This window comes from Ixodes scapularis, unplaced genomic scaffold (assembly GCF_016920785.2).
Source record: "Ixodes scapularis isolate PalLabHiFi unplaced genomic scaffold, ASM1692078v2 PGA_scaffold7__128_contigs__length_106722199, whole genome shotgun sequence".
NCBI lineage: Eukaryota > Metazoa > Arthropoda > Arachnida > Ixodida > Ixodidae > Ixodes > Ixodes scapularis.
In genome coordinates, this window is record NW_024609882.1 from 25,362,984 (window position 1) to 25,435,072 (window position 72,089).

The 72,089-nt window shown below is 44.5% G+C and overlaps 4 protein-coding genes across 4 annotated transcripts; all 4 read left to right on the forward strand.

Annotated features, from left to right (window-relative positions):
* Positions 1-5,631: 5,631 nt before the first annotated feature.
* On the forward strand, positions 5,632-6,536 carry LOC8030244 (elongation of very long chain fatty acids protein AAEL008004-like). The gene has a single exon (XM_029969496.4). The coding sequence runs from the start codon at positions 5,632-5,634 to the stop codon at positions 6,496-6,498; it is 867 nt and encodes a 288-aa protein (XP_029825356.1). The 3' UTR covers positions 6,499-6,536.
* A 6,789-nt stretch (positions 6,537-13,325) lies between these two features.
* Positions 13,326-16,204, forward strand: LOC8030245 (elongation of very long chain fatty acids protein AAEL008004). The gene is made up of 3 exons (XM_002399438.5): positions 13,326-13,402; positions 13,508-13,617; positions 15,216-16,204. The coding sequence occupies exon 3, from the start codon at positions 15,232-15,234 to the stop codon at positions 16,120-16,122; it is 891 nt and encodes a 296-aa protein (XP_002399480.3). The 5' UTR covers positions 13,326-13,402; positions 13,508-13,617; positions 15,216-15,231; the 3' UTR covers positions 16,123-16,204.
* Positions 16,205-39,280: 23,076 nt separating this feature from the next.
* LOC8041539 (elongation of very long chain fatty acids protein) lies at positions 39,281-40,219 on the forward strand. The gene has a single exon (XM_042286513.1). The coding sequence runs from the start codon at positions 39,329-39,331 to the stop codon at positions 40,217-40,219; it is 891 nt and encodes a 296-aa protein (XP_042142447.1). The 5' UTR covers positions 39,281-39,328.
* A 6,733-nt stretch (positions 40,220-46,952) lies between these two features.
* LOC8041540 (elongation of very long chain fatty acids protein AAEL008004) lies at positions 46,953-57,546 on the forward strand (the record flags this gene model as incomplete). Its single annotated transcript, XM_029969487.4, has 3 exons — positions 46,953-46,985; positions 52,582-52,605; positions 56,647-57,546. Coding segments are annotated over 3 exons (957 nt in total), but the record flags the coding sequence as incomplete, so codon positions are not given.
* Between the last annotated feature and the right edge of the window lie 14,543 nt (positions 57,547-72,089).

The window sequence follows — 72,089 nt, forward strand, 5'->3', positions numbered from 1 at the left end:
CGAAGGATTACGTGAACAAGCATCATCGCTCGTATACAGTTGCAGCTGGAAGCGGGAACGTGCTTCCATGAACGGATTATCCGTGCCAGGGTTTCTGCGCGGGGGAGTCCGGCTTTGCAAAGGCGTATGCGCTGACGACAAGGCGACCATGGGAACAGGCGCCCAGCTGCGAGTTCATTCCAGTGGCGCCTCCCGTGGAACCTACCGCTTGAGTCAGAACTCTCTAAAAACAGACAACAACTCTCGGAGTGTCCCCGTCTTTCACGGTTGCAGCTGGAAACGCGGCGCCTCCGTGCATTACCGGATTAGGTCAATACCCGACCAAGGCTTGTTAAGCATCTCTTCCTGCATTAGTGCGTGCCGGAGTTATGTTTTGGCTGCTCGTCGCCACCTTGACCCAAGGACGCCTTCCCGAACAAGGGGGCCCCATTTTAGGGAATGCCTCTTTATCTGTCGGCGTCTTATTCATTTCTGCGCTCAAACTTCCGTGATGGGCAAAATTAGCACTATATAATTTCGAAAGTAGTTAGTAATTTGAGTAGAAGTTACCTGAAAAAAAGTAGTTAAATTAAACTACTAATTACCCAAATCAAATTGTAATTGAAAGTTACCAAGTTACTAAAAAAAGTAGTTAAACTACAGTAGTTTGAGTAGAGTAGTTGAACTACGTCCAAGTCTGGTGGTGATGTCTTGATTTGTCCAGGACATCTTTTTTTACCGATGAGGCGCGCGGTGGAGCCTCGGTCCTGGTTTCTTGCGATTGTTTTCGAAACAGCAAAGAAGGACAGTTTTTTTTTTGTTTGCTTTCATACTCACGTTTTAAACTAAACAACAACAAAAAACATTGCATTGATCAGGAGATTTAATTGCAAGCCTAAAAAAATTAATGCACTTTGTTGACATGATGTGCAACACACTCAGATTAACCACTATCTTATCAGCGCTGTCGGTTTTCCAAAATTGTTACGTTTTCTACATCACGTCAATAAATCAGTAGGTACCCGCGGGACAACATTTCGGAATACTTAATGAAAGTGAATGTGATATAAACTTGAATATCGCAAACATGTGCAATAAACTGTCTTTTTAAACACCCAATCACGCTTGTTTCTTACGCTTTGATTGAGTTGATATCCGATTTGTGCTTATTGTTTCTTGCGAAATTAACTGTGGAGAGCGTGTTCGTGAAGATGACTTGGCACAGAGACCAAAACCAAACTCAGGAAATGGGACGACGAACATGGGACTACCATTCAATCGCAGTGAAACGTTGGCGGTAGGGGTCTTGCGATGTACTCCAGCCGTCAATTGAATTAGAATGAGAAAAATAAAAACAGCTATAGTCTGTGACACCATTTTGCTTCAAAAGCGCAAAGTTTGCTGGGGTGTGCTTGAAAAATACTTGGTTATTTGTCCATTTTTCGCTCGCATTTCGGGTTTAAAAGTATTTACCCAGAAGGACCATAAAGTCTCAGCTTGCTTAAAAAAAAAAAAAAAAAGATATGCTCATCAATACTTTGTTTGCTTTCGTATGTAACGCAAATTGTTGGAGCATGCAGGCGATCGCCATAGGCGTCACAAGGGGTCGCGCGTGTCTTGTCAATTTAAGCGTGACTACATCACATAGCTGTAAAACCTAAGAGGCATCATAGAAGTCACGCCAATATCGTCATGGTTTGTACGCCAATATCGGCGTGACATGTCACGCCAATGGTAGGCGTTAAAAAAGATTAACTTTTTCACGTCAACATAACCGTTACCAGAATATTAGAGGCTGCTTCCACGTCGGATCGTGCAATGATGATCCGGGTTTTGTTTCTTTTTTTTTTTAAATATTTATGTAAAACCTATATGTGACAGCCATGTTAATGAAAGGAGCATTTGAACGTTGCATCAATTTTTTTTTTTGAGATATAAAGTTGCGAAGCTTGAGGCGTTGAGATCGTTAAGGTCTCACTATTGTACTTTGCACAGCCGTCTATTTCACTCCGAACCATGCACGCAGTAATATTTTTCCTACTTATGCTGTGAAGGCGTTACAACATGTTCACAAAATATAAATGAGTGCAATAAAAAAAATTATGGGCAAAAAAGCTACGAAACATGTCAGGTAAACATATTTTAGAGACAAATTCACCAATTATTTACCAACAAACTACTTAATATAAAATAGCACAAGTGTATAAAAAAGAGGGTCTTCAAATACGTTTTACAAAATTATAAAAATATATGCTTATTCATTATTTTAGTTGTGTTATTAGTACAGAAACGCAGTTGAGTTTCCTAGATGTAACCAAACTGCATGTCACTAAAAAAAAAAAATCATTATCCTTTTTTCTTTTTTACACGGATCGTTTGTAGTGACTTGAACTAACTGGGGATGGCAAAACGTTGAGTAACATATATACTCAAAAAGAGAAAAAAAAAAAAACGACTATCCCCCCCTTCTCCTTGAAAACGCGTCCAAATTCGGCATTTCTTCGGAGTGCCATAAAATGCTGCGCATGCCTTTTATATTTATAATGTGGGTGGATTTAATAATATTCGATGACAGCCACTATATTTATAATTAATATGATACCTTAAAATTAATTGATTACGACGTTAATTACTTAAAGTGATTATTAATCTAATTATATCAAACAATGTTCTCTGTTCCTAAATGTGCCCTTTGGAAGGTAGCAATACTACATCAATCGTTTTCCTGTGCGATACGTACTTTTTACGGGAACGATGTGGCCCGCGTTTCGTAAAACACCCCGTATAGGTACAGTACTCCTCCCAAGGACACGCCTTTCATATAGTAAATAATTTACATTACTACAAAAATATGAACCGTAGAATTATTGCATGAACTGGTATGGAAACATCGAACAACAATCTTTTGTATTAACAGCTTTTATCTGTATTCAATTGTACGGTACGTATCGATACTTAGAATTGGTAAACTGGTTTCCTTGCCGTCACACCATGTTAAACACTGAGATACTGCCTTTCTAGATACTACATACTTAGCCTCGCTTTGGCGGTGACAGACCTTTCTCGTGTGCAGGCTTTACGTTTCATAGTAATGGGCCGTACACGCAGTTCTCAACTCTCGGCAGCAGTAGCGTCCGCCGAGAGTCTTTCCTGAGCAAAAAGCCCAAGGAATATGGAGGGGGGGGGGGGGGGGGGGGCAGGTTAGGCGCTAACGCAATTAAACTCAAATGAAAGCTAAGCTTAGGTACAGCACGACTTTCTACACCCTACGACAGAACAACACCGCTGTACAGCCTTTGTCGGTTCTAGAAAATGTCACTATGAAGCCGACGACCTGCGGCAAAGCCCAAATAACGAAGACAATCAAGCTCAATTTGAGGGAAGGCGTGTTGTCGTTTTTCTCTATTGGAATTCATACGTTACACAATGTTTTGCCATCCACTGCAGATGATTAAACGAGTTTAAAGAGAATATAGGATTAAGTTTTTTTTTCCTTAAATATTAAAGTGGAATTTTGCCGCATTTTGGGAAATCAGCTGCGTTTCAGAATTAATAACACAACTACAATAACGGCTAAGCATATCTTTCTACATATTAGTAAAATGAATTTAAACGTACTCGTTGTGATAGATTGAGCGTCATTTTATATAGAGTAGTGTTTTGGAATATAATTTGTGAGTGTCTATATAAAACGTTTTTACTTTACGTGTTTCGTTGCTTTTTTGCAATGGCATATTTTGTTGTAATTTTTATTATTCTCTGTAGATGTTGTAAACCTTTTATAAAATAACCAGGAAAAACTATTACTACGCACTTGCTTTGGTGTGAAATTGACGATTGTGTAAAATACAGTAGTGAAACCTTGTCAATCTCTACACTTCGAGTTAAAAATTTTATATCTTTGAAATGAAACTAACCACGTTTTTCGCGTATAGCTAAATGCTCCTCCCAAGGACATGATTCTCAAATATATATTTTTACATGAATATAAACATTATCATCCGGACAATTATTGTACGATCTGACGTGGGCACACCATTATATAGTTTTATCTTGGGGCAGGTTCACCAAGAACATGCTTGGTAGAGGCTTCCATGAATTACCAAGTTGTAAATTTTTTTGGGGGGAGGATATCTCAGGGGGCTTCCAGTTTTACTTCACTCTGGGCGTTCCTATGGTCTCTGGCAGTTTGCGAAACGTCAAGAACAATTCTGTGTAATCTTTTGTGCTGACGTGCGACCCTATTCGAAGAAACCTGAGCGCACGCACGTATGAGGGTTTGGCCTAGAGCGAAGACAATGCGTGTGCTTTCGCCGCGTCTTCCTCTCCCAGTTTACGCAGGTTAGTCCCCGGTTTGATAGGCGGTGTAGTTGCCTCTAATCTTTGCGGCCATTGTTTAAGAAAAAAAAAACAACAACAGGGTCCTCGTCCGAGAATGAGATTTCATGTCAGTCATTAATTCCTGCTACACGGAAGGACGCGTGCTTACCAGCTTTCAAGTTCTCTCACGCAGCGCCATTGTCTTAGCTGCGGAGGGGAGTAAAATTTTCCTTCTAGGGGAAACCTTCAACCGCCCGAAAGTACCACCAAGATAGTTCAAGGTCAAAAAAAAAAAAAAAGCCCGGAGAAAGGACTGTGTCAAATAGTGATGCCGAGAAATTAGCGCCTTCAGTCCGTTTGGCTCACTTCATCGCTGCGCGGCTTGCGAGCACGCTTAGGCGTAAATTGCCACTTCGGTAGGGAGCTCGCGTTGTGGCCCTTGCCTGGATAGACGTTCCAACCCAGTCCATGTCAAAAGGTAAGGTTATTCATGCCCAAAACCGTTTGATACATATATCAGTTATAGTGAGATTAGTAACCACTTAAGCAGACATTTCGAATGCGGATGATTCGTTACCACTTAAGCAGACATATGGAATTCAGACATTTCGAATTAATCGAATGAAGTATTCGATTAATTTGTTATTTTTATTCGTTCTAACTATTCACAGCAAAATTAGCGATCGGAGGAGATCGTGCATTTAGGATCTAAAATTAATATGGCCAATCCCACGTACTGATTCCACAAAAGTCCCAAACTGCCCGATTATATCTTTCTTTCTGAGTAAAGCTCATTCCTCCTAATACACCCCCCCCCCCCCCCCCCCTTAAATCACCGAAAACGCACTTTGAGCGTGGAGTCCATTCTTATGGCAGATTTGGGGCATCATGCGTGTAAGAAAGGCTTGGCCTAGAGGTTTAACTTTGTTGAGAGACACCGCTCCTTAAATTATCCACAATTAGTACCGTTTCATGAATCCAGCTTCGAGTAGAGTGAGTACTATTTTTCATTTATAATCGTTACTCGTAACATATTTGTTTTCAGAAAAGTGACCACTCTATTGTTTTATTTTCTTATAATTGATTTAGCAGTTTGTTTTCTGAACAGCCAAGGCCTTGGAGATGGCACACTAATAGGTTGGTTGATAGGTAGCCAACAATACTACAATGTAAACCTTTACCCCAAACTATACCATTATTACACCTACTCGCGGACTTAGGCAGACGTTACATTTAGTTGATTGGAATTTTAACTGGACAATATTCATCGTGCTTTTTTTCACCTTTCAGATTCTTCATTATTAAACTAGAGGCCGAACGGAAAGAATCATCATGGTGATTTCTCTCAACCCACTGAGCCTTGCCGAGGAGATCGAGAAGATGGGCGATCCTCGTACGCGGGAGTATGGCCTGGTCGTGAAACCGCTGTTCGTGTTTCCTCTCATCATCTCCTACCTGTACTTTGTCAAAGTCATCGGTCCACGCTGGATGAAGGACAGGGAACCATTCCAGATTGTAAACCTGATCCGCCTCTACAACCTTGTTATGGTGGTCCTCAACGCCAGGTTCCTCTACATTGTCCTCGTCAACACCTACCTTCCCTCAGGTCGCTACAACCTCTTTTGTCAAGGTATCACGGGGTACATGGACGAACAACTAACCTACTACTACAAGTCCGGATGGTGGTACGTCGCCGTACGCTACGCCGACTTCCTGGACACCGTCTTCTTCGTTCTGCGCAAGAAGTTCACGCACATCACGCATCTCCACGTCATTCATCACACTGTGGTGGCGGTGAATGCTTGGTTCTGGGTTACGTTCGCACCGGAGGGACAGCCGGCCTTAGGACTTGCCATCAACGCGTTTGTGCACGTCGTCATGTACGCGTACTATTTCCTCGCTACTTTGGGTCCCAGCGTGAGAAGGTACCTTTGGTGGAAGAAGTACCTTACCACAATGCAGATTGTGCAGTTCGTAATATTCATGGTACACATGTCCATTCCACTGGTTGTAGACTGCGGATTCCCTAGGTACTTGATTCACATTGCAAATGCGCAGACACTTCTTATATTGTGCCTCTTTGTAAACTTCTACATTAAATCATACTGGATGCGAAGGGGTGCATCGTCTACAAAAGGCAGGCCTGTCAGTGATCAAGCGTTCAAGAGCGAACTTGTGCATAACGGCAAGCACGAGTAGGAAGTTGAGCAAGGAAAACAATGTTAGTCACCATTTATGTTGTACAATAGCTAAGCCTACCAATCCGCTTCAATAGCAAGCACCATGCTGTCATGAGAGACCTCGACATGGAAAGAATTGCAAATAGGTCTGGCCTGGGGAGAACATTGTCCTTCACTCTTTGCATGTCTTCTCTGCTGCAGTCAGCTGGAAATGAACTAGAACATTCTTAACAAGAATATCTCCAGAATATCTTGAGAAGAACTCGGTCTCTCGATGGAAAAACGTAACAAAGTTAAAAGAGATCTGTAAATATTCAAAAATCATTTTTCTCCAAATGATAATGTTGTGGAGGTCAAAGCACCGTTATTCGCACTTTACGCGAATGTTAATTGCCACTTTATCGCAGAATAGAACATCGATAAGCATCGGGTATAATTTAAGTGCATTAACATTTGTACGAGAACTACGTGCAAGATGAATTTCGACTCCTTCATGATTAACCAAAGCATGCATAGGAAACGTGTAACTCTTACAAATTGTGGCAAAGGTCATGTGTACTTTGAATACGTAAATTGTATCGTGGAGACCAAATCTCAAAGCACAGTGTAATTCAGGCTTGGCTGACTTATCGAGTTTAGATTAGTGTATTATTTTTAGATCGCTTCATATTGCTGCTATATAGCGCGATATATGGAGGAATATATGTGTTCTGTCGCGGGAGTGACTTTCATAGCCTATAGAATACTTCCCACTTTGCTTCTTTTTCCGCTTTCGCTTTTCTTGCAAAGAATGTGATGTTAGTATTTGTACGGCATTGAACACCCGGTTTTGCTATACGCTGCAGCGTGCAGCATATTATAAAACCATAATATGTTGAATATTTTATTCATTGTATTGTTTTAACTATTGCTGTCAAGCAAAAATCAATGTCCTCTTTCATGAATCTCAAAGAAAGTCTAGTCAAAACTCTAAAAAAGAGGGAAGTCTGCTTGGGTCAACTGTTGGCAATCTATCTAAAAACGGCTTAAAAGAAATATTTATATAAATAAAAAAAAAAATACAAATTAGGCAAAACAATTGACACAAATCAACGACCAAGATTTGTTATAATATTTTTTGCATACACAGAAAATAAACACGCATATTTTGTTTTCGGCTGATTTTGATATTTACGAGGTTGCATACTACAGACAAGGACGACGCCACCAAAGGCACTGGAAATAAAAGCGTGACCGAAAAATTGTTTGTTGTTTTCATTGATAATTTAATTGATAATTGATCATATAATTTCAAAGTGCAAGCACAGATGTCAATTCAGGTGAGTTGGGGCATTTTTTAACTGGAAACGATTAGTATTGTTACAGTTCTACTCTTTTGAAGAAGCATGCGAGAGTGAGGTCCACATTTTGACTGGAGGTGACCTTTGCTCAAAAAAAAAAATACGCGCAGTGAGTTGAAAGAACAAAAACTAAACAATTGCGTTGAATTAACATTTTAAATAATACATGAACCTCCTGCAGTCTCATTCCAACATTTTAGTGTGCAATGTTTTTTTTTTCTTCAGCTACAATATATGGCGAAGCGCAAGTATTTCACTAAATTGAGCGCTGTTCAAGGAGATCTGGTCTTTACGTATTCTTTTTTATATATTTACAATAGCATATCGGATCTTTTGTAATCAGAAACTAAGAGGGAGGAGGAGGCTAGATTGCGCGGTGATGTCAGAATGTCGGAAAGGATAGTGAGTAGACGTAAAACTGGCAGCCGTATGACCCAGTCAAAACGGCGTCTCTGAAATTATCGCGGTAAACTCACCCAGCGGGGAAATGAAATGACAATAGATACTTGTGTTTATTAGCGCTCAGCAAAACCATTTGTTCCATCCCCTTTTTTTTGTATGTTTTCTTCGTGCACAGCGAAGATATTCATGACCGTATTATACAGGAACCTGTGAGCACTATGAGGGACCCTCCAACCAAATTCTCGATTGTCGCTGTTTCAAAAACGGCGACAATCGATAACTTTTTTAATGGTGACAGGAACAATAAACTGCTGTATTGTTTTCTGTCATCGAGTTGCTGATGGGGGACCAGCGTTGGTGCAAGGCTGAGCGCGTTTGGGAACGGCCAAGGTTCCACTGCAACTGGAGAGCATATAGCGAATTTCCTTTTGTGGAAGGCAGTCTATGAAGAAAAAGTACCTCGATTTGGAGTACATGAAGCATTAAAATACAATATGAACACAAACTTCAAGAACCCCTAACATGGGAAAAAATATTATTCTCAACTCACGGTTTTATGACTTCTCAAAAGTGGTAATACACTTCATCGACATACACAGCAAGCACATGACAGATATCCAGCAACATACTACGCAAGAAGACTACAAAATAGTCATAATATATCGCGGCATAGAATCCTAACCTCTTCGCCATTAACGATGTGCGCATAGTCCCGAAGCATAAGGCGCGGTTCAAAATGTCTCTCGCACACCGCTGATGTCTCGGCGAGGCGTTTATCTTCTAGATTAAGCTTTTTTTCCCACTGTAGTCTGCGCGACTCCTTCTTTGTCGCTGGTGCTCCGCTGGTGCTCCGCTGGTGCTCCGGCTGCCCTTGTTGACCGGGTAGCCCCACTTGCATCCCGGCGCTAAGCAAGGTGTGTGTCCGTCTTTTGTCTTCCATTTATGACCGAGACGGTAACGGAACGGTGAAGACTCCCCACCACTACACCACAAGGAAAAGTGCTACGGTGCTACGTTCGGGAGAGGCGTACCGCCTCAGCTTAGTCTTCTTCGCTCATCGCACATCTGCCATCTGCCACAAATTCTCCTAGGGCTCGGAACTACAGCGCCACTCGCGGACATCTATATACGTTGACCGTCTTCATGTGGTCCACTGTAAGCGGGCGCCGCTCTTGCCACTACATCGTCCAGAACACTGTAGTCCAGCGAATGGCTTTGCAGCCCTTCGCACAGCTGAAAGGCATTTTCACTCATGCGTTTGACGCTTTACTTGAACGTCTAACTTCATCGTATGGTATAGCAACAGACACTCGGCATGAGCATTTGTTTCATTATCTGCTACACAAACCACTGAAGCAGGCGATGAAGCAGACGATGTCGCAGGCGATGTAGCAGACGATGGTGCTCATCCGGGCTAGCCAGGGGGCGCTGAGGGGATCGGGCACGGTGGCCGCGAAATGATACAGCCTTTCGGATGCCCGTGGAACGAACGCTATCTGATTCCTCGCGCCGCCCGTTCAGCCCCGCCGTGTCCTCACCTAAAGAGTGTATCTTACACCGTGTTTGAAACTAACCTTCAGATAACTGGTCACCATGATTTTAAGCCACAGGATGGATAAGTGTCGTCACTCTGAAGCGCAGCTTATATAGTGACATTAGATGCGGTGACTCCAAGCTTCCATTGTGCTTTCTAAACCCACCATGTGACTTGTCATTCGCAACTGATGATTAAGTGCCGTCACGGCACTCATTGGCCACGAATGCGAAGCCAAATATCCGTCGACGGAGTGATTGTTGATGAGCGCATACGTCTGAGGGACGCAGTACTTGTGTCCAGTACGGGAGCCGGGTTCGGTTGGTGAGCTCGAACACCGCGGATGCATCACAGTGAAAAAGTGGTGAGCTCTCAAAGGAAAGGAGGTAACTAATAGTCAGCCATGTTTTCAAATTTTCGCACTGAAAAGCAGGCGTATGGTTTTCTACCCTCGCCTACTAGTTTTCTTTTGGTCCACTGAACGATAGGGAATAATTAAATTTTTATATAAACTCGTTTACCTTAACCCCAATTCATTTCATGGCCCCGTTTCGAAATACCTGAGAGAACAACTCCAGGTGAATGGTTAGTACTTAAAGGGCAACTCTGGTACATTTGCTCGCTTTTAAGAATGCGACGGATTTTAGTGAAGGAAGTGTCCCTGAATAGACTTTTTTCCAAATACCGACGCGCCCCATCGCGGTGAAATAACACGCAGTGCACTCTGGGAACTAGTGGGCCTCTCAGTTTCGGTTTCAGCTGAGCAGCTTCATCTCATGTTACACGCTGCGAAAGCGCTGCTTTCGTTTTCGATCATTTTACTTTTTACGAATGTACAATACACTCATTCTCGAGCGATACAAAACGAAGACCTGGGCACTTTCCGTGGTTCCCGAAACACCGGATATTGTGCGTCCGTATCAAACGTAGTAAGACGTGGCTTAGTCACCTCACCCTACGAGTGCATCTTTGAGCTCAATGTCAGTAATCCCGTCAAGTACCAGTGAACTACAACTAAAATTTGGTCACCTTGAGCCCTACACGTATTTTGTTTGCCAAACGTACGCTTCTTGTTGCTTAACTGGGCGAAAAACAAGCAGCATCCTCACAGGATTATCAAAGTTGAGCCCAGCGTTGGCGTATGAACTTTTAAGAAAACGCAATAAATTCGCCCTCACTACTGCACAAAAGTTAATTACTGTGATGCCTTCCTCATGTCGTCACATATGCCACACTCGAAGTTTATGCTGATAGAAGATTTAGTTTTCGCAAACCCTGAGATCGGCTAGCTACGACGGAGGCCCTAACAAGCGTCCCCTTCTCTCCGCTAAGCCTTTTTGGATGAGCTTTTCCTGACGCCCAAGATCTGTGCCTGAGCGGTGTGTTTGAAATTATCTCGACATACTCAGTGAGGAAGAAAGCAAACACATAACAAATATTATGGCCATTAGCAACCGTCAAATGCGCTTTTTAATAATTTCATTCGTTTGGCGCATTGCATGGGGGTTCATGCCCGTCCGGCGCACTTCAGGCGAACGGTACGACATTCTTCCCACAAGTGCTCGACTTTTGCTTTCTTAAAACGGTTTGTATGTGCGAATTTGCCTACATGATCGCTGGATAACCTTATGCGTATATGTGATGTTGAATATTAGTGGAATGCAAGCGGGTTGGGATTTCACTTCGTGCAGTGCTGGGGGACAGTACAGATAAGAGATGAGAAGTGTGTTAAAATGGAGCTTTTCAATGGCGCCTCCGCGTTTTACCTCCCGTACTGAGGCGTATTAAGAAAAACAGTAATTGCAAAAAAGTTATATTTTGTCTATGCACGCATGAAACGAACTTCCTGATCAACAACACTAAAGTAAAGGCGCGAGCTCGATCTATGGATATATATACTTATTGGTTACTACAGCTTGCTGATGCGTACACAGGCAAGATCCCAGAGCTTCGCAGCGTTGAGATTCCCAGCACTGGCTTGTCCACATACCTCGAAACGCTAACAGAGAGGCTCAAGTGTGTGTTTCTTTGTGATCTGTTTCTTTCAGTCTTTCAACCTATACATCTCGGGCTTGTGCTAAAGCTTCGAGGTCTGGCCATTTAGGTTAGTTCAGAGACCACAAATGACGCTCTCGGGACCAGAAAGCATGAGATAACGGCCGTTAATAGTCCACGCTGTGTGTTTGATCTCTTGTCGACGTGTCGATCGAAACCGAAACCATGCCACTCTCTTCCCTGGCCAACTAGTTCCCAGAATACAACGCGCGCCGTGTTGCATGCAGGGATTTATGGAAGTAGTCTATTACGAGGTGTCAGGTTTTTTTCGATGCCTTGTGTAGTTTTGTAGATATATCTGTCTCAAAGTTTTCTTTCGGGGGTCTACGACAAAACCGAAACTACCGGCTCGAACACGATGACAACCCTCGTGACCAGCTGCATGGCCATCGTTTGACGCGAAGTTCGTATCGTGTTACCGAAACACATCCAACCGGCCTAGTTGCAAGTGCAGTTCCAATCAGTCAGGAAAAATGCTACGACAGCTTAACTGCTTTGCTTTGGAGATATTGAACATGGTGTAGCAAACATCAATACAGATTCATTCAGTTGGCGGCCGAAAAGCGAGTTTGCCACGAAGAAACGTAAGCTGAGAACGAGACCCCAGTTATATTCTGAGAAGAACTATAATCTTCTTGGTAAGCTATGGCCGTTGGATAAGCGCTGTGGGAGCTAATTATAAGCTCGCGTTGAGCAGGAACGCACTAAACTATGACCGCCAGTGAATGCCACCTTTGGCAGCACGACGCGCTTGAGCGAGCGGGAAGTCAACTTGGTACGAGATCGTCGCAGAGCACTTACAAACTACGACCGCTTAAACATATCGTAACAGACAGAAATCGTCAGCTGAGACGGCTGAAAATGCAGCAGATAAAGATGGCGAAAGAAGTGGCCAGTACGAACAAGAAACCTCCCTGAAAACGAAGATGACGTCATCGCACAAGGTTACTTTACATATAGCCAACCCGCTGAATCCCGCTAAGAAGCTCATTTTTAATATCAGCTTTAAAGTGGATTGCGGTTTCCTATTAGTGTAATTTTTTGGCAGAGCTCGTATTTAGTTTCCGTAAATCGATATCAGTTATTTACTTTGGTGTGACTTTTGACCGGAGTTACCTAGTACTCAGTTTTCTTTCTTACCCTGATGGATTGAAGGTGTATTTATGCATGCTTTTCTCCTCGTCCACTCATCTGCGTGCATATGCGTAAGAGGAAAAAGAAGAGTGACCACGCGAGGTTAAAATGCGTGTATTTAACGGCTTGTCCCATCACAACAATGAGGGGAAAAAGTTATGACGGACGAAGCTCCAAGGTTCCTCGGCCGTCGACTCCAGCCGACAAAACCTGCAGTAGAAGAGGCGTGAGAACTGCAAAGGGCGGCTCCAGTTCTTTCCTCCTCTCGCTTAAATATGACTGTAAAAAAAAACGAACCACGCAAGGGGTGTAAAAGAGGGAGGACAGTAAAACAAAATGTCATCTCGTAGAGAAAGAAAAGCCCAAAGCCAGCAGAGTTTCCGCGAACTTGTGCAGACGTCTGGTGAATGGAATCTGTAGAGGGAAGACTTGCTTTTTTTTAAGCTTCGAGTCGCAGGGTGAGAACATTATCAGAATAAACGGAAAGTATATTAGAAGTGCGTATGGGAGAGAAATCATTGCAGAACTCTCTCGTAATTCATTGTGCCGCTTGGCACTTCTAGAGTAAGGTCCTCTCAGGGTTCGAGCTGACAAGAGTTGACACTCAGATTACAGCTGGAAGGAATTCTCAGGGCTTTGCTACAGTATCGTCCACTATTCTGGGAGAAAAAAGGTGAGCTACATTGCTTCTTTTTCATCTACGGGTCGTTTCAACAACATTGAAGCAGACCATTCAAATTTATTCTTGGACAGATTTCTCATGCGAGCGCGCCCCCTCAACGTGTTACTAATTCACGAATTAAAACAGAAAGTTTTTCTTTATTGGGGTATAAATAGGTGTATGTTCCTCTTGTGCGTTTTGTGGCCCATAAATTTACACAGTACTCGAAATTACTGGGGAACTCGTCTGGTCGGAGATAGAAAGGAAGTTTTTCATTTCTTCCATTAATAGCCAAACTGGCTGGCGATCTCACAAGCCAGTTCGCCAGCGCCGACGCTGTCTCAGTGAACAAAGGGATCTTTAGTCTTTCTTTATGTGCGAGAAACCGCTCTATGCGTAGAGCATAGGACGGCCCGAGCCCTCGTGTGCACTGCCGCCTGTCTCCTGTGAACCAACCTTATGGCCACGACACGCATGGGTCGAGTGCTTGGAGATGGGTTTATCTAAAATATCAAGAGTTGCCAAAACGCCAAGCCTAGACAAATTTCATCAAATGCTGTTAAAAATTTTACAAGAACCGGAATCAGAGCAGTAAACCTAATAAATATAGTGTTTTTTTTTTTCCGCAAGACTTTGAGCCATAACCTCAATATACCGTGGCAACCAGGTGCCATACCAACCATACCTTCTATCTGTCGTCCGAAACAAGTATTGCACAAAAAAGCAAACTTGGTGGTACAATTCCAAAATAAAAAAAATGATAAAAATTATAAACTCTCAAAAATTTCAAAAACACAATAAATATGTTCTTGAAAAAAAAAAAGAAAGAAAAAAGATGCATATTGTGGACTTACTTTTTTTCTTAAAATAAACTTTCTTATTTCTATAGGTCCCGCTTTTTTTTTTGTCCATCATAATGTAATTATTTCCCTATTCTAAGTCGTTTTGAGAGCCGCATAGTGTACATAAATGGAGAACATTCTTTTGAGCAAAGCTGAATTAAATTTGCAATATTAAAGATCAAAATTCAAATACAAAAACTTTGACCTTAAAAGAAATGTCACAAGCCTTTTACAAAAAAAGTCATCGAGAAGAAAAGAGATAGTGAATAAAAACAGTTTTGGAGTTGCGACAACTTAGGTAGAAATGCTTTTAGCTGAAATTTAAAGATCCATGCACGAGCCAAGCTTGTAGATAGAGAGAAGAGGAAAACATTAGTAACGGCAAAGTGATCATACGAGCGAGTAGAATATGAAAAGAAATGACATCGAGAGACAAGAAGTCAGAAAAATATTAAGGAAAGAATATTACTGTGATACCCTTAATGTTCGCGACCCCTCAATTTTCGCGAATTTCGCGAATGAAAAATTCGCGAAATTTAAGGGCACGCAAAACTTTCGGTCCTTTATAGTTTCAATGCAGGCGACTGGTATTTGCGAAATTGAATGGCCGCGATTATGTCCTTCATGACTGATTCGCGAAAAATAGGAGCCGTGAAAATAAAGGGTTTTCCTGTCTCTTAAATAACCAACAACATCTATCTCTTATGTTGTGTTACCCACAAGGCTTCTCTCCTTCCTCCTCACCGAAATATATATTTTACACCCCAGGGTAACCGGCGCAGACATGGTCGACGTGTTGTCAGCGACTAATGTGACTTGGAGCAAGAATCCCATCACGTTCTTGAGCCAGATCCAACAGCTGGGCGACCCGCGAACAAAGGACTACCCCCTGGTCGTAAACCCTCTCTTCGTGTTTCCCATGATCCTGCTCTACCTGTACTTCGTCAAGGTTGCCGGTCCAAGATGGATGCAGAACAAAGAACCGTTCCAAATCGTCAACCTCATCCGCTTCTACAACCTCGCCATGGTTGTCCTCAACGCCAGGTTCGTGTATATCGTTTTAGTCTTTACGTACCTTCCCGGAGGTCGCTACAGCCTCTTCTGCCAGGGCATCACGGGCTACATGGACGACGAGCTCACAGAGTACTACAAGACTGGCTGGTGGTACGTCGCGGTCCGCTACGCCGACTTCCTGGACACCGTATTCTTCGTCCTTCGCAAAAAGTTTACGCACATCACACATCTGCACGTCATCCATCACACCATTGTAGCCATCAACGCGTGGTACTATGTGCTGTTTGCGCCAGAAGGACAACCGGCCCTAGGGCTCATCATCAACGGCTTCGTGCACGTCGTAATGTACGCCTACTACTTTCTCGCTACACTTGGACCAGGTGTTAGACAGTACCTCTGGTGGAAGAAGTACCTCACACTGTTGCAGATTGTTCAGTTCGTGATTTACATGGTTCACATGTCGATTCCCTTGTTCGTGGACTGCGGCTTTCCGAGGTACCTCATCCACATTGGGAACGCGCAGACGTTCCTCATCTTGTGTCTTTTTCTAAACTTTTACATTCAATCATATTCAAGGAGAAAAGAACCCTCTACAAACAAGAAGAGTGTCGCAAACAGCACGGCTGGCGAGCGCAGGGTTCAGAATGCAAAACACGATTAGACGTGCACATGCTCAAATGAGCTGTGAATCATGTTTATTTTATAAATTAAAAACAAATAAAATTACATTTTGTCTGGTTTTATATGTCGTCTTTCACCTGTCTGTTTTTGAAACGGTCTGACATCATGGTAGCAAAAACGTTAAAACGGTACATTGGTAACGCAAACCGCGAAGGCTGGTTCACACATGTATCTTAGCGCTGGAACAGCGTTATCGCCAGCACTGAGTTCGTACTGAGTTAGAACTGAGGCCTGTGTGTAGGCAAGTAAAGGCGGGGTCACATTTCTCGGGGGCTTGAACAGCGCTGACATACTTTGCCTATACTGCTGACTCATTGCTGCGGTGTATGTGCGAGCTGGGCTTTAGGGTTACCGGTCGGGGTTTCCGAGCTAAAGTGCTGACAGCTGGTTAATCAGAACAGTCAAATCAGAATCAAAGGTGCGACCTAGAAAAGAAGAGTAAAAAAAGAAAGACAGCAGAATGTAGACGAGCATAGCAACATATCAGCCTTTTTGTGGATTATCTGCAAACTACGACGACTCTGTAGCAGTAACACTCCCGCAAAGCTTAAGGGCTTGGTAAACTAATTGCGAAAACCCGTTGGAACTCATTCCTTATATTGTTTTATTACCTCTATCGTCATAATCTCCGCGTGCTGACAAACCAATAATCCACATCATTATAGAGTTCAAAGCCTGACATGCCGGAACTATAAAGTTAATTCTGTCACAACCTCAATAGTAGAGCAGACATTAACAATGAATTCTCCACAAAAAAGTGCTTAAGAAAAAGAAAAACAACATTACTCGAGGAAAACATCTGCGCGAGCTCGTAGTAGACGAGGGGAGAGAGCGGTGAGGGCCATCATGTGGCATACATTCCTCAGAATTTTTTTTTTTTTTTTTTTTTTTACAGCAGACAGCGGGTTGAGAATGTGTTTTTTTCTGTTTTCCCAACAAAGCGCACGGATCCCTTGACAGAAATTGGAACAGGCGTAAAAAGTGCGAATACCGGAAAGCGGGTAAGTGGGCACTGCGACCGGCATGAAGGCGTGGGATATCCTATGGTTACCGTTTGCCACGAGAATTGCCTCGAGAATAAGCACACGCACAAGGCGCCTTTCTTTCCCATCGGAATGGCGGTCAACGGCGATGCTTGTGCCGTTTTACACGATTGCTGCAAACCCGACTTTACATGTGCGGTGAGACGAGAGATTTGAAGCCGCAAACAGAAAAAACAACCGAAGCGGGGTCGAGCCGGCCCGTTTACTTGATTCCAATAAAAAAAAAAAAATCTAACATAGTGGCTGACAACTTAAAGGAACTTATTACTGCTGCAGGGTTGTAACTTGTAGGCATTGCCGAAAGAAAAGTAACGAAAAACGTTACTCGTTGCTTGCAAATAAAAGAAACGCGATACCGACCTACGTTAAGACAAAATAAAAGAAACGCGTTACAGTAGCAATTACCGATCAGAGGTAACGCACGTTACTATGGCGTCACTTCTTTTTTATGAATAAAACCGTTTTACTGTTTCAACGTTAGAGGTATGCGCAAGCGCCATATCTGAAGAAATTTTATGTCTATACAGAAACTTAACATAATTACCTTATCTTTTATTTTAACGGTTCCACCTAAATGATCACTAGGAGGAAACAAACAAAAAAAAAAAACGTACAATTTTGAAGGTACTATAACGCTCAATATGAGTGCGAACACCGCTCCGCGTCGCACGCGATACTATCAGTGCCCCCTGGCGATAGCTCTTTGAAGTATAAGGGCACCTTGCGCACGAGACGTATCGTCTCTAACGATCGCCGCGCCACTCTGCACTTCCGGGTCGTCTGCTAGCGAAAAACGGTCGGCGAAACCGCGAAACTGTTCACCATTAACGAAGCAAATTTGTCGCTTGCAATGTGCGCCAGGAGAAATAACTTGTAAAAATATTTTTAGGGTCATGTTTCGTTTAGAAAGTTTTAGTAGATTATTCCCATGACTCCCATAACAATACCCGATACTTCGCCGACGCCTTTAAGCATGCATAATATTGCTATCGTAGGTACCAATACAATCAACTAAGACGGCCTATTATTTACTTCGCGTAAGTTTTGCGAGACCAAAAGACCACCAATGCGCGCAGGCAAGAAGTTTGAACGGCGCCCGAGCGTGGGTGATACTCTTCATCATGGAAAGCAGCGCGAAAAAAGAACGACGAGGACGTAGGAGAAGCACACGGGATATCCTCGTCGTTTTTTTCCGCGCTGTTTTCCATGATGAAGAGTATCACCCACGTTCGCATCGCGCTAACTTCTTGCCTGAGCGCTTTGGTGGTCCTTCGTTCTCGCAAAACTCAAGCCAAGTAAATAATAGGCCGTCTTAGTTGATTGTATTGATATCTCCGATAACAATATTTTTCACGCCTTTAGGCGTGAAAAATATTGCGACGAAGTATCGGGTATTGTTATCGAAGTCATGGGAATAATCTGCTAAAACTTTCTAATCAAAACATGACCCTAAAATCTTTATGCAAGTTGTTTCTCCTGGCGCACATTGCAGGCGAAAAAAATGCTTCGTCATTGGTGAACAGTTTCGCGGTTTCGCCGATCGTTTTTCGCTAGCAGACGACTCAGAAGTGCAGAGTGGTGCGGCGATCGTTAGAGACGATATGTCTCGTCCGCAAGGTGCCCTTATACTTCAAAGAGCTATCGCCAGGGGACACTGATAGTACCGCAGGCCACGAGAAGCGGTGTTCGCGTTCATATTGATCGTGATAGTACGTGGGATGAGCGCAATAATTCATAAAAAATTGGCACCGGCCGAAACAAATTGAAGTGTATTTTTTGCAAGTTTTGGGAAGAAAAGGTACCGAGTAACGTAACTACGTTACGTGTTACTCTAAATAGGTAACGTAACTACGTAAGTCCTTACTGTTAAAAAAAAGACGTAACGAGTACGTGACTAAGGTACCGGATAAAGTAACGAGGTGCCAGTAATGTCGTTACTGGCAACGCGTTACCGCCGACACTGTCCGCAGTCAACGAGATTGCGGCATCAGGCTATAACATTGCCGAAGAGCGAATCAAGTAGCAAGAGGCAAGGTCATTATAGGTCACGCCCTGCGTTGCTACTACCAATGTTTTTCTTGTTTTCCTTTTTTTTTACTTCTGACATTTGTATTTGCAACATAAGAGTATGTTCTAATTTTTATTATGGTATTTGTTTCATTGCCCCCTCCTTGTGTAATGCCCTTGAGAGAGGGTTCTTAAGGACCAAATATATCAAACTAAATTAAATGAAAGCGGACCAGTATCCGCGCGAGCAGGTGCATTCGTGCGTGCGAACAGGCCCACAAAACATTAATGCGCAACACATGTCCCCGTTATTGGGACAATGACGATAACATGAAGCGAAATGCATTGTGACGGTGCGCTGGCCACATACGCTGCTTCTGCCTCGCGAAGCGAGCGAGGCAGGAGCATGCATGATCTCTATACGTGCGGCGCGACATGAGTTAAAGCCTACTACATACTAGTCTTTGCGCACCTTCCGAAGGTGCTCAAAAAATGTCCGACTACCAGTTCGCGCTTTCCACTTTTCCCCCGCTTCCTCCTCCCCCCCCCCCCCCCCCCCCTTCTTCTACCCTGTCCACCGTTGCCTGCTTCCTCCTCTTCCAGGGTGAGGAGGACCTTCTGCCTTGTAGAATGCCGTGTCTGCCCTACCGAAAAATCCGGTATAACTTTCCGCTATCCGGATTATGGAACCGGAAATATAACTGGATTCTATCTGGACTCTATCTGGAATTTAGGTTTTCAGAAATTATACCTTTGTCTGCAATCTGGATTTCGGGTTTCCAGTAACAAATTTCCGGTTCCATATTCCGGATAGTGAAAAGTTATACCGGATTTTTCGGTAGGGTGGTCGTCGGCGTTTAAGCTTATGATGATAAAGAGCTTACGCCTGTTAGCTTCTCTCGTACGTTTCGGGTCCGTTTTCTTTTTGGAAGTAGAACAGAAAACACAAGAAAAAGCAATCTAAAAAAACTAACAAAAAAAAAAAAACGTGGTTACGGTAGAAAGAGCGAGGGAAACAACTGCATTGTCTCAATGAAACAATGAATGAACGCAAACGGAATGATGTGCCAAGGTCCCTGTAGCCCATTGGTCCTTGCAAACATACGACACGGTGATAGCCCTTCGTGCGCAATTTAGGCTAGCTTCAATTTCTTCCTTCCTCAAGTCTCCAAGAAGTGCAACTCAAAGACGAAAAAAAAAAAAAGCACTTAAAGAGAAAGGGGGCGCAGTAAAACGCCTTGAGAGAACAATCCCGTAGGCAGACATTTGACAGTTTTACGCAGTTGGATAATCATACGCAACTATAGGGGAATGAGATCCTAGGAGGAAGAGTTCCTTGCTTTCAAAGATTCAGCGTTTAGCTGGGCGCTAGTTAAGGTAGACGCGTAAAAAGCTGGAACACTTAGTCAACACAATGACTAGCGGCTTGTAGCCACGAACGCTGTGTATAGACATTAGAGGTCCGAGCTCACCTACCCGACCCGTCCTAAAAACATCGACGGATTAAACTGAGTTCAACGGCGACAGTAATTTCAATATAAATCCTTCGGCACTTTCAAGATTCTGAAGGTGAGTTTTGATTGCTCCCATCTAATTCATGCCGCCCGGCGCTTTGAAGCGTCCAGAGGAGATAGTTCTTTTTTTTTCTTCTTTTTCGAGTTGATCTGGATTTAGATTTTGTTCGGCTCGTGCCGATTGTTACAGACAGCTTAAAAAATGCAAAGTGTGCCTTATGATGTTCGCTCTTCCTACTTCGTGATTTACTCTTCGGCGTTCTTACCGCCTTGTGCCGCAATCTAAAAGGCTTGCCACACCCTGCGTTTTTGAGTTGTCGAAGACTATGCGGAACACAGGTTCGTGTGCTTCTTGCGCAGGGGTTGCGATGATGTCGAAACGCCGAGCTCGCATTGGCTGATTGATAAAACTAGTGGGTAGGCCTCAAGGCAGCTAGCAACGATGTCTACCCACTATCTTTTCAGTCCAAGCCTATAAGAGCTCGGCGTCGTTCTGACGTTATCGCAACCCCTCCTCAAGAAGCAGACGACTTGCTTTTCACATAACTGAAAAGATACCTCTCCCCGTCCGCTTGATAAACAAAAAACAAAACAAAAAAAAAAAACAGGGCAATTGGAAAGTCGTGAGCATCTTGCCATCGCTCGATAGCCATGAGATCGCAGAAATATTCGATAAGAACGCGACAAAGAATCCCGACGCGTGAAGAGGGTTCCCCGAATTGCGTCTGCGTTCGTACTTTCGCACAAAATATACGGGAACAATCAATAGTGGGAGTCCAAGAATAAGATCGTTGTCGAAATCGCTGCGCAGATTGTCGCTGAAACGTGATAGCGTTCTGCACCGGAAGTTCTACCGCGAAAACGTTTCTTTATGAAGCCGCTTAGGAGCTGGTACGTGAAGTCTAGGAATATCTTCCGTGGACGTCCGTGAAGTCATCGACCACATTTAAAACCGATTCCCGTGAGTTTCTCAACTAAGAGTCAACTTATTCACGGAGATGGTTTTCTCGCGGCCAACCAAAAACTTTTGTTCAAGCCTTTCTGCAATTCAAATGTGTCTCATTTACCAGATCGATGTGAGCGTACAATGTCTTTAAACATAATAACATGCTTCGTAACTGTATTTGCGATTTATAAGCTACAATATCATCTCACCTTCGTTGGGCGCGTTACACCCTTGTATGCAAATTAAAGTATGTGTTCAGCAAATCTGTACTGCCGGCTTCGTTGTTTCCATAATCGTGTCACCCACGGAAAAGTACATAGAATTTGCCCAAGAAAATAACATCGCAAAAAAAAAAAAATGAATAACGAATTATTTCAAACTCAGTTCGCATTGGAAGTTTGAGCACGAGAAGTTTATGCTATGTATACGAACGTCAATATTATGTGTTTAATGCCGTTGTCACACGTGCTAAGACATCATGCAAAAGACAGTCTGACGACACTGTCTGAGGTATTTCTTTCTCGTCCCAGCGGTCATAAAAGAAACTGTCTTAAGACTTGTTCTAAGGATACATATGTATGAAGGAAACATGCTTCCAGCATTTTTGAGGCGTCACCGCGGATGTTTTTGACATAATGTCTGCAGGGAAACTCCGTGCCTTTTGTGCGTTGTGTGACCGGGGCGACTGCGGGTTAAATGATTCAAAATTTGTGTGCCTCGCAGAATAGCGAATAGGATGAGTCTGATCGTGGAGCGGTCACCTTATATCTGCGCAGTAAACAGCAATTGCTCGGTGTAAGGACACGCTAATTTACAGCCTATTGGGCGATACATTGTTTTGGAAAGGAAGACAACTGGTTTTTAGGAATGCGACGGGGCAGCAGCAACCACTTGAAAAGCAAACCGCTACAAGGCTTTAGTGAGTGTCATCCGGGGTGCCAATAATTTTTTTAATCACAATTTATATCGAGTGATAATGACAAAACTTTGATCCTCACTTATTATCGCGTTAATTAAAACCAGGAACTGAAACCTAATATATATATATATATATATATATATATATATATATATATATATATATATATATATAAAGTAATGAAGTCGCACTTCGAAACGTTGTTGGAGTTTTAAAGCATTTAGTGAGTCGACGTTTCGGCCTGAGACAGGCCTTCTTCAAGACTGGTTGCCAGAGTCGGTTACAGGGTTGTTTTCGCTTTCCCCACCCGGGCCACGTCACCTGTCAGATCACGTGTAAAAATGCCCAAGTAAAAGAGCCCAAGTGAAAAAACGCTGCTGTACTCCCCCCACTCCACGCACGGCCGCAGCAGACGCCGCCAGCCATCGGAGCAAACCAAAGGCCACGTCAGACTTCGTGACCCCAGGAACGTCACGTGCGGAAGGCGCAGTAACGTTCACATAGTTGGATCGGCCCAGATGGCCAGCAACGCACGCCGCGGAAGAACGCAAAGTCAAACAAAAAAAAAAAAAAAAGAGGGGGGGGGGGGGGGGGAGGAATGTAATAAGCGCACACAGTAAATAACGCCAAAACACATAGAAAAAACCATACATAGAGAAAGAATAGGTGAATAAGCACACAGAGTAAATCAATGCCAAAGCCCATAGACAAATCCTCTGCGATCAAAAAAAAAAAAAAAAAAAAAAAAGCGCACGCATTAAATTAGGCAAACGCTCGGCCGAAAAGCATAGACAAATCTCCTGCAAAAAAAAAAAAAAAAAAAACAAAAAAAAAACTTAAATATAACAGTGTTAACCACAGTCCCAGAAAGGTACACGAAAAAGTTACAGAAAGGTACACGAAAAAATTAAAGGGTTGAACGAATGCGATTGAATTAGCTACAGTCACTCCGCTACAGGGGGATCAAGGTAGATTGCATGCATAGATGACATTATACCTGGATCTTCATTAATACCGGCCCGGATTGAATTAAATTTGTAAATAAGATAGGATTCTCTCTGCTCGCGATCACGGTTGCTTTTGAAATTGGATTGTAAAAATGTAACGTCCAGTTTGTCAAACGTGTGTTTGTGTAAAGCCATATGTTTTGAAAGGGGGAGTTTGGGAAATGAATTTACATGCGCCCTGTGGTTGTTAAACCTCAATCGGAAAGGTGTGCTGGTTTGGCCCACGTACTGCTTACCGCAGGTGCCACATGTGAGGAGGTATATCACATTACTTGTGCTGCAGTTTAAGTTTCCGTGGATTATGTAGGTGAAATTGGAATTCGTACTCTTTACCGTGGTTTTAGGTGTCACGTGTTGACAGACATCGCAATTTGTTCTTCCACAAGGACGACTGCCAGTGCTTTCAGTGTAGGTTGTCTTAGACCTAACTATGGCGTCCCTAAGATTTCGTGAGCGTCTGTAGACCACTCTGGGAACGGAGGGGATAATTCTTGCGAGGCGTTCACTTTGTTGTAAAATGTTAAAATGTTTTCTTAATATGGGTGCGACATTCGGAGTCTTATTGTTGAAAGTTAGTACGAGGTTCGCCCGACGCTCTTCTGTCTGAGGGCTCCGCTCACTCAACAAGAGGCCACGATCAAGGACCTGTGCCTTATTGATCGCATCGTCTATGATTTTTTCCGGGTACTTCTGTTCTTTCAGGACTTGGCGTAATTGATCGGTGTTTATTTTAAAATCGTCGTTGTTGGAACATATACGTTTAAACCTATGAGCCTGACTATAAGGTATGCTATTTTTACAGTGCCGTGGGTGGCAGCTGTCGTAGTGCAAGTATTTCTGACGGTCCGTAGGTTTTCGGTACACTTGAGTGGCCAATTTAGAGTCGTTAATTAGCACTCTTGTGTCTAGAAAGGTAATTTCCGATTTTGAGTAACTATGTGTAAAAGAAATGGAGGGGTGCGCATAATTAAAAGCTCTAATGAACTCGAGAAGCTCTTCTTCCGAATGCGACCAGATAAGAAATATATCGTCAATGTATCTTTTATAGAAAAGTGGTTTAAGTGAACGCGATGCCAAAAAGTTGGATTCTAAATTTCCCATAAATATATTAGCGTAGTTAGGTGCCATCTTCGTTCCCATTGCAGTGCCGCTGGTTTGAAGGAAGAAACTTCCATTGAATTCAAAGCTATTTAACTCAAGCACCAGTTTCGAGAGAGTAGCCACGACATGCTTATCTGGTAAATCGTCACTCCTGTGAGTGTCGTACGCATTAACAAGGGCCTCTATGCCATCACTGTGGGGGATGTTCGTATATAAAGACGACACGTCCATCGTAACGAGAAAAGCATCTCTAGGGATATTAATTTTAGAAATTTCTCTAAGGAAGTGGTTCGTGTCCTGAATGTAAGATGGGAAGCTGGGTGGGATGTTCCTAATCAAGCTATCAATATAGCTAGATATTGGTTCGGTGAGGGTTCCTGATCCAGATATAATGGGACGGCCTGGGTTCCCTTCTTTATGAATTTTTGGTAGCATGTAAAATCTACCTGGCACGGCGTTTTTAGCAGTTAATACCTTTGCCGCATTTTCGGTAATTTCCCCCTGTTCTACCAGCTGGCCCAGCTGCTCCCGTATGATGTCGGCATGTTGCCTGGTCGGATCGTTTCTGAGATGACAATAGAATTTTGCATCGTTATAGAATTTTGCATCGTGGCCTCTTGTTGAGTGAGCGGAGCCCTCAGACAGAGGAGCGTCGGGCGAACCTCGTACTAACTTTCAACAATAAGACTCCGAATGTCGCACCCATATTAAGAAAACATTTTAACATTTTACAACAAAGTGAACGCCTCGCAAGAATTATCCCCTCCGTTCCCAGAGTGGTCTACAGACGCTCACGCAATCTTAGGGACGCCATAGTTAGGTCTAAGACAACCTACACTGAAAGCACTGGCAGTCGTCCTTGTGGAAGAACAAATTGCGATGTCTGTCAACACGTGACACCTAAAACCACGGTAGAGAGTACGAATTCCAATTTCACCTACATAATCCACGGAAACTTAAACTGCAGCACAAGTAATGTGATATACCTCCTCACATGTGGCACCTGCGGTAAGCAGTACGTGGGCCAAACCAGCACACCTTTCCGATTGAGGTTTAACAACCACAGGGCGCATGTAAATTCATTTCCCAAACTCCCCCTTTCAAAACATATGGCTTTACCCAAACACACGTTTGACAAACTGGACGTTACATTTTTACAATCCAATTTCAAAAGCAACCGTGATCGCGAGCAGAGAGAATCGTATCTTATTTACAAATTTAATTCAATCCGGGCCGGTATTAATGAAGATCCAGGTATAATGTCATCTATGCATGCAATCTACCTTGATCCCCCTGTAGCGGAGTGACTGTAGCTAATTCAATCGCATTCGTTCAACCCTTTAATTTTTTCGTGTACCTTTCTGTAACTTTTTCGTGTACCTTTCTGGGACTGTGGTTAACACTGTTATATTTAGATTTTTTTTTTTTTTTTTGCAGGAGATTTGTTTATGCTTTTCGGCCGAGCGTTTGCCTAATTTAATGCGTGCGCTTTTTTTTTTTTTTTTGATCGCAGAAGATTTGTCTATGGGCTTTGGCATTGATTTACTCTGTGTGCTTATTCACCTATTCTTTCTCTATGTATGGTTTTTTCTATGTGTTTTGGCGTTATTTACTGTGTGCGCTTATTACATTCCTCCCCCCCCCCCCCCCTCTTTTTTTTTGTTTGACTTTGCGTTCTTCCGCGGCGTGCGTTGCTGGCCATCTGGGCCGATCCAACTATGTGAACGTTACTGCGCCTTCCGCACGTGACGTTCCTGGGGTCACGAAGTCTGACGTGGCCTTTGGTTTGCTCCGATGGCTGGCGGCGTCTGCTGCGGCCGTGCGTGGAGTGGGGGGAGTACAGCAGCGTTTTTTCACTTGGGCTCTTTTACTTGGGCATTTTTACACGTGATCTGACAGGTGACGTGGCCCGGGTGGGGAAAGCGAAAACAACCCTGTAACCGACTCTGGCAACCAGTCTTGAAGAAGGCCTGTCTCAGGCCGAAACGTCGACTCACTAAATGCTTTAAAACTCCAACAACGTTTCGAAGTGCGACTTTATTACTTTATAGTCTTCGGCATCCTACGCTATATTTTCTTTGTCTATATATATATATATATATATATATATATATATATATATATATATATATATATGTATAACGTTTCGGTTACGGTTACCGTCTCCTGTTGATATCGATTTCCTTTCGCTTTTTTACGGTTTTGGTTACCGATTACACGTCCCTAATAATCGTTTTTTTCGGTTTCTCCAATATTTTGTATTATTGATATTGTCACGAATGACAAGTGATGAGGCGATAACAACTGAAGAAACTAAACGTTTAATGGGGCGAACTTTTTTCCCCAAAAATAAAAGAGGAAACAGAAGATAACAGTAGAGCGTCGCGGGCGTCGAAGTCGGCGACTAGATTGTTCGGCGACTGGAACATTCGGAACTCGATCATACGAGAATGTTCTCGAACTCCCGAGAACGCAATGTTGAAAGAACAAATAAAAGAGCATTCCACTGACTGGAATCGAACCCAGACTTCCCGCGCGACAGTCAAGCACGGTAACCACTCGGCCACGCGCGCGATCGCTCGCCGACGAGCGTGGCATTACTCCCCCCTTTAAAAAGGCATCGTCTCGATGCCACGTATAAGGCAACAAAACAGAGCGAAACAAACAAAAGAATGGGAGAATTCGGAGGCTCGCGAAACACAATCCTATCAAGCGGTGCACAAGATCACAGTTCGCAGTCTTATCGCGCGTAGTACGGCTTGAGGCGCACGACGTGGACTACTTCCGGTCGTGGAGCGCGGCGTGATGAAGTCCGTGTACCGTCGGGCATCACATCGTAGTTCAGATCCCCGAGTCGACGAAGTACTTTGTAGGGTCCGAAGTAGCGCTTTAGGAGTTTCTCACTGAGACCACGGCGGCGGATCGGTGTCCACACCCACACCCTGTCTCCGGGCTGGAAGTGGACGTCCCGACGACGAAGGCCGTAGCGACCAGTGTCGACACGTTGTTGGGCTTGAATACGGTGTCTCGCGAGCTGGCGGACTTCTTCTGCCCGTTGGGCAACCACCTGGGCGTCGTCGCTTCCATCGACAGCCGGTTCGTGGGGTAACATCGCGTCCAGCATTGTCGTTAGTTTGCGACCATGAACCAGTTGGAAGGGTATTAACCCGGTGGTCTCTTGCACGGCCGTGTTGTAGGCAAATGTGACATACGGCAACACCTCGTCCCATGTCTTGTGCTCCACGTCGACGTACATGGAGATAATGTCGGCAATGGTCTTGTTGAGTCTCTCCGTCAGCTCGGTGGTCTGCGGGTGGTACGCCGTTGTGCGCCGATGGCTGGTGTGGCTGAGACGAAGGTTTTTTTGCGTCAGCTGGGCCATGAACGATGATCCACGGTCTGGGATCAAAACTTCGGGAGCGCCGTGCAGGAGGAGGATGGACTCGATAAAGAACTTGGCGACTTCCACAGCAGTCCCTGCAGGAAGGGCTTTCGTTTCGGCGTACCGTGTGAGATAATCTGTTGCGACAATAGTCCATCTGTTTCCTTGCGTCGATGGTGGAAAAGGACCAAGTAGATTTATTCCAATCTGCTGGAACGGTACGGTCGGGGGACCGATCGGATGCAGGAGACCTGCTGGCTTCGACGGCGGTTTCTTGCGTCACTGGCACTCGTGGCAGGACCTTGTGTAGAAGTGAACGGTCTTCGGCAGCTTGGGCCACTAATACCTTTCACGAATTCGGGCCAGCGTACGGCTGAAACCAAGGTGTCCGGACGTCGGGTCGTCGTGGCAGGCTTGGAAGAACTCCGCTCTAAGGTTGGTAGGGGTTACCAGCAGCCATGGTGTGCTGTAGTCTCCGAAGTTCTCCTTGTAAAGTACACCTTGTCGGTGGACGAAAGTCGGCAAGGCTCTCGAGAAGACACGGGGGACAGTACCCCCTCGTTCTCCGATGTGCTCGATTAGCGCGCGCAACTCAGGACCGTCTTTTTGACGTCGTGCCATGTCGTCGGTGTTCGCTGCACCTAGGAAGCACTCCTCGTCATCGTTGCTGCTGCCGGAATGTGTTTCGACAGGGGCTTTGGACAGGCAGTCGGCGTCGCTGTGCTTGCGGCCGGACTTGTTGACCACAGTCATGTTGAACTCTTGTAGTCGTAGACTCCATCGAGCGAGGCGTCCTGACGGGTCCTTGAGGTTCGCAAGCCAGCAGAGCGAGTGGTGGTCCGTGACTACACGGAACGGGCTCCCGTACAAATACGGACGAAACTTCGTGATTGCCCATACGACCGCAAGACATTCTTTTTCAGTCGTGGAGTAATTTCTCTTCGATTTGGACAGCGTCCGACTTGCGTAGGCGATGACTCGCTCGGTGCCCTCTTGCACTTGAACTAGTACCACTCCAAGTCCTGCATTACTAGCGTCCGTGTGAATCTCGGTTTCAGCATCCTGATCAAAGTGTCCAAGGACAGGAGGAGTCTGGAGTCTTCGCTTCAGCTCGTCGAATGCCTGCTGCTGCTCCTCGGCCCATTCGAACTTCTCGGCGTCCTTCGTGAGTTTTGTGGGCGGTGCGGAAATCCTTGCGAAATCCCGAACGAAGCGTCGATAGTAGGCACAAAGTCCAAGGAATCTTCGCACGGCCTTCTTGTCTATCGACGCTGGAAATGCTGCGACGGCGTTTCTCTGGGTCGGGACGAACGCCTTCGTTACTAACCACGTTTTTTTTTTTGTTTTTTTTTTTTATTAGTACTGTTTACCCTTTTTCCAGGGCGGTTACAGGAGTGGAAGAAAATGACATATCAATACATTTCACAATGTATAAGAAAGTATACAGTACAGCCACGCGGATTCAAGCACACACGTTTTGACACACTTTCTGAAAATGTTTGAAATATAACTAAAAGACACACTCAGAGCACCAAACAGCTTCGCTTCTCCAGCGTTTCCTCAAAGGCAACAATATTTTTTATATTTACAGTATCTTCTGGTAGATCGTTTCATTGTTTAACAGTTCTAACAAAAAACGAATACTTAAAAATGTCATTGTTTACCCGTTGTGTTTCAAAGGCCTTGTTATGCACACCCCGCAATGGCCGAGTCGAGCGTGGTAGCAGGTAGCGGGAAGTGTCGATGTTCAGCTCGTTTCGAGAGAGCTTAAAAATACGTTTAAGTCTGGCGATTTCTCTGTGACTTGACAATAAAGGGAGGCTTAGTTTTTTGAGCATTGAAGTCACCGAGTCAGTTCGATCATACCTCGAACAGATAAAGCGGGCTGCCAATCTTTGCATTTTTTCTAACTTATCAATTTGGTTCTTCTTGTACGGATCCCACACAGCACAGGCGTATTCCAGAGTTGGTCTTACAAGGGTTGTGTATGCGGATAATTTTACATTAAACGGAGCATGCCTTAGATTGCGCTTCAAGAAGCACAACTTTTTCATAGCCTTACGATACAAGCTGTCTACGTGCAGTTTCCATCTTAAATTTGAGGCTATCGTTACCCCTAAGTACTTTAAATGATCAGCTACTGTTAAAGACACACCTCCTATTTTATAATTGTAAGTAAGAATGTTTTTTTTTTGCGTGTTATTCTGAGAAATTGTCTTTTCCGGGTTCAGCCTCATTCCCCATTTTTGACACCAATTATCTACTGAGGCGAGCGACAAGTTTAAGTTTTCTTGGTCTGCAGGGCTACGAACTTTAGTGTAGAGCAGGCAGTCGTCTGCGAATAACCTAAGTGTAATATCGGAGCTTACTGTTTCCGCCAAATCGTTGACGTAGCATAAAAATAGCACTGGTCCCAGAACTGACCCTTGGGGGACTCCCGACGGCACCCTACATACAGATGACGCAACACCATCAATAACTACAAACTGTCTCCTATTTCTAAGGTAAGCGCTAATCCGCTGAGTGACGTGATCATTAACTTTGTAACTAGTTAGTTTTCTTATAAGTCCTTCATGAGATACCCGATCGAATGCTTTTGATAAGTCTAGACAAATCGCGTCTATTTGCCCTCTTTTGTTTGACAAGCACGAAAAATCATGAAACGTCACAAGCAACTGCGTTACTGTGGACAACCCTCGTCGAAATCCATGTTGGTTTTATAAAAAAAAAACTTTTGAACTTTCAAAATAGTCGTAAAGGCTTCTGGAAATTATGTGCTCAAAAAGCTTACAGGAAGTGCATGTTAGTGAAATAGGTCTGTAGTTTGTTACATTATGCTTATCTCCCGATTTGTGAACTGGAACAACCCTGGCACACAACCAATTTCTGGGAACGCTATGCTGTTCTAAAGAGACCCGAAATATAATTGTCAAGTATTTAGAAATCCACTCTGGATATCGTTTTAAAAATTCATTAGGGATATTGTCTGGTCCAGGTGACTTTTTGGAATCAATATTTAGTAATAGTGAAAATACTCTTTGTTCGGTGATAGTGATGTCCGGCATAGATCGAAGCGAGTCGGTACCTCCAGTGCTCAAATCCGCGGTGATATTCGATTCAACAAATACAGAGCCAAAATATTCGTTGAACCCTTTGGCTATAGTGCTCGGCTCTAAAATGTTTTTACCATTTTCCGTAATATACTCAATTTTCCCCTTTGAAGGTGCAAAATATCGCCAGAATTTCTGTGGTGCCGTCCTCAGAAACTGTGGCAAAACGGAAGTAAAATAATGCTTTTTAGACTGATTTAATTTGCATTTCAATTCATCTGAAAGACGGGAAGCGTCACCTTGGTTTGTACATTTTTGCTTTCGCCTTCTTTTTATTCTACGCTGTAATTGAATAATGTCCCTTGTAATCCACGGACGCTGCCTATAAATACGTTTTTTCCTTTTAGGAACAAATCGTTCTAAGCAGTGGTTGATAATGTCTTTAAAACGGCACCACAGATCATCTACGTCCTTCGCGTCATCGAATCTAGATAAGGATGATTCTAGATAATCCAAGACATCGACGTCGTCGGTGTTGTTAAAGTCATGCACATAAACTACCGGACGCTTAGGGGCCGCCATTGATGATACAACATTGCCAGTCATCAGGACTAATTTATGGTCTGAAATGCCCTCGTGCAAAGACACAACACTGTCACTCAAATTTGTACCTACAAATATTAAGTCCAGTACGGAGCTTGCAGTTTTTCCCGCTCGGGTAGCCTCCTTTACGACTTGCGTTAGGTTCAGGTTAAATATCATACCAAGAATCAATTCAGATGATTTGACGTCTACGTTGCCTACCTCAAGGTTGCTCCAATCTATTTTGGGCAGATTGAAATCACCCGCAAGAATAAAGTTATCTTCGTTAATGAAGTTAGCAATTGTGAAATCGTAAATTATTTCCATCGTGGACAGTGGAGAATCAGGAGGTCTGTAAACCGCTCCTATTACGTTCTTTTCGTCACAGAAAGTAATTTTGCACCATACACTTTCGGTATCTGGAAGATCATCCATCACAAGACACACGATTGATTTTTTGGCCTAGGAACTTCAGTTCGTCATAGGCGAACCGAAACTTTGACGGCTTCAGGGTGAGTCCGGCGGTCCGTATGGCTTGGAGAACTGCTCGGAGTCGTCGCAAGTGCTCGTCGAAGTCGCTGGAAAACACTACGACGTCATCGAGGTAGACGAGACAGCTCTGCCACTTCAGTCCTGCCAGTACGGTGTCCATGACACGCTGGAAAGTTGCTGGAGCCGTGCACAGTCCGAAGGGCATCACCTTGAACTCGTACAGCCCATCTGGCGTGACGAAAGCTGTCTTCTCTCAGTCCCGTTCGTCGACTTCGGCCTGCCAGTAGCCGCTCCTCAGGTCCATGGATGAAAAGTATCGGGAGTGGCGCTGCCGGTCTAACGTGTCGTCGATGCGGGGGAGTGGATAGACGTCTTTCTTCGTCACTGCGTTCAGCTGCCGGTAGTCCACGCAGAACCTAAGCGTTCCGTCCTTCTTAACCAGTACAACTGGAGAGGCCCACGGACTGCTTGAAGATTGGATTATGTCGTCGTTCAGCATCTCTTGCACTTGCTCCTGGATCACCTCCGTTTCTTTAACGGAGACTCTGTACGGCGATCGATGCACAGGGCGCGCGTCGTCCTCGGTAACGATGCGGTGTTTCGCAACGGCGGTTTGGCAAACCCTCGACGACGTCGCGAAGCAGTCACTGTATTCGGCGAGGAGGTCACTTAGCTGCCGTCGTTTCGGGCTTGGAAGCTTGGGGTCAATGTCGAGCTGCGCTGGCGGCGTAATGTGTTGCTGAGGAGGGAACGATTCTTCAGCAATCGCGGCGATTTCGGCGGAGTTCCGAATTTCCTCGACGTGGCCTACAGCGGCACTTTTCGTGAGGTGTTGCGCTTCTTGTCGAAAGTTCGTCACGAAGACCACGGTGCGCCTATCCTGAAGTTCAGCCACCCCTCTTGCGACGCCTATTCCTTTTCCTAGGAGTAATTAAGGTTGCCTTCAAGAACAACTTCGCCGCAGGTAGCTGCATCAGCCACTACGGGTACGACAACACTTGATCGCGGCGGCAGGTTCACGTGGTCAGCAGCGACTCGGACGGCGGCTGACGCTGTTTGAGGTTTCTCTGAAGACGGAACATGCTTGCGCAGCGTCAATCTGTTCTCACCAAGGTCGATGACGGCGCCGTATTCACACAGAAAGTCCATGCCGAGAATAACGTCTCTGGAACAGTTTTGTAGAACGACGAACTTCACAGGGCACGTCTCACTGCGGATCTCGACGCTAGAAGTGCATCTCCCGATTGGTGTGATGAGGTGCCCTCCGGCGGTTCGTATTTCAGGTCCATCTCACGGCGTCGTGACTTTTCGAGGGCGGCGGGAGAGCCTCCCACTCGAGACTGAGTAGTCTGCTCTGGTGTCGACGAGTGCTGATGCGTCGTGGCCGTCGGTGACGACGTCTAGGTTATTGGACACCACTGCAGGGGCGTCGTTTTGGTCTCTGGTAGCGTTCGAGTGGGGGCCCCCGATGTTTGTGCAGGATCTTGGCGTCGGTCGTCTTCATCAACTCCACCTCCAGGAGTTGCCGCGCCCAGTTTCCCCGGTGAGAAGCGAGGGGGGACAGCCTTTCAAGTCGTGGTCGGTGCATCGGCGAAGCTGGACGTCGTGGCGACGGCGACCGGAACTCTCGGCGGGACGCACGCTCGGGGGACTGAGGTCGTCGCAGGTACTCGACGATCTCAGTAGGGCGTTCATCATGACGGGGGCGCGGGTCGTTCGGGTGGAATCCGCGTAGCCCGAGTCGTCAGTATGGGCACTGGCGGTAGGTGTTGTTTGCTTCCCCGAAATGGAAGCACAGAGGGCGTCGGTCGGGCGTTCGTCACGCGTCGGTCTTCCGAGGTGCGCGGGGCTCTTGGGAGGCGTACTGAACCTGGTCGTTGAGGCGGCGGTCGTGCTGCGGCGCAGGAGACTGACGTCGGGGCAGCGCAACATGGGCTCGAGGAGGAGGCGGTGGCCGTCGGGCCACTGCGGCGTAGGTCAGGGTGGGTTCCTCGGGTGCAGCTACGCTGGCAGGAGCCTCCGGTTGAATTGCCCGCTGAACTTCTTCGCGCACCACTTCGACTATCGACAGCGAAACTGGCTGGTTGGCAGCAGGCAGCAGCTTCCGGAGCTCCTCCCGGACAACGTCTCGAATGACCTCGCGGATGCCCGGCATACTGGGGGCAAGATCGCAGCTAGACGACGCGAGGGCAGCGAGGCCGGGTGGTCGATGGTAGTGGCTGGCTCGGGCTTGTAGGGCACGCTCGATGTTCGTCGCCTCAGTGACAAAATTAGCGACTGTTGTCGGAGGGCTACGAACAAGGTCGCCGAAGATGTTGTCTCTCACAGCCCGTATGAGGATTCGAACCTTCTTTTCTTCCGTAGCCTGAGGGTCGGCCCGGGCGCTCAGGCGCAGAACGTCCTCCACGAAGCCGGTGACGCTCTCGTTGGGGCCCTGGGTCCGGGTTTGAAGTAGGTCTTCGGCTCTCTCTCGGCGGTGTTGGTTGAGAAATGCTGCCTTCAGCTGGCTCTTGAAAACATCCCAAGGTGTCAAAGAAGGCTCGTGATTTTCGTACCAGTACCTGGCAGTCCCTTCGAGCGAAAAATACGGGTTTGGCAGACGCTGCTCGTCGGTCCAGCCATTGTGGCGGGCGACACGTTCGTACTGGTCAATCCAATCCTCGACGTCTTCGTACAGTTCACCGTGGAAGGGGGCAGCCGTCCGCGGTGCGACGGGCATGAAGATGACGGGAGAAGCGGCGGGGGCTTGTGACTGGTTGGCCATCATCGTCTTCGGCTTGGGCTTGTCCAGCAGCAAACCGTACTCAGGATCCTCTTCCTTGGTGCGGCGGCTGGTCCGAGTTTCAGGTTCCGCGTTGAGTGGTCTTCTCACCGAGCCGGGAATCGGACTTGCACTGCGGGCCCTTGGAGGGGAACGCTGCACGGGCATGCGGTACCCCGCACCTCCACCAAAATGTCACGAATAACAAGTGATGAGGCGATAACAAATGAAGAAACTAAACGTTTAATGGGGCGAACTTGTGCCCCCCCCCCCCCCCCCCAAAAAAAAAAAAAAAAGGAAACAGAAGATAACAGTAGAGCGTCGCGGGCGTCGATGTCGGCGAAAGAGCAGAGTCGAACGCTGGGGCGAAACTGACTGCAGATCAGCACGCGGAGTCTCTTATGTACGCGCGTTGGGTTCTGGAACAATCGGCCTAGATTGTTCGGCGACTGGAACATTCGGAACTCGATCAGACGAGAATGTTCTCGAACTCACGAGAACGCAATGTTGATAGAACAAATAAAAGAGCATTCCACTGACTGGAATCGAACCCACACTTTCCGCGCGGCAGTCAAGCACGGTAACCACTCGGCCACGCGCGCGGTCGATCGCCGACGAGCGTGGCAATATGCTAGACAGTCGTTTTATAATAAACGGTTGAAAGTAGTCCCAGATATTCAACAACAGGACATACACAATAACGAGACTCAAAAATGTCTTAGTACTTCTAGCTTGGTCAAAAGTTGCACAAGTTTCTAGCTCCAACACTTGTTCACTACATCTATTTGCATTATATAGTTTGATACCCAAGCATACATGTTACCCCCGCTACTCGGAGATCATCGCATTTTATATAATAATAATAAAAATAAAAATAAGCATCGCTTTTTTGTTGTTCGGCAGAATTTGTAAAAAACCATCAGAAAGTTCCCACTGGGTGCTAGAAGAACTATTCGCACCTTCTCGTAGCTATAGTTTGTTGCAACGTAAGATGTCCAGAAGAGGCTTTGCCCACACTGAAGGAAGGAGCAGAACTATAGGCGTCATCTAGTAAAATACTGCTAAGCGGAATAAAGTAACAAAGCTGAGGGCTGCGCTAGTTGGTGAAAGTAAAAAATAATGTAAATGCAATAGCGCAAAACAAGGAAGACTAAGGAGAGGAATGAACAACAACACAAAGCTGTAAAAATATGCTCTGTGTTGTTCGTTCCTTTCCCTATAGCCTTCGTTGTTGTGCTCCGTTACACCTACGTCATGTTTGCCACTTCCGAGCAAATGCATGTTGTTATAGAAGCGCGCGTCTCTCGCTGTCCGATCTTGTGAGGCTAGAAACATTGTGCATGTATATAGTAGCTCCGCCTCCAAACCTCCATGGTTTGGAGGCGGAGCTTTTCCTACAAATATACTGCAACTCGGGATGTCACGAACTTTCGCCGAGCCGGATTTTTACGTTGAAGCCAACGTTACTAAAACACTCAGTTGGGAAACTCCCATAGAGACAGCCATAAAAATAGGGCCCCAATCTGTCTCCGAGCATCGAGCTAATGACGAACACAACGCCACCATTTCTCCCGAAGCGGCCACTCGAGAAACTGCACGTGACTTCTATTTTTGGCTTTGACAGGGGTGAAACCCCGTCTCCCCGGCGGACGCGCCGCGTCGAACTACCGAAGTTAAAATGCACCTAGGTCGGGACGCGCTACCTGAAAGGCCCGCTGAGGCATGGTTTTATAAAAACAATATTAATTGTTCCGCAAAACCTTGCGAACTAAAGATGAAAAAAACATCACGCGCCCATCATTTGGTACTAAACTCCATTAAATTTCATACAGAAAGAGTCTTTTCCGTTTGTTTTTACGCAAAAACAGGCTTTCAAAAAGCTCAAGGGGATTACAGTACAGACAAACGATAAAGAGTGGCGCAGTTGTCGCATTTAGCTCGGTCTCGGTGGACGCCAGCGGCCCAGGTTTCGACGGCGAGTTTCCCAACTGAGTGTTTTAGTAACGTTGGTTGAAGCTCAAGATCCGACTTTTGTTTTCCGTTAGCCCTATATGATGGTCAATTTAACTCGTTTCTTCATACCGGCTAGTGCAGGTTAGGAACATCGGTGGTTTCGAAAGAAACGAGTTGGATAAACATCTCAGAATTCCAACTTATTAGTTAATACCCTGAAGGCGACACGTACTGAATACGTGCAGTGCTTGTGAGAGGGTGGCTGATTTAGAAATATAGACTTTTCATTATAAGCTCGACCAGAGATTCCAACCAAGTATTCTTAACCTTAAATTTAGATTAATCTCAAATGCCCCACTCGTTGACGGTAACTCCAGTCAAATGTCCACGACGTTTCAAGGTCCCTCCTCAATGTCATTACAAAAAAAAAAAAAGACTAATGTTTTTATATTTCGGTTAATATCGGTTATTATCGCTCACCGGTAAATAATTTACGGTTACGGTTACGGTTACTGTTTTCATAAATTTCAAATAACGGCTTCGTTTCGGTTACGGTTACTGAAAACATTTCGTTCCTACAGGGTTTTCGGTTTCGGTTACTGTTACGGTTTGAATCCCTGGTTAGAAGAGCATGATATGGATATGGTACCAGTCATATCTTGGCTAAATGCGGGCGTAATATGCCGCCGTCTTTCTCATCTCGTTTTGGAGTTTAGGCTCAAAAGCAATATTTCAAGAGCTCATTCTTAAAGTGCGGATAAAAGAAGAACCTTTTAGTAAACCCAAAACAGAAAACACCGAATCTATTCAATCCTACTTCGTCAGTTCTTACGTGACATTACATGAGAACAAACATGGCGCATCGTTTAAGGGGGAATGCTTTAATAATATATTTAGTCAATTTACAACATACAATCTACGTTTAGTTTATGATAAGCTAGAACAAGAGTATACTCCATCGCTGCAATCTGCTCTCGAGCTTGGCGGACCAGGGCTCCAGAGCATGGAAAAAGTCAATCGCAGGAGTCGGGCAAAATGGCTTTAATCCAGGCAGATTCGCCGTCAAACGTCAAACGATATGCAGCGGTGTAATGGGTTTTCAACAGGATTCCTCGCTGCTGAAAAATAAAATAAACAATTAAAAGAGAGTGGTTTAGAATGTATCCGCAAATACTTTTTATGCGTTCCGCGCTCGGTGTCGATTTTAACAGTTCCTTCAAAAGATCGGCGACAATGCAACAGGCTGCGTAAGAAAACCGTAAAATTATATCGGGAATCGAAGCACACAAGAATGTAGCATAACGAGCCAGGTGCTTCAGTGAAGCTCTTCGGGCTTGAGACCACAAGAAGCCCTGCGGACCATTTTTTTTAACCGCCGGGAAGCTATAGGTAACATCGGTGACGGATATTGTTTTACGCCCAACTCCGGCTTATGGATTGGGCTCAGAAACGTGTCAGAGCACTTTTTGGGCTCGGCCGATGTCAGTGCACGTGGTGGCCATCGTGTTGAAGCTCGTGTCAAATCACTGCTGGGGTTGTAATTCCCGAGCCTTAACAGCATCCGGGGGAGAGCATGACCAGCATGCAAGTAGCACGAGATTACGTGGTGTCTTCTAGCCGCGAGTTGTGGACGTAAAAGATGTTTAAGTTTCTGTAATTTGTTTCCAATTAATCGACCTTCCATGCATACACAGAATAATTTTCGTCCTGTCGTGCTGAACGCTCATCGTTTAATCAATTGAAAGATCAATTCGAGTTTTTGTTGCACCTTCTCCTCATTTTATACTTCTTCAAACGGGTCAGGGACACATGACCACTTGCCAAAGTATAAGAAAAAAACACCTAACTATTATAACTTTATGAAATCGATACGTAGAATGGTGAAACCCGCAAAACACGGCAAAAAAGTAAGCGGTTTGAGTTTTACGTGTTTTGTCTCTATGCGTTAAAACTCTAAGCTTCGCGAGTACACTTCGTGACTTTATCAGCGTCAAGTTGGGTCAGCCTCAGGTGTAAGGGCAATTAGTTCCCAAAAGAACGCCTCACAAGACGAGCTACTAATTAAGTCCAAAGTGGTAGCAATCAAATCTCTAGGTCATAAAATAATTGACCAGGAAACGCTTCCCGACAGGAAAACTGAGAGGAAGAGCAAAGCTGAGACAGGAAAAGCAGCCGGGGAGAAACAAAGATAAACTAAAAGTAGGCAGAAAAGGATTGTTAATGAAGATTCATATAAAAAACGAAAATTAGTACAGGAGGAAAAAAATTCAAAACAAAGACGACTTTTTGAGGAAACAGTAGTGACAATATAGAGCACACTAAGAGTGTTTTTGACTTTATCTTACCTTTTGTATATTGTTTTCTTCTCTCTCTCTTCTCTCAGTCATATTTTGCTTTCACGTTTCCCTTACAGGTAAACCAGCCAAGCCATGGCTAGCGGTGCATCTACCGCTAATTTAACCTTCAGCATGAACCCCATAACGTTCTTGGGCCAGATCCAACAGATGGGGGATCCACGAACAAGAGACTACCCACTGGTCATGAACCCCTTATTCGTGTTCCCGTTAATACTGTTCTATTTGTACTTCGTCAAAGTGGCCGGCCCCAAGTGGATGGAGAAGAGAGAACCGTTCCCTATCGTGAACCTCATCCGTTTTTACAACCTGGCAATGGTCGTCCTCAACGCAAGGTTCGTGTATCTTGTGCTCATTTACACGTACCTTCCCGGAGGGCGCTACAACCTCTTCTGTCAGGGAATAACAGGGTACATGGATGACGAGCTCAGAGCACACTACAAGACAGGTTGGTGGTACGTCGCAGTACGCTACGCCGACTTGTTGGACACCTTCTTCTTCGTCTTCCGCAAGAAGTTCACGCACATCACCCATCTGCACGTCATCCATCACACCATCGTGGCGGTGAACGCCTGGTTCTGGGTTCTATTTGCGCCAGAAGGACAACCGGCCCTCGGGCTCATCATCAACGCCTTCGTGCACACCATCATGTACGCCTACTACTTTCTGGCCACACTTGGCCCAAGTGTCAGACAGTACCTCTGGTGGAAGAGGTACCTGACAGTGTTGCAGATTGTTCAGTTCGTGATTTACATGGTTCACATGTCTATTCCTTTGTTTGTAGACTGTGGCTTCCCGAGGTACCTCATCCACATTGGGAATGCGCAGGCGTTCCTTGTCATGTGTCTTTTCGTAAACTTCTATTCTAAATCCTACACAAGAAAACGTGGACCCTCTCCTGACAAGGCAGAAATTGTAAACGGCGGTGCTGACAGCCGGAGGATTCAAAATGAAAAGCACGATTAGGCTTGGTTTGCCAAGCTCTTGTGGTTGATATGGTATTTTTCAGAACTAATGTAAAATGTGACATTTGGGATTTTCTGTTGAAAATGTCAAATATAATAGCCCATGAGAGGCTATCAACGCTCAATAAAAAAATAGCGTGTCGTATTCTGTACTGCACCTTGTTTTGCTTTGTGTCGCATTCTGTTACAACTACTGTACAGATCGTTTATAAATAAGAACAAACGGTGCTGCTCTACTTACTCATTTTATGCATTGTACTTATATAAGAACAACTGGTGTTATTGTTTTATACAATGCATGTGCAAAATTCAATAGTAATGAAATACTGTGGTGAATTTTAATTCTAATTTTTTTCCGAATTGTAATTGAATTTGATGTAACTTACCTCGCACCATCTCGCCCAGGGGTCTTCAAACCTCTTGACTACGGGGTCGGATTGTGGCTTTGCCAGAGTCTCGAGGGCCGGAAAAAAGTGAGTAATTGAAAATTAGGAAAAGCTAAATAAATGAACCTAGATAAGCATGAAAACACAGAAATAAATGCAAGAGAAAGCATTAAAAAAATATAAAGTGGATGAATACATTTACTTCACTTCGAAATTTAATATCTAGCTAATTTTGTAATTACACAACAATTTTCAAAGGAAACTGAGGAGCGTGTTGATTTAACGATGACTGACGCTGAAAGTATAAAACACGCACCTGGGACGGTCGACCAACCTTTCATCTCGCAGCAACATAAATGGTTCCAAATGCATTCTTGCAAGTCCTACACGTCGATAAAAAAAGGGAGAGAAAGGGACGTATGAAGAGGGAGAGCAAAGCAAATAAAATGCGTTTAAAAACAATTGGGAAGTTTCAGCTAAGGTGTCGCCGCCCTGGCGGCCAACCTCAGGAACAAAAAGAGGTGGATTGTTTTGCTGTGTAGTCTCGCAACGTTCGAGACGGACTCTCACAAACAACGCCCGAACTAATATTACGCGACGGTAGTACAATAAACGAGCAACGCAATGTGCAACAAAATCCCACGCGGCAACAGCACGTCGAAGAAAGCACGGCCTGCGTCCTCTCGTCGCGGATCCGACGCTCGAAGAAGACACTGAAAGCGTCTTCTTCGCGGTCTGTGTGAGCTCGGTGGTTCCATGATTTTCACGGAGCTGCCTTCCGACGTGAAAGTGATCGTAAAAAACATAAAAGTCGATGTTATCATCGTCGGTGCTCCCCGCTTGCCGAGACAGCACTATAGCCCTATACGAAAGTTGTCACGGTCGACGGATGATCGACAAGTGCTCCCCTGTAGATTTTGAAGATTGTTTATGTCAACGAAGGTGGGTTGAACGTTTCTTTATTATGGATATAACAGCTTTAAGTACACTATGGGAATCAGGAAGACTTAATCAGGCTTTTAGTGTATACACGCAACGTCTCGGCCATCTCTGCTTTATCGCTTTTGTCCGAAAGCTTTGCACGGTTACCTCTGCAGCTGGCTTGTTTCTTCGAATGCAATTTGCGATTGACGGTGTACTTTTATTAGGATTTGTTTATTGCATATGAAAAGTGTAGAAACGTATATTATTGCTGCATCTTGAGTTCGCTCGATTCCGACCATAGCATAAATACCCCCTAGCAACTTGAAATTCTTCTGTTTGGCGCCAAATAAAGTGATATTGTTTTCAGGATTGTTTCCTCCTTTTATTTGTACCATTGTACAAGGATTGCACATGAGTGCAACGTTTAGCCATACGTATAGCACATAATGTTTGTGGTACCGAGCAAAGTATACGCGAATGGTTCGGTGCTTCTCTGGAGCTATTTGTTCTTGCAAAGAGACAATGTAGCTACCCGTTTTCGGTCGCATTGTTGTATGTCCATAAACAAAATAAAGTTGCATGATGTTCACGAAATTGAATTGATATTAGCCTGCTTGTCTGGTTCGTATTTTCCGGACTTTTTTCGGCGCTTACCCAAGGAGGATATTGACCAACGGTCGTTCGCTCGTGTCACGCGATGTCTTCGACCGCTTGTCGGCGTCTGTACTGTACGGTTTGTTGGCGATCAACACTTAACGTATAAAACAAATTGTGAGACAACATAAATAGCGCTTACCGCAGTGGCACCTTGTGCAGCATTCCTGAGACGTACCACTACATAGCGGCTTATAACAATGGTCGTGGCGTTCGTTTTTTTTTTTCTTTTTTTTTTTTTCATGTTTACGCTGCGCGACCAGTAAGCAGTCGGTGTCCTCAAATGTTCTTGCTGCCCGTGTGTCATCAAACATAAATCGACTGGCCATCGCATCACACTTTGTGTCAGAAGGCTGGTCTTACTGCAACAGAGTGCACGTGGCGAAACGGTCCCCCTTTCCACTCTGCCGGTGCCGATTTTTTTCACTCTTGTTTTGCGTGGCCTGCAGCCACAAGGGGTTTTCATATGTTTGGCTAGCTGCCCGCACATCTTCAAATACGTACTAATGAGATACTGAAGTCGATCGCACAGTATTATCTGCCGCTAAACACGTTGATTCCGATGAGCTGTGATGCCCATGGCGAACCGACCCCCCTATTGACCGCCATCTTTGAACTACGCAGCGCCCCCTACATTCCCCAAAACTTGCGAATAAGAAAGAAGGAAAAGAAGAAAGAATGATTTGCCGTAAAAAAATTGGTCGTCAGATGGGAATGAACATGCAACTAATCCAGTTCTGGCGTCAAGAAATCAATTTCAGTTTTAGAAAGTAGGAAGGCGCGGAAACGTTATTTTGGACAATGTTCATTGTGAATGATTTGATTATTTCTCTACCTTATCTGCTCTTGCGTCCTCCCCCACAATTCTAGTTTGATCGAGAAATGTTGCGCAGCCATGACAGGGGCGCACGACAGGTGGGTCGTATGATTCCGCAGAAGCTCGTGATACTTCTAAGTGGTGCTCTCGAAGCCGGTGGTTGACGCACCTTCGCGTCTGCCCGATGTATTGACCCCCATATTCCAAATAAATGAAATACACCTTATTCTCCACACACGATATGAACTTGTTAACATGCTTAACGGTCCAACTTGGCGGCTTCTATGTCATCGTTGACCCGCTGACGGAACTGTTTCAAACGCAGAGTCTGTTAAAACAATTGGGATCAAGAAAACTCACCGGGCGCATGGAAACTTTGCTACATTCGCGCAGTGCAAAGGACTAATGAAAGTGATAAAAATAGTGCTGACAGCACGAAATAGTTTTGACAGAGGACGCTGGACACAGTGTAAAGTACATAAGAACGCAAAAGAATTTTACCATGTGTCGAATTCGCGTGGTACTCTCCGCGCTCTCTTGAGCGCTCTTTCCAGAGCGTGCGAGGTTCGTGGTTAAGAGAGAGTGCGGTGACCTGATCGGCTGGTTCTATCCGAGGGTACCCCTCTCTCTCAGAGCGCTCCCTAGCACTCCTTTTCTAGCTGTCGGAGTGCGGAGTGGTGCAAGCGTCACGTGGTAGTTAACGGGGATCACGTGGTTTTGTTGACGATGGCAGCGGCAGTCGTCTGCGGTGGTCTGCAGGGTGCGGCGTGACGGCGATGGAAATCTGGTTCTACAAGGTGCGTGTGCATTTTTCGGTGCGAGGATTACAATGGACTGGACGACGTTCGCTTGTGACAGTGACGGGAAAATTGCATAGAAAGTATTCCTAGTGCTTTTACGAGATCGTTTGGCGGTGGTGGATCCGCTAAGCCTAACCGATGAAGAAACAACTCGGAGACCTCTGGCCTGTTTTACCGGGTTTTGTGAACGCCTCAAGGAATTTTCAGGTTTGGTAAAAACGCACTCAAAGGTTTGTATTGTAAAAAATAAAAAGATGAGCCGACTTTACGGGACTATGATTTGTGTCACAAGGTGATACGTGCTATATCCTGTGGTTGCTGCTTGCGCAATATTCCGCTGTGAGAAAAATTCGTTTCTTGAACCCTTTTATATTTGCCTCTTCTGCCGTAGGTATGACCGCCATCGCATCCCATTCACTGTCAAAAACGCGATGAGTTGACAGCTATTTTCAAACAGCGTTCGTTTTAGTCTGCAAAGATTGATACGCAAGCTGCTGATAGTTTTTTTTTTTTTTTTTACATGCCGATGCGTAGAACAGTTTACAGTTTGTCACAGCCGTTGTTTCATCGCGTTGCTAGTGTAAACTTTGCTCAGTCATCCATTTTACGTTGTAAACATTTTTTTTTCATCCATCACCGATGTCGAGAAATTTTACTTCTGTGACTGATTCAGAACGTTAGAGCTCTCTGAGTCAAGCAGTTGTGATCGGCTGAAAATGATCCCTAGTAGCTCTGGCGGCGAGGAGGGGGCACTCTGTCGAATCAAGGTCAGAGGAGAGATGCGACATAAAGCAAGGGACTAATATGGTGACTAATGATGACAATGTTAAATTAAAAAAACATTACTAGACAGCCCGGGTTTCAATGCAATTTCTATCGTTCTTTGTGGCATCTTCGTTTGCGCTATTGGGGCGCGTCGCGGCGCAGTTTCTTTGCGTGTGATGCCCGGCCCCCGGCCTGCGGCCGCGGGCCGCGGGCTGGGATTTTTTGGAAGGACAGCGGCCGCGGCGGGCCGATCAAAAAATTTTTGCGTGCCGGATCTTGCCCGTGGGCCGGAGTTTGGAGAACTTTGATTTAGACTATTCGCCTATGAGCAACATGTAAAACATGTATGCTGCCGTACAAAGGTGAATAGATTAGCAAGGGTTTAGAACAAGATCGTTAAACTACGTACGTTTAGACAATAAGAAGTCACAGAGTTGATGGCCCTGTGTCAGCTACAAAACCATCGCCAATTTAATTTGGAATAACCTATACCTTCACAAATGCTAGAGGAAAAAGCTGTGTCACTGTAGCCTAAGTCATGCTCAGAACCGGGCGTGCTAATACGAACATCCGGATTAGTCATCTCGGGCGAAATATCGGCACACGCTATGCTGACAAAGATCTTTATCACATATTGTACACATGCAACGAGTATGCCGAAGAGAGGCGAACATTATTCTAGATACTCAACCGGTACAGCATATACGCTATCATCACGGAGGCCCTCACCATTCCAGACAAAGCTCGAAATAAACGAACCACGTGCTCCAGGCGACTGTAGGCATCTCGAAGACAATGGACCTCTCGTTAATATTGTAGGCAGTGCTTTCAGGGTTCTTCATCAGCTGCTGGTCGTCAGCACCGTTGCGTAGCTTCAGCATTCAGTCGGCTGAGCAGCATGTGTCAGCAACGTGTGTGGCATGCGCGACTGAGCAGCATGTGTGGAGGCGGAGACTGTTCAGCAATTCTTACATGTCCCATAGCACCTGTAAGTAGATCCACAATATAATATACATCTAGTTTTTTTTTCTACTACCTTCTTGGTATGCCCCTTTCTCTCTTTCGCGCCCTCCCATCTTTTTATCTTTTCAACAACTTTTTCGTTTTTGTAGGATGTAGAAGCTGTCTCGTTATCTAAGAGACTAATTTTAAATTTTGTTTTTAAGAACCCCCTGGTTACTACAAAAGTAAACAAACTTCCACCGGCTATAAAACAACACAAAGAATTTCTGCTGTCTGTAGACCCAGCACACAGCTGCGAGATATTGGAAATAAATTAGCCCGTACCTATTGGAATTGACATTTTACAATATGTAAAAACAAAATGTACAAAAATAAATAAATACAAAGGACGCGACTACACTTCCTTGTGTACCTGTCAAATTTTAACATGGAACAAAAGTAACAAGAAAAAACTACGATGTACTTCCACGCTCATCTTTCGGCAGTAACACTCATCAAACCTCGTGTTACAACCAAGCTCTTTGTTTGACACCATGCTTCTGCACGCCATGCGTCTTCCGTCCTTCAAGTCCTTGAGTTCATGTACGGCATGACGTCGAAAGCCATAAGAAATTAAAAATCTCCAAGCACGAATGGGTATGTATGCCTTCCTGGTACGTGACAGATGATTGACCCTGACGGATACCTGGAGCGCAGTTTTTATTTTTTTTCGAGGGTCAAGGTGTTTGAGAGAGAGAGATTGAGAGAGCAGTGTGTAGACCGTGTGGCCATTGTCGTACGGTTCCTTGTACGCGAGGTCCCGCAGATTGCATACGCTTTAATGAGTGTCTCTCCAAGCTTAAATGCTGATCGGCTTTTCGGTGTTCATTGTAAACGAGTCTTGGATTGTATTACACCGAATTAACAAGTGTAGGACATCTGGCGCACAACTTGCGTAAGGTTGTCAGCAACAACAGTGTCCTGTGCAACAGGTAAGCACCCACCGGTTTCAGTGTGTTATATTCAAAATATCAACCAAGCCAAAAAAAAACAAAAACACTGTTGTTATATTATAAAAGGATCTAAGCGTTGCTGAACGCTAAGCCTTTTTTTGTCTAATTGTAACAGTAGCGGTCCTTACCAGACACCAAAATTTCAGAGATTGTCATTGTCTGATTTAAAAGTTATAAGCAATAGTCGGAAATTTTTAATGAGAAAATGGTGGCCGACGGAACCCACGTCTACATGAAGCTGAATTACAAAAGCGGCCAAGAAGAAATTTAATTTTTTTTCCGTTTAGACAAAAATATCACTTATAACACTTGAAAAAAAGAAAAAAAACACTGGAAATCTCTGAAACTTTGGCATCTTGTGCGGACCGGTAGCGCTGCGCTGAGGCGGAGAGCAAGCGTTAGGCGATGCGTAGTTTATTTTCGCGGTGAAAAAAAAAACAAAAAAAAAAAACAAAAAAAAAAACAAGCATTTCAAATATTTTTTTGGGACACAGTGTGTGTTGCCTCGAAAGGAAATACCTCATACGTATGCATTTAACTTTTAAAGAATTGTCCGTTTAAAGTTTGCCGAAGTATATGGCAAAGCAAAGAGCGTAATAATCGTTTGAAGTATGCCTCTGTGCCAATTACAGTAGGGTGTTTAAACGTCAGATCGTGCACTGATAAGAAGTCATATTTGTTTTCCAATTATGTAAAAAAATATACGTTAAAGCCATGTTCCTGGAAGAAGCATTCATCTGTATGGAAACGCTGTGGCTAATTTTCTTCCAGAGATATGCAGTTTTAAAGCTCGAGTCGTGGAGATTGCCAAGGTTTCACTTTGGTACTTTGCACAGCCGTCAATTTCACACTGAAGAATGTACGCAATAATAATTTGTTGTACTTATTTTATGAAAGGTTTACGACGTGTACACGAAATATAAGAAACTGAAATAAAAAAAAAATTGTATGCAAAAATACTTGATGAAACATGTGAAGTAAATATGTTTTAGAGGCACATTCGCAAATGAGTTGCGATCTACTTTATACGAAACCAAGCAAAATACATCAATATTATAATCTTTAAATGCATTTTACGAATATATAAAAATATGCTTAGCCATTGTTGTACAGGGTCCGATCGAGAAAAGTAAACCTTATTTTTCGGCCCGCGTAAAAAAACCACGCATCGCAGAACGCTCAAACTCCGCCAGAATGTAGCCCTAACGGCAGGGACTCAAACCGTAACCGTAACCGAAACCGAAAACCGTTTAGGAACGAAATTTTTTCTGTAACCGGAACCGGAACGAAACCGTTATTTGATATTTATAAAAACCGTAACCGTAACCGGAACCGCAAATTATTCACCGGTAACCGGTTTTAACCAATATTAACCGAAAAATAAACTATTAGTTTTTCTGAAGTATGACCTGGAGGAGGGATCTTAAATTGTTGTGGCCATTTGACAGAGAGACTGTCAGCGAGTGGTGCATCTGGTTACATATTTCCATTCAATCTGACTTTAGGATTAAGAATACTCAGATTGAATTAGTGGTCGAGCTTATAATTAAAAAAAATTCTATATTTCTAAATCTGCCACACTCCTACATCGCTACATGTATTCAGTACGTGTCGCTTTCAGTGTAATAACTAATAAGTTCGAATTCTCAGATGTCCATCCAACTCGGTTCTATCAAAACCACCGATGTTCCTGACATACAGTAGCCAGTATAAAGAAACGAGGTAAATTGGCTATCATGCAGAGCTGGCGGAAAAGAAAACCTGGGCCCGTTTGCTCGAAGCGCTAACCGCGGCTAAAGTTAGCAGCAGTACCTAGGAGAGGGAGTTTAAAATCACGTGACTGGGGGCTGGGATGCCGGGAAGCATGGCGGCGCCCCGGTGCGTGAGCGCCGCTCGCTTTGTAACTAATATGTCGTTGTAGCTGCACTATCGGGCGCGTTAGTCAGCAACGAATGGTGCAGGAGGCTTTCGCTTTGCCTTACCTCGCTTAAATCGCAAAGCACGAGCAATGACTTCGCGGCATTTGTTGCATAGTCTTTCGATTCTGGCCTTTCTAAGCCTAAATGAACGCGATAAGTGTCGGCATGGCAACGTCTTTGGAAAGCGGATTGCCTTGACTCAATCGACCGGATATTAATAGTACACAAAAGAAGACCAGCGTCCCGCCCCGACAGACCTTTTTCTAAATTACCCAAGCATCGAGACGAACGCTGGAAGTGTAATTCTATGGTCCGCGCTCGCTGTCCTTCCTCTTATAAAAGATTCGAAGTAAATAATCATTATAAGACTTGGGCGAACGCGCGTGCAAGGCAAAATTTGTTTTAGACTTTTTCCTTTAGAACGATAGGCCCGTAGCTCACAAGTTTTGAGCAGCGCTGCAGGCGAGCAAAATAGAATATTTGGCTCGCGTTTCGAACATGCATCAATACGCTTCCCCACTAGAGTTTTTTCTACTCAGTTCCATTCTAAGTTCCAGCGTAGCAGAGGCTACAAGAGCGAGCTGCGAGCTTTCCGCGTCCCTGCCCAGCACGCGCGCTCGTGCAGTGCGAGCATCGTTCAGGATGACGCGCTTTTCCGAGTAGCTTCGGCTTCACTATCACGTAAAGTGAAATATATGTGCTCGCGGAAGCTGTGAAAGAAAGCAAATATGAAAGGAATGTTTAATGGAACGCTGCGGCCGCAAGCAGCATAATTCTGTTCTTTTCTTTTTTTACTTTTTTTAGACGTTTTGTTACCGCACATCTACAGATGCTGACAGCGGCTTGTATTCGAACGTGGCACGTGCAAAATCGAACGTTACAGCGCCACGCGGATGATGCAGCCAGCAAAACTTGGTTGCGTCTTGCGTAAGTCTTCCGGACGCGCTCGCGCCCCCTGCCCAGAGCAACGGGTATATTACTACTGCATACGCCAGCACGCGCAATGCCTGCAACTACACTCGTAGCATGCACCTCGGTGCTTGGGAAATTTGTGTGCTATCAATACAAGGCCGATTGAGTCAAGGCAATCCACTTTCCAAAGACGTTTCCATGCATGCCGACAATTATCGTGTTCATTTAGGCTTAAGAATGGCCAGAATCAAAATACTATCTAAAAATTGCGGCGAGGTCATTGCTCATGCTTTGCGATTTAAGTGAGGTAAGGCAAAGCGAAAGCCTCCTGCACCATTAGTTACTGACAAACGCGCGCGATATTGCAGCTACAACGACATATTAGTTCCGAAGCGAGCGGCGCTCACTTTGCGGGGCACCGCCATGTTTTCCCGCATCCCTACCGATCCCTGTCACATGATCTCAGAATCCCTCTCCTAGGTACTGCGGCTAACTTTAGCCGCGGTTAGCGCTTCGAGCAAACGGGCCCTAAAGCCCCTGTATCCTGGGAAAAGTGGCGCCTTCATTTTTGTGGAAACGCGCGAGACACGTTCAGCGCGCCACTTCTGGAAAGAACATGGCGTCTGAAATCTAGCTCAGTGCTGCGCTGTGCCGCCATGACCTTCCCAGGGGATGCACGTTGCACGTGCCTCGTGCATCGACGCACTTTGCGCTACTTTTGAAACATGAAGGGGCTTTAATGGGCCCTGCTGTTCATTAATAATGTTTATGTTGTTCATTTAGTGTGAAACGTGTCGCGAGTGACGATTTTGAAACAACACAGAAAGAAAAAAAAAAGTCAGGGGTTTGACATTGGCGTTTTGTATTATATATACAATATATATATATATATGCTCGGGCTGAGAGTGGTGGAAGGAGCGAGGAAACGTCAGAAGGGTGTCCGAGTTTTTTTATTTTCCTTCCCGCGCCGAGACCCTTCTTCAAACCGAGTGGCACCCGCCGCCTAAAGCCCCTTCATGTTTCAAAAGTAGCGCAATGTTCGTCGATGCACAAGGCACGTGCAACGTGCAGCCCTTGGGAAGATCATGGCGGCACAGCGCAACACTTAGCTATTTCAGACGGCATGAATTTCCCAGAAGTAGCGCGTCGCACGTGCCTCGAGCATTTAACAACAATGAACGGCGCCACTTTTCCCAGGATAGAGGGGCTTTACCGTCGCCGGCACTGCCACGCCTCTCAGCTTCTCAACATGACAAAAGAAAAAGCCAAGGAGAAGGATGCCTCCTCGTCAAACGCCTCAACGCGCCACCCTCGTCCAACAGACATGGGATGCAATTTCTGCCTCCTTCGCCTGAACCTTGGGAGCTGCCCTGCTTCCAATCGTCGATGGCCTGGCCAATCTCGCCCACACGGCCAGCAGTCTCAACAGTCTCTCTCGCAAAACTGTGAACGCGAGCTATTCGAACGTCGGCACGTTGAGCTCAAACATCCACAGACGCGCCGAGAGATCGCTTCCAGCATCGCCGGAGGCCTCCCCCTGCCACCGCCGGAGGTATGGCTTCTACGAGAATCATTTCTACAAGAGCCACCAGCGCAATTCAACTACCTCTGATAGAGCCCCCCCCCACCCATGCCGGAGCGAGGGTCCGTCATGCCTACGACATTCTGAGCGACCTCGCCTAGGACACCATAAGTTTCTCCACGAGAGATGTCCATGAGATCAGGCATCTCCCCCGCCATCGGTTCTACTGGGATGACATGCTCCCCGAACACCAGCACCTCATTTTCGATAGACTGGAACTCTTCCACGTCGTCGCGAGAGGGAACTGTAGGACGGCAGTCCTATCCCAGACGTCGAGGATTCGAGTCTGAGGTTTTCAGAGAGCTCCCCGACCAGCTACCCAACCAGCCTCGACGCGGACGCCACACGCCTCGTGCTCCCGCGCACACCAGCTACCGCCCAGACACCAAGTCGAAGAGGCCCCCTAATCGTGAGTCCGGCAGCTACGCTGAGTCTTCGAAACCCACCAGTGCCGTCATCGACGGCACAGTCGTCTCCTCGACGCTCCTGTGCGTTTTTCCTGTCGAGGACATTCTCGCCCATGCTCTTTGCGAGGCTGGCGTCTCGGCCGACCGTGCCCGAGCTTGATCTTGGAACGAAGAAAACGACCCAATGGATCCCGACTCGACAACCACCGCCACCGAGCGAATCCTGGAGTGGCTCAGCAGGACCGACAGTCATTGAGCCCCACGCCGATGACGGCTCCTTCGACACGTACGATGGCAAGGAGGAAAACCACACCAACACAAAGGAACACACTACAGACAAACAAAGCGTCGTCGAAGACTCTCAGTCGGACCTGGGTAGCACTGCCTACAAGTCAAAAGCGACGGGACCTACACCGCCAGTCCACTCGACCCAGCAGGCACCTGAAGTCGACTGGGCAGTGTTTAGTGAGGCAAGTAGTTTTCACGGGCCGCCCGACTACGGCGGACTTTCCATTCGCTGCACGAAGGCTTCTTGCCTCACGGCCCGCCCAGCCCAGCTCTCAATTTTATTACTTCATTCCACTTAGCAGTATTTTACTAGTGGATGGCTGTAGTTCTGTTCCTTCCTTCAGTGAAGCGAAGACTCGCCTGCATGTATGAGGTTGAAATCAACTGTAGCGACGAGAAAGTGCGAATGGTTCTTCCAGCATCAAGTGGGAACTTTCTTAGGGTAATTGTTTATAAATGGTGCCAAACAACAGAGTAGCGGTGTTTATTTTAATTTTTATTATATAGAACGCGATGATCCCCGAGTACTAGAAGTAACATGTATGCTCGGGCATCAAACTAAATAATGTAAGTAGATGTAGTGAACAAGAGTTGGAGCTAGGAACGTGTACAACTTCTGACCAATTAGAAGTATTAAGACGTCTCTAGGTTCCTTGTATTTCACGTTATTGGATATCTGAGACTACTTTAAAGAGTTTTTTCTAAAATGGCTGTCTAGCATTTCAATTAGACAAATTATTGGAAAAACCGAAAATAAACCGTTTTTTATGAACGTGTAACCGGTAACCGAAACCGTAAAAATTAAAACCGTAAAAAACCGAAACGAAACCGTTATCAACAGGAAGCGGTAACCGTAACCGTAACCGAAACGTTATATTTTTCGGTTTGAGTCCCTGCCTAACGGTCCAAGCAAGCTGCCAAAGTTTCAGTACATGAGCTTACCTGGATCAAAAGATAAAAGAAAAAAAAAACAAAAAAAAAAAAAACGAGAAATCTCTACGGGGAGGCTCCGACCACGGAGAGACGCAGACGGAGGCCGTCTGCTTTGCGTTGCATCGCATAGGTGGCGCCACCACCTATGCGGGTTGGCGGGTTATCACGGGCATCTGCCGGGCTTGGCGGCAAATTCGGAATTGTTCTCCATCATTTCTGAAGTTTCACTTACGCACTGCTTTTCATTGCAACGGAAATAAAGATTACACGCTCTAATTTGTGATACTTCGGTGCATTTGCTCAGGCATAACATTTCTTCATGCTAATTATTTTAGCAGATGTCGTCTGCTTTGCTCTTCGCAAACCCGAACGCCGGCTCTCCTGTTGATTACTTTTAGTCTCTACCGTGTTTCGCTGCACTTTCCTACCTGATGAGGCAATTATCCCAAAAGCAACGCGCGGACGTCGTGGTTTCGTATTTAAAGCGCAGAAGCTTTAAGGATGCTCGCCGCCGATACCGTCGAGTGTACCGTTCCAGGCCGCGGTCAAAAAGAACCATCTGGAAGTGGGTCCAGCGTTTTGGCGCAGTGGGCAGCGACGCGAACAAGAACACGTCTTCGCCAACACGCAAGAGAAAGAGCAGCTCGCGTACGGGATCATGGGTGCTTTCGAAGCGGACCCGCACCTGTCAACGAAGAGAGCGGCGAGTTTGTGTGGAGTTTCAGATTACACTGTGCGCCGGATTCTTCGCCGGCACAACCTGCATGCCTACAAGGTTTGCGTTCTCCACGAGCTGAAGCCTGAAGACTATGAAAGACGGCTCAATTTTTGCCGCGAAGAGATCCTAAGGATCGCGGCCAACCCCTCCCATCTGGACTTCCTTCTGTTCTCGGACGAGGCTGTCTTTCACCTCGACGGAAAAGTCAACGCTCAGAACTGCCGGTACTGGAGCAACGGCAACCCGCACTGGACTATGGAGAAGTTTCAGTACCCTCCCAAGGTAACTGTCTGGCGCGGGATCTGGAGGGAGGGTGTTGTTGGGCCTTTTTTTCTCGATGAGTCTGTGACGGGCAGAAGTTATCTGCGCACGTTGAAAGAGGAGTTTCTTTCCGAGCTCGAGGCCCTCCACATTCAACGACAAGTTTGCGTATTCATGCAAGATGGAGCGCCACCACACTGGTGGACCTCCGTCAGGAAATGGTAAAGTGAGACCATTCCTGGAGGCTGGATGGGAAAAGGCTCGCCTAGCATGCCATGGCCACCGCGATCCCCTGACCTAACAATCTGTGATCTTTTTGTAAGGGGGGTTCATCAAGTCACAGGTCTACACCGGCTGAATCTCCACCCTCGACATCCTCAAGCAACGCATTGAGGCTGCGTTTCTGCTCATTACGGACGAAATGAGAGCTGCGGCGTTTGTCGAATACGAGGCGAGACTTGGACGTTGCACCTGGCAATAGGTCACGTTGAGGCAGAACCGTGGGACTACGGTGATGCCTTCCAGTGCCTGCCCCTGACGCACTCCACATACTTTCATCTGGAAGCATGAATAGCTTCCGCCATGTGCGCGGTCTTTTCCCGTTTTTATTTCGTTTACCTCTGACAAATGGCCATTTTTAGGGCTACCAATTACGGCTGTCGGCTGCTGAGCTACTGCTGCTCGGCGCTCTCCCGTGTCTCTCTCATCTGGTGTCTCCGGACCATGCAAAAAGTCAAACTTGTTGTTTGACGGGGCAGCTTAATTGTCCAGCATTTAATCCAAATACCAGCAAACCAAAAGCACTGAAATCCTTTAATAATATTAATCATAATAAATTCGAACGTGTTCGAGACTCGACATAATGAGTAAACCGGGTCACAAAGTCGCTGACTTGGCATCTTCTGACTCTCCCTTTTTTAATTTTCATTGCCAACAAAAAACAGAAAAAAAGAAAAAAGCACTAAGTACGCAAACATAGAAAACGGTACAGAAGTTAAAAAAAGGAAAATATATTGGCCCAACTGAAGTTCATCTGCAATCGAAAGGAGGCTCCTCTGAAGGCGGAGCCCAAATATTGTAACTTTCAATAAATTAATTACGATATAAACGATTTATTGGCAGTGAGCAGACTTGGCCACTAGAGGAAGCTACCACGTTCATACCGAACTTCACATAATCTGCAGCACCAAGTGTCGAAGGTGCTACCGAACGAGAAGAATAGGTGCATCGCGGTGTTCGGGTTTGCGAAGAGCAAAGCAGACGACATCTGCTAAAATAATTAGCACGAAGAAATGTTATGCCTGAGAAAATGCACCGAAGTATCACAAATTAGAGCGTGTATTCTTTATTTCCGTTGCAGTGAAAAGCAGTGCGCAAGTGAAATTTAAAAATGATAGAGAACAATTTCGAATTTGCCGCCCAGCCCGGCAGATGCCCGTGATAACCCGCCAGCCCGCATAGGTGGTGGCGCCACCTATGCGATGCAACGCAAAGCAGACGGCCTCCGTCCACGACAAACTCTGTGCCTCCGTCTTCGTCTCCCCGTAGAGATTTCTTGTTTTTTTCTTTTATTTTTTGATCCAGGTAATCTCATGTTCTGAAACTTTGGCATCTTGCTTGGACCGCTAGGGTTACATTCTGGCGGAGTTTGAGCGTTCTGCGATGCGTAGTTTTTCTATGTGGGCAGAAAAGTAGGGTTTACTTTTCTCGATCGGACCCTGTAGTTCTCTTATTGTTGCCGAAACGCAGGTCATTTCTCTAAAAGTGGCAAAATTGCGCGTCAATATTTAAATAACGCCACTTTTTAATTTTTCTTAAACTTGATTTAACGATTTTAAGTGACTGGAATTTATGGCAAAATTGAGTAACATATGACCTCCTTAGAGGCCGACGTAGAACCTCGGTTTTCTGCAGGGAAGGGAATCCTTTTAGCGCTCCCCTCTCCTAAGCTGCGAGGGGAGCAAAGCTGGGGCAAGGTAAAAGGTGGAGAGGGTATAAGAAGGGAGGGGGCGGGCAAAAGTGGAAAGTGTGAAGTGTGCGTCGGCTTTTAAGAGAAAAACAACAACAAACCTTTACTCAAATTAAGCTAGGTTTTCTTCATTATAGTGGCTTTCCTGTGCGACGTCCGCTCCAAGGAGACATTTCTTGCAACGGACAATGCAGTACAGTGCTGCTTTTCTATCGTAGGGTACATTAAGTCATGCTGTCCCTAGCTTCCTTGGTTTTATATTTGTGTTTTCTTGCGTTGCCTCCTCCTCCCCCCCCCCCCCCCCTTCCACGGGTCATTAGCGGACGAACGACTGTGGATGGACACCACTGCTGCCGGCAGTTGAGAACTGTGCACAGCACATAACCGTGAAGCCCAAAGCCTTCGCACTTGGAAGTTATCACCGTAAAAACAAAGCGAGAAAATAGTATATGGAGAGTCGGTATTTCGGTGTTCAATTTGTTTGTGACGACAAACAAACCAGTCTAACCTTTCTAAGTACTCATGCTTACCCATTGAAATACACATAGAAGTTGATAACCACAAGGGTTTTATTGTTGGGTGCTTCCATGACAGTGTTGGTCAGGGTCATATTGCATATTTCTGTAAAATATAAACTATATGAAAGTCACGTCCTTGTGAAAAGCACTCAGGTATACATAGAAAATGTTTCAAGAAATCACGAAATGCGGGCGAAATCTTTGCTGTGAAATGTACGCATTGCACAGAAAAAGGGCTGATGTAATATTCGTTCGTGGCATATGGCAAATTTAGGAAACAAATAAATGTTTTTATCATTACGGTAATAATTACTTATAGTAATTCACTTTATAATTAATTATTTTAAAGGTTCTACTTCAATGACAAGCATAGTGGGCACAATGAAAAAAAAAAGTATTTTATCCCCCCCGATTATAAATATATAAAGCATGCGCAGTTTTTTACGGCGTTTCGTAAAATACGCTTAATGTGGAGATGTTCAAAAAAAAAAAAAAAAAGGGGGGGGGGGGGGGAGAGGTCTTAGGAGGCAACGCAAGGAAACATAAATAGAAACCTAAACTAGGGACACCATACCTTTCTACATCCTTTTTTTTCCCCATTTTTTCGGTCCAAATTTTAGCGTGATCAAGAAGCTGCAGTGGAGATGGAGGCCAATGGGACGCTACACGTGAACCCCATCACATTCCTGAGAAGGATCCAAGAAATGGGAGACCCCAGGACCAGAGAATACCCTCTTGTTGTCAACCCCTTGTTTGTTTTCCCGCTGATTCTATCGTACCTATACTTTGTCAAGCGCGCAGGTCCACGCTTGATGAAGAACAGAGCGCCTTTCAAGATTGTCAACCTGATTCGCTGCTACAACCTCGCCATGGTCGCACTAAACGCCAGGTTTTTCTACATCGTCCTAAGCAACACCTACCTTCCAGGAGGACGCTACAACCTTTGGTGCCAAGGAATCACAGGCTATATGGACGATGAGCTCGTCGGTGTCTATAGGAGCGGCTGGTGGTACGTCGCAGTGCGCTATGCCGACTTACTAGACACCGTCTTTTTTGTGCTCCGAAAGAAGTTCACGCACATCACGCATCTGCACGTCATCCACCATTCGCTGGTGGCAGTGAATGCCTGGTTCTGGACTCTGTTCGCTCCAGAAGGCCAGCCTGCTTTGGGCCTCGTCATGAATACCTTCGTGCATACCGTCATGTACTCTTACTACCTCCTCGCCACCTTCGGTCCCACAGTACGGCCCTACCTCTGGTGGAAGAGGTACCTCACATCGATACAGATTGTGCAGATCGTCATCTACATTGCCCACATGTCCATTCCCTTGTTCGTGGATTGTGACTTCCCCAGATACCTGATCCACATCGCGAATGCTCAGACGCTCCTCCTCTTGGGTTTATTTCTGAACTTCTACGTCCAGTCGTACTCCAGGAAAAATGGGTCGTTGCCTAAAAACTTGACTTTAGCTAACTGCGATGATGTTTCTCAGGAGCGTCATAGCGGGAAGCAGGATTAAGAGGTTAGACATGTCAAACTTCACCATCAAACTTTGATCTGAACATCTCCGCCGTTAATAAAAGATTGCCTGTCATGCACTGCCTGACCCTTAGTAGTTGTTGATATGGTTCACAGATCTTCAAAAGATCCTCTAAGGATTATTCTCAAATGCAAGACGCAGAAAAAAAAAAAGAAAACAAAGAAGAAAAAAAAAAAAACTGCTTCGACAACTAAGCTTTTCAAACGTTCAGACTCCTATGTCTGATGTGCTCAGTTTTTTTTTCTTTTTCTGGCAGGTCTCAATCTAGCAGAGTCGGAGTTTCAGAAGTACCGCGTCCCCCTGACTAAAGAGCACGCTGACTTTGTGGACATCGTTTACACCAGTATGGGCAATAAGAGCTTGATAGACAGAATACGGGAGAAGTAATTCCTGTGCAGCATGACCATCGACTGTGGACACATTGATTCTGACCCTAACGACTGAGCACACCAACCCGGATGCTCTATTTCTGACCTTAAGTTTTGTTTCCCAACAGAAAAAGGAAGATACGAATTAATATAAACAGTTCTGTACACAGCATTCAATATGTCACCACGTACACTTTTGAACCGCTTTACACGACGGCCCAATTACCAAACGGGATGTTCACTTCGTGAAAAAAGTTTAGAAATTATAAGCCAAAGACTAAGCAAGCACTTCGCCTATGGTCTACAAAACCATACGCCAAATGCACAGCGTCATTTAGTGGGGTGCCGAAGAACATGCTCCGTCAAACAAGTTGGCTTCGGCGATGGCAAAAGCCAGGGAGCGAAAGCGTAGTTCCAAAGAATCCTTCGCTCGCACAGTCACGCGCGCAGAGAAAGCGCTTTCGAAAACCAAGCGCCCGCGCCCGTGCTTTTGCCGGTACTCAAAGCCAAATTTAGAGCTGAGGTGTACGTTCCGCCATGTTGGATGCGGCGAGAAACCAGCAATCGGCGGGGCGAGGAGCTCGCACATATGCAAGAAGGGCTTGAAACAATGCTAAACCGTAGCTCGCCCGGGGGGGGGGGGGGGGAGGATTGATGACGGTGAGCAGTAGATCTTGATTGTTACCGTCAAAGCTACGAAATTGACAAACAGAAAAGGAATCTCGATGCAACAAAGATGGCAGCGCACAGAGTGCTGCCAGGCGGTCGAACAATTTTCGCATTTGGTCTTGTCAAGCATAATTTATTACCCACTTTCTAGAATTGATGAGAAACAAGGAGCATTGTCAAAAGCAATATACTTTCATGACGATAATAATCCCGGGAGAAGGCGAAAAAGAGGGACAAAGGACAAACACATATCTCCAAACACAGCTTTGTCCCTCTTGTCCCCCTTCTCCAGGGAGTATTATCGTCATTCTTGTCCAGCTCGCTTCCACCTTTGCATCTAATTGCATCATAATCATATACCTTCACACTATTTTAAAACCATTCAACTCGAGGGAAGGATTTTGTTGAAAATTAGACGTTTACAATTCTCTGTAATGCCGAATCAGAACGCAGCTCTTCAGGAGGAGGAAGGGAGGGTACGAAGGGGAGGGTATGTCCCTGCTCCCCCTCCGTACCCTCCCCTTCTCCTCTCCTGCTCCCCTCCCATTTAGCGAAAAATTTATAGCGAAATTTGCCGCTAAATTAAGCGAAAATTAATCAACAATTTCCCGCTAAATTTAGCGGGGAAACTCAATTGGTGTAGAGGTCCCGTGGTATCAATTTCCTTGCTAATTTTAGCGGAAAAATTTTCACAAAAATTTTCCGCTAAATTTGGCGTGACGTCAATATGGGACACGCCCCGTAATGCAACGTGTGGTTACGCCGACGCCGACGCTGGCAGCGACGACGCTCAACCCGGAAACGGGCGCCTTAGAGCTGCGCTCTGAAAAAAGAAAGTGGGCGACATGAATAGTCCGTGTAAAATAGAGCTAGGGAAAATCAGGATGGACCTCCATAACGTGATGAAGCGTCAAAAGTCCCGATTCAAGCTCAGCTTCTCACTTGGTCAGGCCGCCGACCTAATTAGATCAATTTAGACAAGACGGGGATACCTTGTCTTGTCCCGAAACCGCTTTTAAGGTCTAGAACACCCACCCCTTCGGAGCAAAGGGTTTACCGGCTGATGGAAGAGATTTTTCTCAACAAGCGTCGTGTCAGCTCTTCAACCCTCCAGTCCCATAGAAAACGTCCACTTCTTACTCTGAGCCTGCACAAAATCCATGGCAGCATCTTCCGCTGCCACAAAAAGTTCGGTTCAACAAACCGGGAGCAAAAAAGCACAGGGGCCTCGCAAAGACCGCGAACAGTTAGCTGCGCAGCAGTGTAAATGTTATTGGAGATATTTCTAGTGGCCCCTATTATGCAAAGGTAATAACTTCATAACCGATCACCCAAAAGATCACCACTACGCTCCTACACCAATGCTGCACTGTAAACCAGTCAAAACGCGACTTGTTTGTCTTCCTTTAATATGTTTATGCAATGAGAAGAGCAAGGATGGACAGTATTTCAAATACAAGTATTTGAAATAGGTATTTCAAATACTTTGTGTATTTTGCATTTGTATTTAATTACAAATTCGGTAATGTATTTGACGTGTTTATTTAAATTCTAAAACGTGGGTATTTCAAATACAATTGTAATTAAATATAATTTTGTGGGCAAAATACATCCCTCAAATTTATTGCCACTGTCCAGAGCAAGAAGAAAACTAAGTTCTGCACCGAATGCATTGTCTCTCAATCAAGCACAAGCGTTTAATGACTTTGTTATTACGGTGCTACTCCAGGGCAAGAATAGTGACGAAATCGTAGTTCACAGGCAGACTGGCTAAATAAGTGCCTGTGACAATTTGTGATGCTTTTCAGCCTGATTTCCATCCATATTTTTGCCTGGAACGTTTTAAATGCGCGGGTCGTCCAGATTTTCGTAACTGGTGCGAGTTGCAACAATAAAAAATTCCCTAGCTAGTGCTGCGCGTCTTGGTCGTCTCGGTTCTTTGTTGGTCTATATCAAAATGTAATCGACAAAAAAAGCTGCTTGCAGCTCTGTACTTTTTTCACCTATTACGTCCAAGCTGATTACATTTTTTGTGATTATATTTCTATCACGTTACTAGAGCCTCGAACACTTACTCCTGTGTGTGCGATGCAAAATTAAAATGAGATACCCAGAAACCCGTTGCAGGTGCCCTGAAGTCGCTGACGCAAATTTTGAGGAATGTACTTGGAAAAGTATTTGGACGAGACCAAATGCATTTGGTTGCATTTGTATCTTGTACTTAAATGCTTTTTTGTAAATGTAATTAGATTTGTAATTAAATACATTTTTGACGAAGTATTTAGTATTTGTATTTCGATACATATCTGCATGTATTTTGCCCATGCCTGGAGAAGAGCAATCCCCATCATGCTGTAATGACCGTACCGACTCAGTGGCAAAAATTCGCACAAGCTTTTTCTTCTTTTTTGTTGCCACAAAACAGCGTAAATATTAGATTTTGAGGCCGATCGCACTTCCCAATAGTTGAGCTGGTGAATGGGTACCATTCGAGGGTGTTTGATCACTACGCTTGAAACGTGTGAGAAAGCCTGCATGAAATCAAAGAATAGACAGGACATACACAGGTAAGTGGGACCCTAGTTCCTGGCAGTCTAAAACATTCAGGGCGTGGTCAGTACCAAGCATCTCATTATCATTCTACAGTTAATGAAGTTGCGGCTCCAGTGCTAAACCATCACGAATCGTGCATCGTGAAGCATGACGCTAGCAAATAACATGCCACCCGCTGCCTTTCTTAAGACAACTATAATAAAGTAAGTTACTTATAATAATAATTTGTTTAGTTACCTATAATAAAATTTCCTATAATAAAGGTTTATTTTACATTCACCAAAGAAAAAAAAAGTGCATGTCCTAGATGTTTGTCCCAGATGTGATATCATCTTGAGCGAGTCTCTTGATTTTCTATTGAAGCGAATAGATGATCGACTGAAAACGTTTCGTGGTCATTGCGGTGTAGTATGCACGGAAAATTCTAAGAGCGGATGGTCTCTGACTGCCGAGAAGAAAAACAACAGAACCAAGCCCCATTTATGATTCTATCTCCAGGAAACATACCAGATTTCGAGGTGAGAACAAGCAGAAACTAATAGAGATGAAAATGTGCCTGACTGTTCCTACACCTCGGCTTGTTTTTAGACTCACAAAACACAATTTGTTTAGTTATCTGGTTATGTTCCGTGCCTTTAACACCAGCTGCAGGGAGCATATCGCTTAAATAACGGTTAATAAATGAATTTGAAAATTATGTATGTTGAAGCCGTCACCCACTGACCTTTCTTTGTTGATAGCTTGTGTACCAAAAATTAAAAAAAAATCTAGCCTTAGCGTTCATTTCACTTATTTCAAGGCTAGTTGAAAAACTGTGTTTATTTTAGTAGAAGGCTTGTGTCTAATCATAGTGTTCCTCGTCACTTCCAGATATTACCAACTTGTTCGTATCAGAGATGAACCCAAAATATTTTCCGAAAATAGCATTGCAAATTTCATAGATGCACTGACAACGTCGCCGTTACCAGCAACTGATGACATCTGCAGCAAAAAGTTAAAGATTACTAAACAATTATGAGTGTTTTCTAACATTAATATTCCTATAGTCTCTATATACTGGTGTCATTCCTGACGACTGGGAACAAGATAAGGTCGTTTCAATTTAATGTGGCGACGCACACTCCTCGCTAAATTATCGGTCCATATAATTAACTTCTCCCTATTGTAAACATCAAACATGTTGTTCATACGCATGTTATTCAGTTGCTAAAACAAAATAATCAATTTTCTTCGACCAACACGGCTTTTGAAAGCAAAATTTATGTGAAGTACAACTTGCCGCTTTCAGTCATGACATTCCTTTTTTGAAACTGTTCCTTGAGTTGATGCCATCTTCCTTGATTTTTCAGAAAACCTTGGACTATGGCTTCAAGAAACGGTTACTAATAAAGCGTTTTATTTTTTCCCTTGATCCTGCTGTACTAGCGGGGATCGGTTAAAATTGCCACTCGAAAACCGCTCCCGTAACTTTCGGCATATCACAGGGAACTGTTCTTGGACCTCTACTCTTTCTTGTGCAAATTAATGAACCCCCTCTTTCGTTGTTCTTTTTAATGTCTGCCTGTTTGTCAATGTCTGTGATCCACAGAGTCATAGCTAACTCTGATATTGCACTCTCAGAAAAAAAGGTGTATTATTACACCCCTTGTCCCATATAATACACCCCAAAACTTCAATTCGACGTACAGAGCCCTATAGTCGAACAGACGGCCCAAAATTTTACGAGGGGCTTGATAGCCGTGTGGTACAACTTATTAAAATAGCTAATGTACGGTTTACTGACTGCAAAAAAACATAATCGGGGTTTTCTTGGCCCTACTGCAAAAACTCAGTGTTTTCTTTATGTGGTCTTTGATACGTACTTTAGCTATTTAAAAAGTTACATTGCACAGTTATCAAGCCCCTCGTAAAATTCGGGGCCGTCTGTTCGACCATAGGGCTCTGTACGTCGAAATGAAGTTTTGGGGTGTATTATGTGGGACAAATGGTGTAACGATACACCTTTTTACACCCTTTTTTCTTGAGAGTGCGTATTTGACTTGCACAAATATCTTGACAGGATCAATCATGGGTGCTTGAAATGAAGATGCTTTTCAACTAATCAAACTCATAATTCCTCTTCTTAATACACTCGCCGACAGTTTCACAACCCCTACTCTGTTGGCAGCCTCAACAATTAATCTGCCATGCACTCCAAATATCTTGAGACACACTTCAGTCACGATATTCCTAAAAACTTGTTAAGATCATTATTTTATATGCAAACCACTACCTTGGTCTCTTAGGTCGTTACCTTCGTCTCGCTTCTTCATCAAACAATTTCCTTGCATAGGGTTCCATAGTACGACCTAAATCAGAGTATGGATCATCATTCTGTGTCCCTTAGTTTAAGGATCTTGCATTCGACTTGGAAATGCGTTAAAAATCGAGCAGCGCGCTTGTTGACATCCCCATACTTTAGGTTTGTTAGTGTCATTGAACTTAAACACAATTTATCACTGACCCCTCTATGTTCTCGTAGGTGTATTGCTGAACATTTTTTTACAGGTTCTATGTAAGGATTAGCATTAAGTCCATCATAGTCATCTTATCACAGCTTACCTCTTTCCTTGCATTGATAAACATGCAAAAGTTGACTTTCGTTTCACCCGAAACACAGCATTTCTGTATTCCTTTTATCCGGCGACATCCGTTGACTGGAGCGGCCTGCCTTAGGCCATCCTATCAACCCTACGCATGAAATCCTTCCGTAAAATTCTAACCTTGTTAGTTATTCCAACAACTTTCTTATCTAATACTTTGACCCCAGGGATCTTAAGAAACTTAAATAATTGAAATAAAAAAAAAATACGAAGCCCCATTTAAGGATGTCCCAAATATGAAACAAGGCGGGTTGCCCCGCTTTTTGTTTGAGCAGAATTCTGCCTTCACAGCGCACTTGCATCAGTGATAAGCGGTAATTAAAAATTTCAGTAGACACTTTGTTTCTGTGCGCTTAAGTCGGTATAGCTTGCAAAGCTCAAGAAACTAACTATGAGCGCCGTCACGTTTTAGCGTCACCAACTTTAGGTTCCTTCTTACCACCTGACGATCGAAATTCGCCTCGCCGCGATGCCACGATTTGTGATTATTCCAACTACTACTTATCGCTCCAGAACGACAAGTTCGCTTATCTGCGTGCACTGCACGGCTGAAGCTCGGAGTTGTTGCAGTATTAAACCAGCGCCTTGAAGTTTCCCAGTCTTTGATATTTGCTGCGATTGGGGTAAATAAAATCACAGTTTTATTCCTCTAGGGATGTCACAGTGAGCGTTTGACCAATCATAGAAGGCCGGCCTCAGCGACGCCTTTCGGTCGTGCACGCGGTCCACTAAACACGCAAAGTTACTCTACGGTAATGCCCATTCGTAGAAGCTCCATTGCGGTATTACGAGGCTGCTGGGACTGACCGCTTATGAAACGCGAGGGTCGAGAGTCCGGATAATTTCAGTGCCGCTCTACGTCCAATTAAATCGCGGCATGGGCTGATAATAACACCGACACCATCGGGAAGTATGACACGTAATCATAACAAACAACGCCATGTTTTTTCCTGTTTTTATTTAAGCTGTCAGCTATGTTTTGACATAACAAACGAGAATTACGCTAAATGGCGCACACTTCACTTGCCACTGAGACCGCATGGCTGTTGGAGCGTGATACTGGTGGACGTTCTGATTGGTTGAGCTAATTAAAGCTATGTAATGGTGAGTAATGTTTTGATGTTTTTAGTGCACCGAGGGGGGCACTATGCACTCAGTCTTCCTGGAGCGCATATATAATTCCGTGACTGAAAGAGAGAGAGTAATTGGAATGGGTCAGCCTCGGTTTAATCACACGGGGGTATCTGTCATTGCCCGAGCGTATGTAGCACTCACGCACGCGCTATTCCCGAGAGAGTATATGTACTCTCGTGAATAGTGCTGGTGTGCGTAGAGATATTCTTACACTCACCTTACAGTTTAAAACTTTTTGCTCCTTCTTTTAGATCTCTGAATAGGCTTCGAGACTTCAGTACTTACCCAGAAATGGAAGGCATGATTTGCGGTTATTTAAAAACGAGATGCTGCACGACAGGATTGTGTTCACCACGCCGTTACTTTGAATAATCTTGTTGAAGGTCGGAGATAACCACGAACTATTTTCAGCTTTCTGCCTCCGGAGTTAGACCCATTGTTTCTACAGAAGTTGCAGATAGGGAAGGTTGCCTCAGAAAAATACACAAGGAAAAAAAAAAAAAGAAAAGAAAAAAAGAAAACGAAACGCCGCACGTGTAGCAAAATAAAAAAAAAAAAAAACAAAAAAAAGGTCCTTTCGAAAGTTGTTTGCGCCAACGAGTGATATTTATTATATGTTAACAAAAAATGCAAAGCTGTCTTCTTTTCTTGTTTTGTTGAAAGAGCGTTTAAATTCCAAATAAAATCGATCTCACGCGTTTTTATATTTTTTTATATTTTGATAATTAATTTTTTTATATACAAATATTAGAATGAAATTGCTTATCCAACGCATTTGCCTAAGAGAAGATACATTTTTTTTTGTAAATTTTAAGATGAGTTTTATATTTTTGTTTTCAATGTTAAGCGGATTAACAGGCGTGCCGGTGTTTCTTACGATGTTTATTTGCCCACTTCTGTCATGACCGTGGGCCCTACGATTAATTTCATTGTTGAAAAAAGAGTATAATAATTTTTGAAATATAAAAATGAAAAAAAAATATTAATAAAGCTGAACTAGGTGGCATGGCGAGTCTGAAAGATATGTAACTTCATCCCCCGCCCCCTTTCCTTTTCCGCTGATTTAACCTTCACCTCTTAGCTGGAAACATATCAATACCGTTGCCGATGACTAAAACCAAGACCTTGAGCCGCAAATCACTATTTTACGTGTTCTAGAGCAAAATATAAATAAATTTTTAAAATAAGAATAAAAATAAGCTCCAATATACTTATGGCGAATTCCGCTGGTTGATTTAGAGCAATCCAAAACCACTCCATGTTCGCGCGTTTAGAGAAACGAATACATGGTTGCGTTTACACATGCATAAAATACCCCCCCCCCCCCCCCCCCCCGAACAACGAAATAAAAAAAAATGCTTCGTAATTATTTCAGATCTACCCGCGGGATTTCCGACTAGTTTCAATCTAAAATGTATGGCAACAAAGGTTACAAACCCCAGCTAATTGCTGTAAACTTGGGTGCGCAAACTCTCCCGCTGTAGGAGGGACTCCCATTTTTGCGTTTTTGACCTTCGCTGCTCGGCCATACATCGGGGGAAACAAAGTATAAGAACGCCGGAAAATTCAAGCACGACGAGCTTGCTAACTGCTTTGTTTCAAGTGTCCTGCAAACGATTTGAACGTGTCCGTAAAATTGACGCGCACGTAACAAAATGAGGTTACTTAATACAGATTAAGATTTCGCGAAATTTTAAATCATAATTTTGTCGAGTTTGTCTCTCGGCATAATTTTGTATTCAACCAAGAGTCACCAGCACTGTATGAAAAAGGAAACGAAACAAAGATTGCAGCAGCAGTGAATGGTAAACCCTTATGAAAATATTAGTGATTTATTTAGCCATGTTTCTCATGAATCGACTGTCGCGTAAAAAGTAATTTAAGAAAAAGAAATAAACTGGCGTCAATTATCAGGATAACAAGCAATGTTCGGGTAAACCTTAAAAACCGTAGACTGACTTTTAAAAATTGTAAAAATCAAGTCCGAACACGTACTCTACATCATCCGTATAAATGTTTTTTGTTTTTTTTTAATTTCTATTTTACGAGGATTTTAACCGTTTTTAATGCTTGATGTTCTCGTCAATGTCGCGTGCTTCCATATAACCCTTAAAGATACTCTAAAACACCGAAGTAAATTCGGCATATATAAATACCTAAACTTATTTACAAACTTCGTACAGACCCAAACATTTTGCAGGGCATCCGACATATGCTCCTGAAGCCTTAATCAACGTCTCTTAGATAACAATGAGCTCGGGGGGGGGGGGGGGGGGGGGCGCGTGAATCTTTAGCGACACATGGGGCGTAAATTGGCCACAAGTGCCGCGCTGTTGTTTAGATAAGACTCCTCTTCCATAGGGGACGACATGAGTTTCAGCCGAACGCTGGCTGGTGTCCAATCCAAGCCCCCAATATGCCTCTTTATGTGACGCTCAAGGTTCAACCCTCTAGCCTCGTTATCTGGAAATTGCGGTCTGATAACATCTTGTAGGGCGAGGCCAATGAGGTTATAATGGGCAGGAGGTGGTGTCCGTACTCTGCATTTCATTTTATTTCATTTCATTTTATTCACCCCAAGGGCGTCCGATGGACGCATTACATGAGGGGAGATTCAAAACAAATGGCAAGGGTTAAAAAAAAAACAGAATAGCAATACACGGAAAAGTGAAATGTGATCGCGGATGCATCTAATGTCGTTGAAGAGAGCGAAATAAAGAAAGAATAAAGCACAAAAAAAGCACAAAAGCTATTATACAAAAACATAATCAAGGTGAGTAATCATACAATAGTGAACACTGATCTCTAAATGAATTGGGATTGCTGTCAGTAACAATATGATCAGGTAATGCATTTTAGTCTCTGATACAAAGTAATAAGAGAGAGGAAAAGAAGTGTTAGTGCGACTCAAGAATGGTTCTAGTTTCCAACAATGATCTAGTCTTGGCGATTTAAAACTGGCAGGGCGGCAATAAACTGATTTAAAAGGCGAATCGCTGTAATGAATGCTATAAAAAAAACAAAAAAAACAACAAAGCCGAGTTATTAGACGTCTTAGTTCAAGAGGAGAGAGATTATTGCTAGTTTTCAAGGCCTAGACACTAGTTTCCGGTGAGTAGTAGTTGCATATAAATCTTACTGCTTCGTTTTGGACAGATTCCAGTCTTTGAAGGAGGTACGTTTGGTGAGGATTCGAAATGGTGCATGCATGCTCTAATTTGGGAAGGACTATTGTCTTGTATGCGAGTAGTTTTTGTTTTAGGTGGGTCAAGATATAATGTTTGTCGCAAGAAGCCAAGCGTTTTCAAGGCACTGCTTGTAATGTATTCAATGTGGTCGTTCCATGATAGAGTGTCTGTAAAATTTATTCCAAAGTACTTATACGATGTTACGTGTTCCAGGTGTTGTGATAACAATAAATATTGTAATTGTGTTACTGTAGAAGACTTGGTGATGAACATTTGTTTACATTCGCGAGTGTTTATGTTCATCTGCCACATAGAGCACCACGAAGATTTAGTATTTAAATCGTCTTGAAGTAGAGCTGAATCGTTATTTGTAAGAATTTTTCGGTAAATAACGCAGTCGTCGGCGAAGAGCCTAATTGTGGAGTTTATGGAAGAAGGAAGGTCATTTATGTAGATTAAAAATACCAGGGGACCGAGAACAGTACCCTGGAGGACGCCGGATGCAACAGTGGACGGACGCGATGATGATTGGTTCATTTTGACTATTTGTTTTCTGTTTTTAAGAAAGAAAAAAATCCAGTTAATGACGAAAGGACCGATATGTAGACGTGAACGTTTAAGAAGAAGGCGATGATGAGAAACAGTATCGAATGCTTTAGCGAAGTCAATAAAGATGATATCGGTCTGGGCAGTAAGGCGAGTATTGAAGTCAAGATCCGTAACAAATTCGAAAAGCTGACTAGTGCACGAGTGACCTTTTCGGAAACACTGTTGATTTGAAAAAAAGAAGTTACACTTGTGTAGGTGAGATATAATATGGGTATACAAAACATGTTCTATGAGTTTGCATGGCACGCTGGTAAGGGAAATGGGGCGATAGTTCGTAGGATCGGAAGGGTCTCCTGATTTAAAGATCGCATGACTTTGGCGTAGCGCCAGTCAAGTGGGACTGAGCCGGAGTTAAGAGATTGTTGAAATAATTTGCAAAAGATACTTGAAGCTGCATGCTTGATTATTTTTAGAAATTTAGCAGGAATTCCATCACCATCGGGTGCACTGCTCGTGGGCAGGTTTTCTATTACTTTGAGAATGCCGTTCTGATTAAACAAGATGGGCAGCATAGGTGGATAACTATTTGTAATAGCGTAATGGGGTAATGGGTGTGTTTCCTGGGTAAACACGCTGGAGAAAAATACGTTTAGCAAATTAGCAGCATCCACATCACTTATCTTTTCGTTCTGTTGATTTGCAAATGTGGGGTGATTTCTGTTCGATTTAGGGTTAAGAATTTTCCAAAATTTCTGGGGATCAGATCAAAGCATGCCGGGAAGAGTCACAAGAAAAAAGTGTTTCTTAGCACCTTTTACATTTATTTTAGATTGTTTTGAGAAGGTTTTGTAAGATGTCCAGTCAACAGAATTATGCGTTCGTCTAGCCTTAGAGAATAATCTTTTTTTCTTGTTTAGTTCGCGCCTTAAGCTATTTGTAAACCACGGTAACAAATCCTTGGTTGCCACCGTGAATCGAGGAACAAAAGTTGAAAGCATTTCACCGAGTGTTTTTTTTTTGTCATGATAAGCCAGCTTTCGCTGGTAGAACGCTCCGTGCATGAGGCAGCAAATTCACGCTCAAATTCGTCCATGGTTGACAATAAACTTACGATATCCGTGCGTGAGTTGGCGAATATCGGTTTCTTTATCTTTTTAGAGCGTCGTGAGCGAAATAACGCTTCGACATGTATAATAGAATGATCGCTAATGCTTTCCATAATAGCCAATGATGTTACACATTCTGGGATCGAGATAATGAACAGATCTAAGGTGGCTCGGTCGCGAGTCGCCGACGTGATAATCTGATGGGGCGCGTACGTTTCCAAGAGTGATAAAAAAAATCGCCGCATTGACTAGGATTATTAGAATTCGAAATAGGTTTTAATGTTGCCCAATCTATACCAGGGTAATTAAAATCACAACCGAGAACCATGTAGTGATTAGGAAAATCTACCATTAAATCACCAAGGCAATTATGCAGCGAGTCATTGAAATCGGTTTGGTCAGTATGGGGAGGACGACAACAAACACCTATTATCACTGAACAAAAATCCAACTGCACCCGAATCCATAAAAGTTCAAGGTTAGAACTTAGTTGTATTTCTGTGCAAGAAATGGTCTTTTTTTGCGGCAATGAGAACACCGCCACCTCTTGCGGTTTTACGGTCGTTGCGATAAATACATACCGTTTGCTCAGTAAAAGTTCAGAGTTCCTCATATCAGACGTTAGCCAAGTTTCGGTGCCAAGAATTATATCACGTTCGCTGGAAGACGTAATACTCTCAAATTCATCCTGCTTTGATAATATGCTACGAAAATTTGCGATAAGAAATGAAAAGTTCGCGACAGTGGCTGGGCGGTAGAAAAGCTTTATTTTATTATGTCATTCTTGTGGCATCGTGTTTTCTTTGGGGCCACGAACAGAAACCACCGATCCACTTGCGTTGTCATAAACATAGGCCGAGTCGTTAACATACATTTTATGAAAACGAATCTTATAACCGGTGTTGCATTCTCTGAATTGGGAGGCAAAATCCCACAGCATTTTCCTTGCAAATTGAACCTTACGTGAAAAGCCTTCGGACGTTTGAACCTTGGGTGCTACCACATTTTTCAATTTGAAGGCGTTGTGAAGTACTTCGTCCTTGCTTTTAAAACTAAGGAACTTGACGATGATTGGGCGATTCTTCCAATTCGTTTTTGGCCCAGACGATGTGCTCTTTTTACGGTGCCCAAGTCGATTGCGAGGTGATTTTTCACGAAGTGAGTTACAATCCTTTCTGTGACGTCCCAAGTTTCATTTTCTGTTTCCGGAAGACCTTTGAAGATTAAGGTATTTGTTCGCATTCGATTTTCAAAGTCATCTATTGTGTCACCAAGTGCCCCGACTTGTTCACGTAAGGCTAAATTTCATGTTGAACTGAGGCCACGGTTTCTTTAACAGTGTTTAGGTTTTCCTTCATGCTCGCGACTTCTTGCACCTGTTTTTCAAGATTCGTGACGCGTGCACCCAGGCCAGCGATGCCGTTGTTTATTTGGTCAACTTTCATAGCATTCGTTTCTTCATTTTGGTTCGAGTTCGCGATCAGACTGCCTATTGCCTTTTTAAGTCTGTCTATTTTTCAGCATTCGTAGTGGAGCCTGGGTTTATTTCAACGTCTTTTGCGGTTGCCAGCAAAAGAAACATGACGGTTGCTATCGTGAACAGCTTGAGAGATCTAGGAAGCCTAATGAAGACACGTTCAGAAAGCGCATCTTTGCGGAAGATAACGTTTGCTTTCTTTTGTTAGGGAGGAACGAACCGATCCGTGCCCAGTAAATCACGATGTCGATACCCATTCCAAAACACCCCGACTAACGACCAACAAGAACACAAGGCAAACGTAGGATCCGCAGCCAACAAAGATAAAAACGGAGTACCCCAGTGGTTTTTAGGCCTACCTGCAAGAATACAGGAGGGATGTGTACACGGCGCAATCAGGGCTGCGAATCCCGCTGCGGTGCTTGCGTTGACGGCTTTTCTCTTGTTGTTCGCGTGCTTCCTCTGGCGGAGGTGACGTGTCGATGGTCTTGGTGATTGCTTCCTCGGCGTGCTGCTGATGCAACAGTGATGACGTCATAGGGCAGTTGGCGCGTGCTGGGCTGCAGGGATGAGAATCGCCTCTCCAGATGGCAGCGACTGCAAGAATGCAGGAGGGATGTGGACACGGCGGAATCAGGGCTGCGAATATGGATTGAATATATGGATTGAAGAGTAACCGAAGGAAGCGTGGCCAACGAAGGCTCCCTCAGTCTTTCAGCCAATTGGAAACTCGGTTAATGGGCGCCGCCATGTAAATATGGAGCAAGCAACCGCGTTGCCATGACACTGCCATGGTAACACGGTTGTTTTCCCCATATTTACATGGCGGCGTCCAC

Coding starts and splice junctions, on each gene's coding strand:
- LOC8030244 (XM_029969496.4), top strand. CDS start 5,632: ATGGTGATTTCTCTCAACCCACTGAGCCTTGCCGAGGAGATCGAGAAG.
- LOC8030245 (XM_002399438.5), top strand. CDS start 15,232: ATGGTCGACGTGTTGTCAGCGACTAATGTGACTTGGAGCAAGAATCCC.
- LOC8041539 (XM_042286513.1), top strand. CDS start 39,329: ATGGCTAGCGGTGCATCTACCGCTAATTTAACCTTCAGCATGAACCCC.